Here is a 59,930-nt window from a genome sequence, read left to right as displayed (position 1 = left end):
TATAACAAGAGACAAAGAAGGACATATGCAACCACTCAGGGGACAGCCCAACAAGAAGGTCTAACAATTATAAATATTTAGGCACCCAACATGGGAGCACCCAAATACTTAAAGCTTAATCCTTAATTCTTAATACTTAATGTTAAAAACAAACATAAAGGAAATAATTGGCAGTAATATAAAAATAGTAGGGCATTTTAACATGCCATATACATCGATGAACAGATCATCTAAACAAAAAACCAGCAAGAAAACAGTGGCTTTGAATGTCTCAAAGGACCAGACTATTTAGCAGATATGTTCAAGATATTCTACCCTAAACTAACAAAATACACATTCTTCTCAAGTGAACATGGAACATTCTTGAGAATAGATTATATATTAGGCCACAATACAAGCCTCAACAAATTCAAAAACATTGATGTCATACCATGCGCCTTTAAAGATTTTATTTAGTGATTTATCAGACAGAGAGAGAGAAGAGCACAAGCATGGGGAGCAGCAGGGAGAAGGAAAGAGAGAAGCAGGTCCACTGCTGAACAGGGAGTCCACACGGGGCTCAATCCCAGGACCCTGCAATCATGACCTGAGCTGCAGGCAGATGCTTAACCAATTGAGCCACCCAGGAGCCCTGCTATGCATCTTTTCTGAGCACAGTGCTATGAAACTAGAAATCAACCTCCAGAAAAAAATCTGGAAAAACCACAAATACACCAGAGGTTAAACAACATGCTACTAAACAATGAATGGGTGAGTGAAGAAATCAAAGATGAAATTAAAAAGTACATACAAACAAATAAAAATGAAAACACAACAGTCCAAAATCTTTGGCATACAGCAAAAGCATTTTAAGAAGGAAGTTTTAGAGCAAATTTATGGGCAAGAAAAATCTCAAATAAACAACCTAACCTTACATCTGAAGGAGTAAGAAAAAGAAGGAAAAAAAAAAAAAAAAAAAAAGCCAGCAAAAGGAAGGAAATAAATAAAGAATAAAGCAAAAATAAATTACATAGAAAGAAAAAAGGAGATATTTCTTTGAAAAGATCAACAAAATTGATAAAAATTTAGCCAGACTCATTGGAAAAGGAAATAAATCAATAAACAAAACCGCAAATTAAGGAGGAGAATAAAAACCAATGTTATAGAAATACAAATGATTGTAAGAGAATATTTTGAGAATCTATATGCCAACAAATTATACAACTAAGAAGAAAAGGATAAATTCCTAGAAACATAGAACCTACAAAAACTGAAGCAGGAAGAAATAGAAAATTTGAACAGTTTATCAGCAAAGAGATTGAAACTAGTAAAAAACACTCTCAACAAACAAAAGTCCAGACCAGATGGCTTCACAGGCAAATTCTATCAAACACTTAAAGAAAAGTTAATAGCTATTCTTCTCAACTATTCAAAAAACAAACAAACAAACAAACAAAAAATAAAGAAGAAGAAGAAGAACTTCCAAATGCAATCTATGAGGCTGGTAGCACCATGATAGTAAAATCAGATAAAGGCACCATGAAAAAGAGAACTTAGACCAATATCTCTGATGAACATAGACACAAAAATCCTCAAAAAATATTAGCAAACTAAAAGTAACAACATTAAAAGAAGGCATTCACTGTGATCCAGTGGGATTTATCTCCAGGATCAATGGTTCAATAATCACAAATCAATCAATGTGATATGTTACATCAATAAGAGAAAGGACAAAAACCATAATATCATTTCAGTAGATGCCAGAAAAACATTTAAAGGAGTTAAACATCCATTCGTGACAAAAAAAAAAAAAAAAAAAAAAACAAACCCTCAACAACACAAGTTTATAGGGAACTTACCTCAACATAATAAAGGCCTTATATTAAAGAGACTGTCTTTTTTCCACTGTATATTTTTTCCTGTTTTGTCAAATAAATGGTGCTGGGAAAACTGGACAGCTATAAGTAGAAGAATGAAACTCGACCATTCTCTTACACTGTACACAAAGATAAACTCAAAATGGATAAAAGCCCTCAACGTGAGATAGGAATCCATCAGAATCCTAGAGGAGAACATAGGCAGTAACTTCTTCGATATCAGCCACAGCAACTTCTTTCAAGATATGTCTCAAAAGGCAAAGGAAACAAAAGCGAAAATAAACTTTTGGGACTTCATCAAAATCAAAAGCTTCTGCACAGCAAAGGAAACAGTCAAAAAAACAAAGAGGCAACCCACGGAATGGGAGAAGATATTTGCAAATGACAGTACAGACAAAAGGTTGATATCCAGGATCTATAATGAACTCCTCAAACTCAACACACACAAAACAGGCAAACATATCAAAAAATGGGCAGAAGATATGAACAGACACTTCTCCAATCAAGACACACAAATGGCTATTAGACACATGAAAAAATGTTCATCATCATTAGCCCTCAGTGAGATTCAAATTAAAACCACATTGAGATATCACCTTACACCAGTTAGAATGGCCAAAATCAGCAAGACAGGAAACAACATGTGTTGGAGGGGATGTGGAGAAAGGGGAACCCTCTTACACTGTTGGTGGGAATGCAAGTTGGTGCAGCCTCTTTGGAGAACAGTGTGGAGATTCCTCAAGAAATTAAAAATTGAACTTCCCTATGACCCTGCAATTGCACTCCTGGGTATTTACCCCAAAGATACAGGTGTCATGAAAAGAAGGGCCATCTGTACCCCAATGTTATAGCAGCAATGGCCACGGTCGCCAAACTATGGAAAGAACCAAGATGCCCTTCAATGGACGAATGGATAAGGAAGATGTGGTCCATATACACCATGGAGTATTATGCCTCCATCAGAAAGGATGAATACCCAACTTTTGTAGCAACATGGACGGGACTGGAAGAGATTATGCTGAGTGAAATAAGTCAAGCAGAGAGAGTCAATTATCATATGGTTTCACTTATTTGTGGAGCATAACAAATATCATGGAGGACAAGGGGTGTTAGAGAGGAGAAGGGAGTTGGGGTAAATTGGAAGGGGAGGTGAATCATGAGAGACTATGGACTTTGAAAAACAATCTGAGGGGTTTGAAGTGGCTGGGGGGTGGGAGGTTGGGGTACCAGGTGGTGGGTATTATATAGGGCACGGATTGCATGGGGCACTGGATGTGGTGAAAAAATAGTGAATACTGTTTTTCTGAAAATAAATAAATTGAAAAAATTTTAAAAAATTAAGTTAAAAAAAATAAAGACCTTCTATTAAAAACCTACAGCCTGTATCATACTCAGTGATGAAATACGGAGAGATTTCCACCTAAGATCAAGAACAAGAAAAAGATGTCCATTATCATCACTTTCATTCAACATAGTACTGGAAGTTCTAGTCATAACACTCAGATAACATAAAGTAACATAAAGGAGTAAAAGGCATCCAAACTGGTAAGGAAGAACTAAAACTTCCACTATTTGCAGATGACATGATACTCTATATAGAAAACCCTAAAGACTCTACAAAAAAAAAAACTGCTAGAACTAATAAATGAATTTAGTAAAGTTGTAGGATACATAAATCTGTTGCATTTCTACACACTAAGAATGAACCAATAGAAAGAGAAATTAAGAAAGCAATCCCATTTACAATTACACCAAAAATAATAAAATACCTAGGAATAAACTTAATCAAGGAGGTGAAAGTCCTATATTCTGAAAACTATAAAACATTGATGAAAGAGATTGAAGATGACACAAATAGAACCTTATACACCAATGAATTAAAGAACAAATATTGTTAAAATGTCCATACTACCCAAAGAAATCTACAGATTTAATGCAATCCTTAACAAAACACCAGCATTTGTCACAGAACTAGAATGAATAAGTCTAAAATTTGTATGGAACCCCAAGACTCTGAATAGCCAAGAAAATCTTGAAAAAGAAAAACACAACTGGAGGTAGCACAATTCTAGATTTCAAATTATAATACAATGCTGTCATAATCAAAACAGTATGGCACTAGCACAAAAATTGACACAAAGATCAATGGATAGAAAACCCAGGAACAAACCAATGATTATATGGTCAATTAATTTCAACATGAGAGGAAAGTACATATCATGGGAGAAAGACAGTCTCTTCAATAAATGGTGTTGGGAAAACTGGAAAGTTACATACAAAGGAATGAAATTGGGCCACTTTCTAAGCCATACACAAAAATTAACTCAAAATTTGTTAAAGACATAAATGTGAGACCTGAAACTCTAAAAATCCTAGAAAAGAACACAGGTGGTATTTCTCAGACATCAGCTGTAGCAAATCTTTTCTAGATATGTCTCCTGAGCCAAGGAAGTAAAAGCAAAAATAAATCATTGGGACTAAATCAAAACCAGAAGCTTCTGCACAGTGAAGGAAACAATCAACAAATCTGAAAGACAACCTACTGAATGAGAAAAATATTTGCAAATGACATATCTTACAAAGGATTCATATCAAAAGTATATAAAGAACTTATACAACTCAATATACTCAAAAAACAAATAATACAATTTAAAAATGGGCAGAAGATATGAATAGACATTTTTCCAAAGAAGACATCCAGATGGCCAAGAGACATATGAAAAGATGCTCATCATGACTTATCAGGGAAATGCAAATCAAAACCACAATGAAATATCACCTCACACATCTCAGAACAGCTACAATCAACAACGTGAGAAACAACAGTTGTTGGCAAGAATGTGTGGTACACTACTAGTGAAAATGCAAACTGTTGCAGCCACTGTGGAAAACAGTATGGAGCTTCCTCAAAAACTTAAAAATAGTACTAAAAATACCCAGTAATTAAATTACTGGGTATTTACACAAAGAATACAAAAACAGTAATTCGAAAGAATATATCCTTCCTTATGGTCTTTGCAGCATTTACAATAGCCAAACTATGGAAGCAGCCAAACCGTCTATCTATAGATGAATTGATAAAGAAGATGTGGTATATACATAATCACATATTATTTGGCCATAAAAAAGAATGAAATCTTGCCATTTGCTACACATGGATGGAGATAGAGGATATAATGTTAAGCAAAGTAAGTCAGTCAGAGAAAGACAAATACCAGTCATGTATGGATTTAAGAAAAGAAACAAGCAAAAAAATTCAGATAAAGACAAATTTCACCCATATGTGGAATTAAAGAAATGAAACAAGCAAACAAAGGTGGGAGCTGGGGTGGGGGAGAAAGAGACAAACCAAGAAACAGACTCATAACAGTAGAGAACAGACAGATGGTTACCAGAGGGGAAGTTGGATGGTGGGAGATGGGTGAAATAGGTGAAGGGAATTAAGGAGTGCATTTACCGTGAGAATGTATAGAATTGTTGAATCACTAAATTTTACACCTATAACTAATATAATATTATATGTTAACTATACTGGAATTAAAATTAAAACTCTAAAAAATGCCAATTACTTTTCTATTTAACAATGAAAAAGTGGAATTTGAAATTTAAAATACCATACAACTTAAATTAGCAATTAAAAAATGCTTAGGTACAACTCTTAAAACACATGTATAATATCTATGTGAGAAAAACTATAAAATTCTTCAAATAAAAAGATCAAAGAAATAAACAGAGGAGTAATACATGTTCATGGATAGGATGACAATATTGTCAAGAGGTTAGATCTTTCCAGTTTGATGCATAGATTTATTACAATCCAAACCAAAATCCCAGAAAGTTACTTGTGAATATTGAAAAACTGATTTTACAGTTTATATAATGAGGGAAAAGATGCCCAGAATAGCCAATGCAATATTGAAGGAAAAGAACAAAGTTGGAGAATATATACTACTTGACCTCAAGACTTAATATAAATGTACAGTAATTATGATAGTGTGGTATTGACACAAGAATAAACAAATAGATCGATGAGACAAAATAGAGAGCCCAGAAATAGGTCCCCCCAAATATATTCAATAAGTATTATAGTCAGGCTTTAGGTTTTACATTTACATTTATGATCCACTTTTACTTTATTTTTATAAAGGATGTATAGATTGAGGTGCATATTTTTGCATATGACCAACCAGTTGTTCCAAATCTTTCCATTCTATGTTGAATTACCTTGGCATTTTGTTGAAAATCAATTAAGATTATATGTATGGGTCTATATTTGGGCACCCTAGACTAGAGTTTTTTGATTATCTTACATATCTTTATGTCACTACTTTATGCATACTCTCTTACTAATTAAGTACCCCAACTTTGTTAACATATTTTTTCAAAGTTGTTTGTTTATTTTAGTTACTTTCCATTTCCAAAGATATTTTAGAATATGCTTTTCAATTTCCACAAGGAAAAAACCTGTTGAAAATTAGATTGGAACATGAGTAAATCTATATATCAATGTGGAGAGAATAGAAATATTCATGATATTGAGACTTGGATACATGACAATCGTCTATCTCTCCTTTTATATATGTTCTCAGCAATGATTTTTAGTTTTTCTCTCTACAAGTCTTACTTTTTTTTTAATCAAATGTGTCCCTAAATATTCTATTTTTAGGCTTTTGCAAATGATATTTTTACCTAATTTTCTAACAGAATGTTATTACACTAAGAAATTTAAATGTTTGTGTAGTAACCGTGCATATTCTAAACTTGCTAAACTCACATATTAGTTCTAGTAGCTTTTAGTAGGTTATGTAAGATTTTTCTACATAGAAAAATCAGATAAAAAGTAAATTTTTTTTAATATCAGTTATTTTTATTTCCTCTTACTTACCTTAAGCATTGGCTACAAGCCCCAGTACAAAAGCAAGCAGACACTGTAAGAATAATCTTACTTTTTTTTTTTTTTGGATGATAAAGAAGAAATAGTCTTTCTTCATTGTGATGTAACCTACCACTTTTCATAGGTTTTCTTTACCCTACTGGTGAGCTCCCTTCTTTTCCTAATTTTCTGAAATTTTTATCAGAAATTCATGATAGATTTTGTCAAATGTTTTTTCTGCATCTATTAACATTATATGCAATTATTTTTGTTTGAAAATATGGTGAAAAACAGTAATATATTTTTTAAAATGAAAATTTCCCCCCACATTTGTAAGGTAAGTGCTACTTGATTGTGATATAGTATCATGTCATATATTATTAAACTCGATTTTGCATAATTCTTGTTAATACTTATTGTAACTGATTTTATGAAGGAATTTGATAACAAATTTTATTTCATGAATGCTTTCCTCTGGTTTTAGTATCATTGTAGGACTGGCAACAGAGAATGAGTTTGACTCTTTCAGAGACTGAACTGAGTGATAAATAGCATGCAGATTGCAGTAACTCTCTGAGTGAAATTAAGAAATATCACCTAGATGAAAGTAATATTGGCAGACAAATAGGTAGTTGAAGAACACATTCCAAAATATTAATCCATGAATATTTCCAAACCCTGAAGAATTTTATGCCACTGGAATTTTTTTAATCAAATCTGTACATAAATTTTACTGCTGGCACATCTGTACATACTCAAGAATTTCATTATGTCTTTGACTAGGTCCCACAATCTTCTATCACCTTCAATGAGAAAAAGCAATATATGATCTATTGAAAAAGTGGAGATTACATAAAGGCATGATGGAGCATGAGTTTAGGAGACTCTAAAAAAGGCTGAAATAACACCTACCTGGCTTTTACTAATCTCAGTTTGGGGCACACTGAGAGATGTACAGGTTGGAGGTTAGCCTAAAAGAATTTATTAATTTTTAAATACATTTAGGTTACTCTTTCGTTACAAATATTTTCACAACTCGATCCCGAATTTGCTTTGTCCTAACCCCATAAATAACTGGATTTAAACAAGGAGGAACAACCACATACAGATTGGCCAGGAGAATGTGAATGTAGCGAGGAATATTTCTACCAAATCGGTGAGTCATAAAAGAGAAAAATGCTGGTGTGTAAAAGGCTAAGATGACACAGACATGTGAACCACATGTGCTAAGTGCTTTGAGTCTGGCATCTCTTGAAGGAAGGCGGAAAACAGCTCTTAGGATCTGAACATAGGAGAGGGCAATAAGAATCAAGTCAAAAATCAGAGCAGCAATGGTAAATAAGCCATAGATGATATTGACCCTTATGTTAGCACAGGCAAGACGGGCAATTCCCATGTGTTCACAGTAGGTGTGAGGAATAATGTAGTTTCCACAAAAGGGCAATCGTTTGAGAAGTGGGCAGAAGGGGATGACAAGGAGAACTGGCCTCCCCACTACAATGGACGCCATGATGGCTACCACTCTATTGGTGAGAATAGTGGTATATCTCAGTGGATAACAGATGGCAACAAAGCGGTCAATTGCCATGGCCAGCAGTACAACGGATTCCATGCCAGTGTAGGTGTGGATAAAGAACATTTGGATGAGGCAGCCTTCAAATCTTATCTCCCTAGAGTTGAACCAGAAGATAGCTAGCATCTTGGGAATGGTAGAAGTGGAAAGGCCTAGATCAATAAAGGACAGGAGAGCCAGAAAATAGAACATGGGTTGATGAAGACTCTGCTCAGTCTTGATTACAAACAGGATTGTGACATTCCCCAAGAGTGCTATTAGATAAGCAACAAAGAAGGGGAAAGCAATCCAGATATGGAAAGCTTCTAAACCAGGGATACCCAACAGAAGGAAGGCAGAGGGATAAGAGTCACTGTCATTGACAGAAGACATCCTGAAGAGAACTCTTGGAAAATACTCTATGGTCTTCTTCAGTATTTCTGGGGAGACATAAAGCGATATATGGTGGTTGGATGTGTATAATAGCATACCAACTAGACACTTAAGAACACAATAGGAATTTGAGGACAACTGACTATTAAATTCAAATTATTGACTATTCCATTTAATATTCCAAGGAGATGCGGTGCCTGGGTGGCTCAGTGGGTTAAGCCGCTGCCTTCGGCTCAGGTCATGATCTCAGGGTCCTGGGATCAAGTCCCACATCGGGCTCTCCGCTCAGAAGGGAGCCTGCTTCCCTTCCTCTCTCTCTGCCTGCCTCTCTGCCTACTTGTGATCTCTCTCTGTCAAATAAATAAATAAAAATTTAAAAAAATATTCCAAGGAGATTGCAGAAGTTAGAAATAGTCTTTTCTGCTGTGGTGGTGATCCATGATCATTTTTAGCTCATTCTTTGGTGAAATTCTCATCCATATTTACCAGTATCAACTGAAAACCCTTCCAGTAACAAAAATTTGTATTATATCTTTAAATTACATTAGTTACTTAGTTGAGTGGATATGTAAGAGAAAACTTTACCAAAATGAAAAAAAAAATAAAGAATGTGGAATTGGAATGGTGAGAAACTTTGGATATGGTGATCAAGAAGATATCTACTTATAAGGCTTATTTGACTGTCATAGTCCCCTCTTTGTTAATTATTATTTTTCCCCTTACTTGCTTTAATAAGGGTGTGTTTATAGCTATCTTTTAATAAAATGTGCTTTTATGCTGTGATTGATAAATTTATTATTAGTATTTTTCTACTTTATTGTCAAAAAATTCACCACATAAATAATGCAAAAAATAGTTTTAATACAGGTTTAAAAAGTTATTAAGTTCAGCATCCATATGTGTTATTAAAGAAACTTTTAGCAAACTAAGCAAAACATAAAACCTGTTCAATTTAATGAAAGGAATCTATGGAAAAATGCACAGCTAATATACTGAATGGTAAAACACAGAATGGTTTGTTTCTAGGGTTGGGAATAAGGCAAGCATATCAACCAGTATCAATTACATTTAATATTTTACTAGAGGTCTGAAAAAATGTCAATGTATCGAAAATAAATAAATAAGAAGACATTAAGATTGGAATGAAAGAAATAAACTTTCCTATTCATAAGTGACAAGACAACTTACATGAAAATTAAAGAATATAAAACAAATTCTTTAGCTTATCAATTAATCAGGTAAAAGAATCAATACTTTTCCATGTACTGTTAACAACAATTAGAAACTAAAATTTTCAGTTAAAATATTGTAAAATTCCCACTACCACTTAAAATGACATCAAAAGCATGGCGTACTTAGCAATAAGCACTTAAAATTGTAAAACATGACAGAAATTAAAAGGATATAAAAAAGTTTTAAAGTATAACATGTTCATGGTTTGGAAGACTGAAATATGTTATGATGTCAGTTCTTCCTAAAAAGATCAATAGCTTTAAAACGGTTTCAATCAATACCAAGAAATTAAAGCTTATTCTAAAATAATTATAGGAATACCTTAAATTGTTTGGAAGAAGAGTAACAAAACAGAGGAACTTATAATAAAGGATTTCAGACTTTAAAATGTATAGTAATCAAGGCCATGTGATAGATGAAAAATGATGGACAAATAGATAAGCAGAGAAAGAACAGAATAGACTTATTTTATGTCCTCAGTTAAATTTTATAAAGTGACAAATAAAGTAATTCAGTGAAGATAGGAGAGTTGTTTCTACCAATGATACTGGTGCAACTAAATATACATATATTAAAAAAAAAGAACCTTGCTTCGAACTTCACAACAAAATCAAATATTAATTACATTTCTAAAATATACCTAGATATTTTTTAAAAAGCAACTCAATTTCTAACATGTATGAAGTCAAAGAAAGGAAAGTATCTTTGCAACCTAGGGGAAAGTAATGGTTTTTTAGAACACAAAAAGCAATAACAATTAAAAAAATAGACAGTCTGAGGGGTTTGAAGTGGCGGGGGGGTGGGAGGTTGGGGTACCAGGTGGTGGGTATTATAGAGGGCACGGCTTGCATGGAGCACTGGGTGTGGTGAAAAAATAATGAATACTGTTTTTCTGAAAATAAATAAATTGGAAAAAAAAAGAATTTTGTAAATTGAAAATACTTATTCTCACTAAGGTGTTGGGATTATTCAATGAAATAAAAGAGGTAAAGCATGGACCACTGGATGTGGTGTATAAACAATGGATCTTGGAACACTGAGAAAAAATAAAATTAAGATGTTAAAAAAAATAGCCTCTTACGTGCTATTAAATTTTATAATTTATTCTTAAGAACGTGAATTTAGAGGGCAAAGATTGAGAGAAAATATTCACAATCCCTTACAATTTCTTTTACAATTTATGTTAAAGAATTTGTGTTAAAAGCATATGACAGTGCTTAAAATAGCAAATAAGAAAACAAGCAATGGAAAAAGAAAAAAAGAAGAGTCTACATTGTTGCTTAGCAGAGGAAAATATACAAATGACATTAAACTTCTCAAAATCTTAAGACATCAGGAAATGTACATTAAAATTAAAAATGACATATTATTACACATCTATTAGAATGGCCAAAAAAAAAAAAAAGGCATGATGATACCAAATTTCAACAAGGATGTGGAACAAATTTTCCTAATTACCTCCAACAACTGAATTCCTAGCAGTTTACTCAAAACAAGTGAAAGTATATCTGTCCACACAAAGACTTGTATAAGAATGTTGGTAGCAGCTTTATTCACAACTGCTCCAAATGGAAACAGCATAAATACTGTGATCAAGAGTAAACAGACAAATCAGTTTTGAAATATTTACCCAGCGAAATTCTACTCAGCAATAAAAATGGACTGACTACTTATATGTGTGACAACGTAGATGAATCTGAACTGTCAACAGCCACTAGTTACTGGAGAGTACTAAGTATATGATTTCACTTATATGAAGATCTAGAGAAAATGGTTACCAGGGACACCTGGCTGGCTCAGTCAGCAGAGTACGTGACTCTGGATCTCAGAGTTGTGAGAGATTACTTAATATTAAAAGCTTTAACAGCAACAAAAAAATGGGTACTGAAAATATCTATTCAGTGGTTGCCCAGGAATTGAAAGGGGTCATGGACAGACTGGGAAGGGACACAAAAGAATTTTTTAGATAACAGAAAAAATTTATATTTGTATTGGGGTATAGGATGTATATTTTTTATAAGGGTGTAGGAAAAGTATATACATTTTCCAAGACTGTACAGATAAGATTTTACATTTAAATAGAATTCAAATTTTACTTAAAAAAATCAAATCCAGGTCTGGAGAGAACAGAATATTTACAGTTGTTGACATTGGATCCTGAGAGCATTACACATCTCTGCTTAGTTTATAGATGTTTGAAATGCTCCATAATGAAATGGTATAATATATAAATCTAGTCAAAATAAGTGTCATCTTTAATATTTTTTTATAAAATACAGTATCACTTTAATAAAATATTCACTTTGAGAGCTTATTTTAAACACAAGATTATTTATCTCAATCAATATAGAGCTAAAAATCCTAAAATCTAAAATGTTTTACAATCCTACTCAAGAAGCATAAAATAAGATTAAGAACCTATGTTAAGTTTTAGTACTCTCTAATAAATTCTGTTATGAATAGGACCTAGCTTTTATTCCTGATATTTTCCTTTTTATTCACACTCATCAGCTTTTAAGTCAAATGCTCACCATGGTATATTCTTTATGATTATTTGCAACAAGCTCACTGATGATCATCGTCCCCAAGGCTTTACAGCTACCAAAATAGAGCAACCATTTCAAAGAGGTCACTCTACTGACACCACTTTGATTTCCGTAGTTCTGGACTCTGAAATAGTCCGTAGTTCTGGACTCACTCAGGCTAACATCTGCTATGAAAGCATACCTTACTGTGCCTGGGTGCTCCTTCTCTGAGGGGTAGCTGAGAAAAAGGGCACTGACATCCTTGATATTTCTGTAAGTGTATTACCTGATGTAACTTCCCAAAATGTTCTTCAGTGTCCACTATGCTGAGCTGCCCTGCCTGTCTCAGCCTATTCACGGAAGACCTCCCACCATATAAAAATGCAACCTGGACTACCTTCCCAAGGCAATGTTCTGCTTCCTCCTGCAATGTCAGGCTGGCCTTTCTGCCCAGGATCCTTCAAAACGATGAATTTATGCAGAGGATGTAGCTCCCCTGAGATGGCCATCCTTGATCAGTCCCTGCAGGGACCAGATGTCTGGGAGATTGAGTCAAGTTTTCTGAAGCATCTTGGTTCAAACCTGCTTCCAGGGAACTGGGATTTCTTTTCATATTTGTTTCTTGGGCATGCTAATTTTTTTTAATGGAGCTTATTTCCCCATCCATCTTTTCTATCTAATAATTTTCTCTAATACTTTAATCATAGTCTCTTCATATTTGAAGCATATATATACATATTATAAGATATATATATACTATCATCTTTTATCCACATTTCTGAATTAATAGTAATGCTCAAAGCATTATATAATTCCATTTTAAACTGTAATATAACATGTTGCCACCTAAAAATCATTTGTTTTCTTAAACTCTGATTACCTGTTTCACAGTCTGTTTCTATATTAAATTATGCCAGAAAGGTTAAGGAAACTTCCCTGGAACTAAACTCATTTAAAATCCTGTTTCATAATAGTTACATGACTATGTGTAAAATTATCTAACTTCTGAATCTCCACCTACTCATTATAAAATGTGGATTATCTAAAGAGCCCAATGTAGTTTCTAGAACATTATAAGGGGTGAAGAAATATTAGATGTCACTATTGGTAGCCATAATGCCTCTTGTTTCATAGCATTTATATGATTCTTACATCACAGGGAATTGTGGAATGCCTCTTCCCATCAGTGTCCTATATAAGGAGTCAGTTTTTCCTACTAATGGCACCTTGTACCCATTTACATGTAAAATTTATGTACTTTTGTTCATAGTTTTTCTTTAATATACTCACGCTGTGTGTTTAGGTTACTCATCTGAGAAATAAGAGTGTTTCTGTTCAACTTTGAAAATGCTGCTTTCTCTAATATAATGTTAATGTTAATATGCAATATTATTATTGCTTCAGTTCCCTCAGCTTTAGAAAGGGAAAAAACTAGAAACTACTTATTGTAGTTGTAAGAATTTAAAGAATAATACTTACGAAGTCATGAAAACAGTGCCTGGCTCATAATATATGTCTATTTTTTGGTATTATTATTATTATGCCAATCAATTTTTGTCAACTTCATGGAATTTTTTCACGTAAATGCTATTTTATTTATCACATAATTGCTGTCATTTGTCATATGTGGTTGGAACTATGCTTATATTAAATATTTATTATTGTTACTTTTGGCTGACATTTTCTAAGATGAATGAAAGACTTCATAAATCTGCACATAGGATACCACCTAGACATTGTAATGTGACAATTTTTAGAGTATAGAATAAGCTTCATTTTCTCATACTCAAACTTCTTTAATATCTGAAGACCAAAATTCATAATTTATACCTGAAAGTTCTAGTTACCCTTTCTCTTATCTGCTTAGTTCTGACCTCATAAATTACAGTGTTGAGAGCAGGTGGGATGACAACATAAAAGTTGACAAGAAGAATGTGGATGTATTGAGGAACATTTTGGCCAAACCCATGGGTCATGAAGGAAAAAAATGCTGGAGTGTAAAAGGCCAAAATTACACACACATGGGAGCCACAAGTGCTGAGTGTCTTCATTCGGGCATCCCTGGAAGGGAGGCAGAAGACAGCATGGAGGATATAGACATAGGAGATGATAATGGCTATGATGTCAAACACCAAAATAAAGATGGAACATAAGCCATATATGATGTTCACCTTTATGCTGGTGCAAGACAGGCGGGCAATGCCCATGTGCTCACAGTATGTGTGGGAGATTGATGCCCACAGAAAGGTAACCTTAAGATGAACAGAACGAAAGGGATTGCAATGGCTAAGGGTCTCAGGAGGATGATCTATGCTATAACAGATACCACTTTGTTTGTCAACACCAGTGTGTACCGAAGAGGGTTACAGATGGCTACATAGCAATCATAGGCCATGGCCACGAGCACAGCCAACTTCATGCCAGTACATAAGTGGATGAAGAACATCTGAATGAGACAGCCCTCAAAAGTGATTTCTCTCAGGTTGAACCAGAAGATTCTAAGCATCTTGGGGATGGTTGATGTGGACAGGCCCATGTCAATAGATGACAGAATGGTCAAGAAGTAGAACATAGGATGATGGAGACTACGATCAGTCTGAATCACAAAAAGAATTGTAATGTTTCCCAATAATGCTGTCAAATATACAACACAAAATGGAAAAGCAATCCACATATGCATGTCTTCTAGCCCTGAAATTCCCAGCAGGAGAAAGAATTTGGGATGGAATTGTGTGCCATTAGATGGGACCATGTTTCCGTTGCACTTGTACTGCTGCATGTAACATAGACTAGATGTCTCATTCACTGAGAGGTGCCAGCTCTTCTTGTCCAATGTTACTGATTTCCTACAGAAGGATACAAAACTATGTTTGAACTTTTCTAAACACCCCATCCATCATTACATAACTGTGGGTTTTTTTTTTTTTTTGAAAACTGAAGTACATATTGTTATCGTTTGATCTCAGCTGATCTGATTCATTACATTTGTTTTCATCCATTTTAATAACATAATTAAACTTTCATCAAGTACCAATAGAATATCATACAAATGGCTGGGTATTTGGTGTTCAGATCATACATAGTTAACCATCTTTAAGGATGTTCTAGCTTAGGAATTAAGATAATAATACAATGTATGGTTTCTCTGGGATTCTGACAAGTATGTTTTCCTTTCTATCGCATAGTCAATTGCTATAGCCGCCGGAGGTAAAATTTGCACAAAACCCTTTTAAATGTGTGAAACCTAATGGAAAAAACCAGTAGGTGAACTCCTAGACCCCAAATCAGAAACATCATTGCAGTTAGGGAAGGCTATTAAATGCAGGAAATCAAGACTCATGGTGGATATAATTGATGTGGTTGAGATGGCTTCACCATTAGATTTTACAGTTGTTTAAAACAGCAGAAGAGATAAGAATGAAACTGCAAGAGCAATTTCATTCAAAGCAGCACTAGTAATCAAAGGTTGACTTGAGTTATATGTAAAGAACTTAAATTTGAATATTTTATGTAATGTGAACTTTTCCTTATAAAGCTGTGGTGGGAGATATTTATTTTTTAAAGATTTTATTTATTTGTTAGAGAGAGAGAGAGAGAGAGAGAGTTACAGAGCGCAAGCACAGGCAGACAGAGTGGCAGGCTAGAGGCAGAGGGAGAAGCAGACTCCCTGCTGAGCAAGGAGCCCGATGTGGGACTCAATCCCAGGACCTGGAATCATGACCTGAGCCGAAGCCGCTCAACCAACTGAGCCACCCAGGTGTCCCGGGAGATATTTTTAATACTTGTGTAGAGATCCAAAACAGTAGTAACAAAATAGTGCCAGGTTGCATTAAAATAAAGCAAATCTAATATCTATGGATCGTTAGCATTGTTTCTATTTCACATCATATGATAAAAAGGTCTGACTTTAAATTTTTGATTGACCTAAGAGGCTGTTCATGGCCACTCATCTTCTGCTATTTTCCCCACAGTTACATCCTCAATCTGTTTGCATATATAAATGCCCTACCTTTCAGTTATTGAACTCCAAGTCACAGTTGGACCACACCTCACATTTTTCCCACCCTCTTAAGGATTTTTCTTGTCACCTCTGTTCCAATGTCACATCAAGTTCTGTAGCCCCTAGTTCAGTCTTTTTCTTCACAGTTATTTATTTCCTGACAGCTTCACTTCTTCAACTCTCAAACCAGATCCTTCCCATCTCTCTGCATTTTTCTTTCCTTGACTCTGCTGTCTCTTCGTTCAGCTGTCAATCCATCTTCCCCAGATTCAGCCCTGACCTCTGCAACCACTTCCCATCCAAGAGCTCTGGTTGCTGAGAGTTATTGGAGAAAAGCTACAGAATTATGCCAGTTGCAGTATCTGCAGACAGGCCATCCAGGACGTGAAAATCCTTCCCGTGTCCTTTAGATGGTTCCTTTTTTAGTTGCCTCAGAGAATATGCCATACATGCACTATTCTCACACCGCAAGGTACTGATACATTTATTCTTTAACTTGCAACACTTTCTCTTGTCTCTCTAGAAAATTAAGATGACCATGCAAGTGATATTTGCATCCTCTCACTCTTCCCTTCCCCAGTTGTACAAGTGTTTTACTCCAGCCTGCTGCTAATAGAAACACCTCTGCTTTGATCTCATCTTTCAAGTCTGCATATACCACTCTTAACCCTCTTTGTTTTTTCCCATCTCTATCTCTCTTGTGTTTGCACATTCTCCACCTGTTCAGTGTTCCCTCTCAAATTTTTGACCCCATGTTTAATCTAATTTGAAAAAAAATAGCAAGAGTTTCGAAATAGTATATGTTATTTCTATTTACTCCTATTTCATTCACTTCTCAATGGGCTATAAAGAATGTAAACTGACTTCTACTTATAAATGGAGTTTCTTTCATAAATAGTACCAAATTGTGTCCCTATTTCCAAAAATTCTTGAATAATTTGAACTTATGTTATTTATATCCTACAGGAAATACACTATTATTGGTCATTTTTCTTCCCAATATCCCACCAGTCTTTTAGTGATTTAACAGACTTGTATCATTCCAGCAATTTTTGAGTGTATGAAATTACTTCTTTTTTAAGATTTTATTTATTTATTTGACAGAGAGAGAGAGAGAGATCACAAGTATGCAGAGAGAGAGGAAGGGAAGCAGGCTCCCTGCCCAGCAGAGAGTCCGATGTGGGGCTCAATCCCAGGACCCTGGGATCATGACCCGAGCTGAAGGCAGAGGCTTTAACCCACTGAGTCACCCAGGTGCCCCTGAAATTACTTTTTAAATAAACATCAAATCAATCTCAGTTTTTTGTTTACTTTCCTAACATTTATTTGGATTACGATTCTTTCTTTCTGGTTTACATTTTCAGGTATTGCTGTTGCTATCTCCTCTCTTTGCTCTATGTTAAAGGAGCCCTAAAGAATGTTGCAAAATAAATCCCATAGAACACCATGTGTTTATGTGAAGACAATGTGTCTCATGTTCCTGCTTTGCTACTAAATATTTTTTCTAATAGCCACATCAAATTGGAAATTTCTGTAGGTTTTTATTTTTCCTCTTAGGTATTTACAGTGTACATCAGAACTATGAGATTCTCTCCTAAAGGAACTTTATTTAACTAGTTATTTCACAAATGTGTTTGACCAGCAAAATCTCTAAGTGGAATACCTATAAAACCAATGAATGATAATATTTCAGGCTCTTAAGTTACAGAAGTGAACCTATGGTATGTCAAATTTTAAAAATTTTTCTGTGCTGTCTTGAACTGAGTATCAATTGTTTTGCCTCTGTTCTAGATGAATATATATCAAATAGATAATTTTCTAGGAACGAGAAGGAGAAAAAGGACACTCTAGACCTTGTTTTCAACACAGCATCTAATGAAATTTTATAATATATCTACTTTTCTAGATCTTCACCAGCATGTGTTAAAACACAGCTATGTGCCAGTTTGTATCCATTATTTAAGAATCCAGAAAGATTGGGACACCTGGGTGGCTCAGTGGATTAAAGCCTCTGCCTTCAGCTCAGGTCATGATCTCAGGGTCCTGGGATTAAGCTCCACATCAGGCTCTTTGCTCAGCAGGGAGCCTGCTTCCTTTCCTCTCTCTCTGCCTGCCTCTCTGCCTATTTGTGATCTCTGAATCCAGAAAGATTGTAATTACTGACAGAGTTAAAATGAAGAGAGAAAGGCTCAGATGAATCACTTACCCCCTTAGTAACCCACCAAAAAAATATTAGAATGATATATCATGCTGCTTCCTAAGTACTTCACAAATTTAGTCAAAAAGATATTTAAAAAATAATAATGAAAATGCCATCAGAATGATGTATATAAATTTAAGTTGGAGAGAGTCAGTCTGATAGAATTTTTCACACAGGAGAGGGAAGGTCTAGATATTAAAAGCCTATGGCTGAAATGGGCACAGTAACTGGATTTTCTGGACCATGTGACAATATGGTGACGCATTCACTATTTTTTTCATCCTTGTTTCTTCCTTTTTTATGCTCACACTCTACCTCCTTTCTCTGTGTACAGTCTAACTACCTTTCAAAAATATCTGTTACATTCCATTAATATATAACATTATCATTTTTCTCATATTTTCTAGTGAGTATTTACTTTTCAGTGTCCTGAGAATTTGAAAGACGTGACTTCCCGGATTAAAGAACACTTTATATTTGGCTTCATCTTGCCAGGCATCTTTTTGTAGGACAATTGACCTGCTCTCCAAAGCTATCACAAGTTACTGCAGGCAAGAAGTAACCAAAACTCTCCACGGGTTCCATCAAATACACACTGAAAGAGGGTTTACACAGCAGTGATTTCTAATCCTGGCTTTTCATAATAGACTGTGGAGTACTGGATACAAATACAAATTCTAAGTTCTGATTCTGAAAATTCTGAATCATTAGGTATGGATGGGATAGCTCCTTATGGCTTTGATAAAGCTCCTCAAGTTAATCTAAGTTAATTTATTTGACTTCTGGGAACTGCTGAAAAATAAGATAAGATAGATAATCAATTATAATATGAATTAGAATGTGTTTATATATAATGTTGGGAGCATCTGTGTGGCTCTATCAGTTAAGCTTCTGCCTTTGGCTCAGTCATGATCCTGGGGTCCTGGGATCCAGTCCCATCTGGGGCTCCATGCTCAGCAGGGAGTCTTTTTGTTCTCCCTCTCCCCTTCCCTCTGCTTCTGTTTTCTCTTTTGTTTATTATCTTTCTAATAAATATTTTTTAAAAAAATACATAACAGTAAATTTTTAAAATAGTGTATAACTTAATATCTGATAACCCTGACTTTGTATAGACTTTTCTTTAAATCCTCAAAACCAAACATAGGCACTGATTCCATTCTGTACTACGATACTCTCAGGTTTTGTAGTGCTCTGTCCCTTCCTTGACTGGAGATACTTGTGGGAGAACTTCTGCTTTACTGAGGTTATAATTTCCAAGCACTTTTTAAAAAGCACATATTAGGAGCTCCCAAAGAAATATGCCTAGGTAGAATGACTAGTTGTGGCAATAATAATAATAACTATTATTATTATAGTAATAATAGTCAGCTACCAAAGCTTTCCTCAGGACTTTCCTGTGTTGATGTTCCCCTATTAGAGGGGAAAGGAGAGGAAAAACGTAAATAGAATTGACAGGGACAAGACATTTTCTGTTTTTTCGAGGCTCTGAAAGTTCACAGATTCTTAGAATCCTACCTATTCATCAACTCTTATTCAGAAGACTTCCATGAATTTCACAATTATTGTGCAAAACTACCAGCTGCAATAGAAAAGAATATTTTATTTTGCTGACCCTATTTATAGGAAGAATAGTAAGTTACGTGGTCAGATGTTTTTCAGTTGGCTAGATTATGACTGTCTTGGTGACGAGGAGAAAAAATAACAAATTTGCATAGAAGAGAGAGTGATTGGTAGTGGGGCTACATACTCAGGACGATAATTGGAGACAGAAATACAGAGAGAGCTGTATGTAACTGCAAGTGGGCCCAAATAGGCAAAACTGACTTCATGATATGTGATAATGGAAAGAGTTCAGGATTTGAAGCTAAAAAAATTTTGTTTAGATAATAGTTCTGTTTCTTTCAAGCTGCTTAGCAATATTCCATAAACTTATTTCTTTACAAAACATATTCACAGAATAATGAAATCATACATATCTTGCAAGCTTAATTCATGAATTATAAATAAATATGATAACATATTAGGAGACCAGCATAAATTAAGAAATTTTAATCATGTAATTGCAAAATTATTTGAGTTTTTGTTCTTGGCATCTATTGTCATATTTGTGTTACCTTTCAATTAGGGAAACATTTATATAGAAATGAAATTTAGACAGACTATTGCTTAATCATCCTCATATGGATCTAGAAATGTTTGGAAAACTTTGGAATTTGTTTTGTAAATGATGAGTCAATGCTAAAAAAAAACCCCACTATTTTGGTAATAGCTTTGGAAATATAAGGATTCTTGATCTGGTATTCTTATCTGTCAGTTATATGAAGGCGTGAATTGTGAACTATTTATCTTGAGAGCTGAATGGAGGACAGAGGGGTACACAAAGTTAGTTAAAGTTCTGCATAATCGATATAGAATGGTGACTGCTATGAAAGGGCAAGACAGACAAGACTGAAGGTTAAGGTACAACCACAGGAAGTGAAGAAAAAAGTGAGTTGAATGACAAAGACTTCAAGAAAGACACAGAAAACAAGTTAAAAAGGTGTTTGCATAAGCACACACACACATGCACACTCCACTTATCCAGATAAGAATAAGATTAAGAATGAGATTTATAAACCCTTTGTCATAGTATACACCTGAGTCTGTGTAAATTATCTTGTTACACTCTGGGCTCCTTCCATATTCAATCAGCTTTCCTTTTTTCTCCATTCCTCTTGTCTATTTTATCTCTTCAACCTACATCTCAGTAAAATGACCACAATGAAATGGTTTCTGTCTCTTTGCTTCTTAGTTTGAAAATAAAAAAGAGTTACTGTCTTAGTGGATCCTTCTTGAACCCAAGGCCATATTTACCAGCATAGCTTCTGGCTTTCTTTCTTTCTTTTTTTTTTAAAGATTTTATTTATTTTATTTGACAGATAGAGATCACAAGTAGGCAGAGAGGCAGGTAGAGAGAGAGGGAGGAGGAAGCAGGCTCCCTGCTGAGCAGAGAGCCCAATGCAGGGCTCGATCCCAGTACCCTGGGATCATGACCTGAGCCGAAGGCAGAGGCTTTAACCCACTGAGCCACCCAGGCACCCCAGCTTCTGGCTTTCTTGATAAGCTAGTTCAACCATCTGCCCCAGATTGTTTTCATTTTCATCTGCTCTGACTGAAATGGAAGACTTACACTGTAACCACTGACCTTAAAATGGAGTGTCTCCAAACACTGGTGCTCTCTGGAGAAAACAGAATTGTCCAGAGGCACTGAGCTACATGCTCCATAAATATGAAGCATAACATCACTGGTGATTAAAAAAAAAAAAGGAGAATTAGAAGAAGAAGGAGGAGGAGGAGAAGGAGAAGAAGAAAAGGAAAAAGAAGAAGAAAGAAGAAAAGAAAAAGTCCAGATTCTGAATGCGGTTTCCCAAGTTTAAAATGACTTGTGATAAACTGACTTATCTCTAGGCAGAAATAGCTATGAGGAGGGCTTACTACCCATTCTTTCTCTTCAAGATCCCTCTACTTCTACATTCCCTCTCATGAGTCCCACATAAAAGGCCAGGTCACAGAAAATCTGGGGTGATTTTATGTAAGGGATTGGCAAGTCATTTTTTTTTCCATTATCATATTATTTATCTTGCTGGGTATATGGTCAATTTCTCCAAAATTTACCAACCTCTCCCTCCCATCCCCATGACAAGCACAATCCAATCTTCAGTACTATCAGGAAAAAATTGAAGCCCACCTAGTATCTATCATTTCATAGACTATTCATTAGAACTAGGATGTGAGAGATATTGGGTCCGCAGCTCCAGAAATGCAGGAGGAACAATAAAAATGGCCAACGGGCCGTTAACTCTCAGGCCACCCTCTTCCTTTACCCATGACTCTCCCGCCGGGAGGACATGTCACCATAAGTAACCCGATATCTACACAGGAAACAGGAACATCAGGATTCCCCCTACCCTCCAGTCACCAAATACTTTACTTTATATGGCTATGAACCTATGCGCTATCTTAACCCAAATAAAAGACCCACTCGACCCCCCTCCTGGGCGTGACTTCCCCGACTCTCCTCTCCTGAGTCACGGAACCTCGCCCAAGGGTACCTTTAATAAACTTTGCCTTGCACCTATCTCGCCTGTAAAACCTTACAAGAGGTAATATAATTAAAAAAAAAAAAAAAAGACTAGTTATTTTGAACACAAATCCTCTCTGCTTCCTGGTTCTTCTTCTTCTTCTTCTTCTTTTTTTTAAGATATTATTTATTTACTTGACAGAGAGAGAGAGAGAGGACAAGTAGGCAGAGTGGCCAGCAGAGGGAGAGGGAGAAGCAGGCTCTCCACTGAGCAGGGAACCCCATGCGGGGCTCAATCCCAGGACCCAGGGATCATGACCTGAGCGGAAGGGAGCTGCCTAACTGACTGAGCCACCCAGGTACTCCCACTTCCTGGTTCATGTTGATAGTAAAATGAGACAGGGTTTAATTTACTGGTGAGAAGAGGTCTAGGGAAAAAAGTGTGAGATACCGAAAATTAGTTAAATAGATGGACTTTGAGACAGACTATGTGAGTTTGAATCCCACCTTTCCTACTTAATGCACATAAGAGTTTGGGAAAGAAATTTAAACTCTTTGTCTCCATTTTCTCCTCTTATAAACGAGTAGGATAATACCTAGTGCAAAGCATTGCTGAGGAGATTAAAAAAGGTAATATTTGTATAACACTTAAAACATTTCCTGATATATAGTAAGAAATCTGTCATGGTTTATTGATAGTAAACTAAACCACTTAACTAACACTTAGTATTTCCAGGCGAGGATATTTTCTGAAAATTGATACTGACAGGAGTTGCCATGAAGAAGTCTCCTAGATTCACTTTTGGAGTCATATGGGAGTTGATAAATGTGACATCATTTTCCTTCCTAGATTTATTGTCAATAAAGAACAAAACATACAGGTAAAAGAAGAACTCAGCATTATTACTGAGTAAAAGCTGTGTATTTCTTGGTTAAGCTGTGCATCTAAACTGGTAAATTGAGCTTTTTAACAATCTTTGCCCTCTTAAAACCCCCCCAGTTTAACTTACCTCAAAAGTCAGGTTTTTGTTTGGAGGGGCAGAGCCTTGTCAAGAAACTTATGGAACTCCTGGATTTTGGAGAGTGATACTGGGATCTGCAATGTCAACTGTCACATGACTATTACGTCTGTGTGTTTCTAGATTCTCTGTACAGTGCATTTACCATTTTTGTTTATTCCTTTGTCAGTTATATTCTTTCATAATTTCAACAGTGTATTAAAATTTTGATATTTTGTAGAACATATCCTGTTTCTCTCTCCTAGGCCTGTAAGGTAATTTCTGCCTAATTGATTTTCTATATGCATTTCTTAAAAGATTATTTATAACACTGTAGATTATAGAAAAATGCAAATGTAGTACAGAGAGCTTTGATATAAATGTATACATAATCTCCCCCATCAGTAACATTTTACACTATCATGGTCATTTGTTATAATTAATAAAACAGTATTAACTAAAGTTTATGTTTTATTAAAATTCATGTTATTCAGATTCCCTTATTTGTACCTAATGTTCTTCTCTAGTGGGATCCCACCCAGAACACCAAATTACATATACAAGTTATATCTACTTAGGGCTCTTAACTTCTCTTGACTATTACAGTTACTCAGGTTTTTCTTAGTTTTGATGACTTCAAAGTGTTTAAAAGTGCTAGTCAGATTTTAGGGGCACCTGGGTGGCTCAGTGGGTTGAGTATTCAACTTTTGATTTTGGTTCAATTGTTTTCAGGTACGTTCGCCTCATGCTTCTCCAGAAAGGGTGGTGGTGGCACAGTGAGGGCACATAGTGCCTACAGGGTTTTATGAAGAATAAGTAAAAAGATGCTAAAATGAAAGGCAAAAACTGGACACATTTAAAAAAAAAAAAACAAAAACTGCACTAAATACCCCAGGATTGTCCCCAGTGAAATCAGATATATCTAAGTTTTTCACAGAAATCTATGAACATCTTTTTTATTTTACATTCGAAATTAGTTCTTTGTTTCAGAGAAAACAAGGCAATTGACATAAACTAAGTGTGCCAGCTGGAATACTATCCTATTTTCAAACATAGAGAAATGGTGGTTCACGAAATCTCCATACTTAAAAGGAAAAGGCTCTCGTGGGATTTTCCCCCTACTGTAAGGGAACCCAATATTCAGAAAAATAAGCACTCCACACCAACAGGGAGAGGAAACATTGAGATTTAAGAACAGAAAGTATTCTCTTAAGTTTGTTCCTTTAGGAGTTACAGGATCTCTTGATATGAGGAGCATTTAAAAAGATAATTAATCTAGAGTTGGGTCAAAATCAACTTCTTTCAGTTCTGTCCACACCTTCAAGAGCTAAGGAAACAAGGGATTTTATGTTGAGGTGAAAACACGGATCACACACTCACGAATCTGCTTTGTCCTCACACCATAGATGATAGGATTGAGGGCAGGTGGAACAACCACATAGAGATTGGCAACCAGTATGTGGACATAACGGGGAATTTTTTTGCCAAATCGGTGGGTGAGGAAGGAGAAGAGAGAAGGAGTATAGAAAACACACATGACCCCAACATGTGACCCACATGTACTCAGAGCTTTGTGACGAGCATCTCGAGATGGGAGGCGGAAAACTGCACGAAGGATGTAGGCATAAGAGACTCCAACCAATGACACATCTAAAATAAGAAAAGAAGCCACAAAAAGCCCATAAATGGCATTAACTCGAATGCTGGCACAGGCCAACTTGGCGATGCCCATGTGTTCACAGTAGGAGTGAGCAATAATTCGAGTCTCACAGAAGGGCAGACGATGGGTTAGGTAGAGAATGGGCAACATAAGCAAGACAGGGCGCATTATAATACCCACACCAATGCCTGCTAGCACTCGGGGTGTCAGGGTGGTTGTGTAATGGAGTGGCACACAGATAGCCACATAGCGGTCAAAAGCCATTGCCAGCAGAACAGCGGATTCCATTCCTGTAAAGGTGTGTATCAGAAACATCTGAGCCACACAGGCTCCAAAACCAATTTCATGTGCATCAAACCAGAAGATACCCAGCATTCTGGGCACTGAGGTTGTGGAGAGGGCCAGATCTATGGCTGATAAGATGGCTAGGAAGTAGAACATAGGATCCCGCAGAGTACGGTCAGACCAGATGATCAGCAAAATCGTAGCATTGCCCAACAGAGCCATTAAGTAAATGGAGCAAAAAGGCAGGGAGATCCAGCCATGGGAACTCTCAAGTCCTGGGATGCCTGTAAGAAAGAAGGTGTCTGGGTGGAAAGTGGAAGTGTTTGTGTGGAACATCTTGCCACGGATGAGATGAGAAGTAGTTGACTACTCTAGAAGGAAAAACAAGAGCATATCTCAAAACTTTCCAGTGGGCTTAATTTTTATCTGTAGATTTTTTATTATAAAAGCTAATGCTGGGGGGCCTGGGGGGCTCAAACATTTAAGTGTCCAACTCTTGATTTTAGTTTAGGTCATGATCTCACAGTTGTGAGACTGAGCCCACATTGGGCTCTGATTGGGCATGGAGCCTGCTTAAGCATCTCTCTCCTTCTCTCTCTGCCTTTCTCTTCTTTCTCTCTCTATTATGAAAGAAAAAGAAAGAAAGAAAGAAAGAAAGAGGAAAAGAATAATGGATAAGGAAAAGGAAAAGGAAAAAAAAAGAAAAGAAAAACTAATGCTAAAACGAGTACAAAGTAATATGTGGGAACACACTTAGCACTCTTCAAATGGAAGGAACATTAACTTCATAAAAAGTCTCCCTTTTTCAAGTTTTGGACAATAATATCATATATTCCTTACTGAAGCCCCAAATAAAAACTGGAGTGAATTTTAAAAACATAAAATGGCTTATATTTATAGTGAAATATCAATCTTCTTTGAAGACAAAGTTCACTTTACCTAAACACATCAACACAAAATCACCAAGCAACAGTACAGACAACTGCACACAGAATATGACAATATAAAAGGAATATGTGTACCTAGAACTATAGAATGATAGTAAATACAACAAGATTTCATTAACTGTTTTGTTCAGTATTCAGTATACATTGATACATATTTAGAAAACCAGATCCAAAATGATCTGGTCAGTTTGGTGACTGCATCTCTCCCATATTTACTCAGATGCCCCCACAGGTGTGCTGTGCTGAATCTCAGATATAATAAGAGTTGCACAAAGATGGATAAACACACCGTACACTGTACTGTGCATCAGATATGAAAACAGACACACAAAGATAGTAAAATTCTGCAGCTAGAAATTACCTCCAGGAGAGAAACACATCTCTTTGTTCTAACATTCTGATTGGAATTAATAAAGAATCTGAAGATTTCTGTTGGTTGCCAAATTCTCAAAAATGTCCCCATATATCCAGCAATTCTACCCATCCTTGTAGTGTGTGTAGGGAGGAGGGAGATTTGGGGGAAGAATAGTGAAAATCTATATTGAAAGAAGAAGCTTTGAGAGAAGTAAAGATTTGTTTCCAATTATAATCATGGTGGTCAACATCAGGCTTAAGAAATACATGCTCCTGATTTACCACACTGTAGTTATGATCCCTCTCTGTTTCTCCTTTTCTCCATCTTTCCATCCATCCTTCCTCCTTTCTATCTTTCTTTCTTTCTTTCTCCTTATAGAAAAAAAACAAACAAACAAGCAGAGATATCACTATAGAAAAAAAAGGAAAGTATAAAAAAGTTAGGAAAAGAGGGGAGGAAAAGTGAAAAAAAGAAGACAAAGAAAAACATAAGGAATCATAAGGGAAAGAAGATAGGAACGAATGTAGGAAAGAAGGTCCTCTCAACTCTAATTTACTCTTGAGAAAAGTGACAGAGAAACATCCAAATTTGGAGAAATATTTTATTAATAACATTTAAAAAACAGAGATTCCCCAACTAGGTAAGCCCTGCAAGCCTGTACATAATGTTCATCTGCAGGCTGCTTATGTCTCTGCTTCCCTCTTTGTAATCAATTTTATAAATCTGCACTTACTCTGGGCCCTTGAAGAGCCTATTTTTAAATTAGTATTTTGGAAGACCATGCCCTAATACACAATTATCACTGAGAATTGAGATCATTTGTACCACAACTTTAAGTTCCTTCTATAGGGACTTTATAAATTTAAAAATTTAACTTGTCTCAGTGTAATACAGTAAGACTTCTTTCAGTCAGATCTTTCTACAGTAGTGAGATAAAATATATTAGGTTAATAAATGTAGCTGTAGTCTCTTCCTTAACTTTTAGACAAGAGTCTCTGGTCATTATTCATCTCCATCACACATTTAATAGGAAACTCACCTCCAGTAAAAATAGGGCTAGAGAGCTCCAGTATATCTACTAAAGGGAATAAGGTTTTATACTACCCATATTTAGGGTCCTTGGGGGACTGTCTGAAAACAAAGCCAACTCAAGTTCCCTGCATGAACCAGAACTAACACCCAAGAGTCTCCTGAGAAAGATCCCTTTCTCTGCACCTGAGATAAAGAGACTAATAGATTGCAGACATACACCCACCTTCCCCACATACATCTTGTCAGTAAGAATTAGAGGGGCAAAACGAATGCTACCAAATATATTCATATGAAATATGAAGTGAACAGAATCTCTTACTGTGTAAATTTTGCATCTTGATTTTATTAGATATTATAACAGTGCAGATTTAGAACATTAATGACCAATACATGTATCTCCCCTCCCCATACCCGTGTCTTAGGAATCTCAATAATTTATTAATATATCATAGCTAACAAATAAGAAAAAATTTCTTCTTTCTTTTCTATGTACTGCTAGTCTTACTGGTTTTCTTCTTTATTTAAATTTAATTAAATAACATATAGTACATCATTAGTTTTTGACGTAGTGTTCAATAAATCATTAGTTCTGTAAAACACTCAGTGCTTTACAAAAACAAAAGCTTCTGCACAGCAAAGGAAACAGTCAAAAAAACAAAGAGGCAACCCACGGAATGGGAGAAGATATTTGCACATGACAGTACAGACAAAAGTTTGATATCCAGGATCTATAATGAACTCCTCAAACTCAACCCACACGAAACAGACAAAACATCAAAAAATGGGCAGAAGATATGAACAGACACTTCTCCAATCAAGACATACAAATGGCTATCAGACACATGAAAAAATGCTCATCATCATTAGCCCTCAGGGAGATTCAAATTAAAACCACATTGAGATATCACCTTACACCAGTTAGAATGGCCAAAATTAACAAAACAGGAAACAACATGTGTTGGAGAGGATGTGGAGAAAGGGGAACCCTCTTACACTGCTGGTGGGAATGCAAGTTGGTGCAGCCTCTTTGGAGAACAGTGTGGAGATTCCTCAAGAAATTAAAAATTGAGCTTCCCTACGACCCTGCAATTGCACTCCTGGGTATTTACCCCAAAGATACAGATGTCGTGAAAAGAAGGGCCATCTGTGCCCCAATGTTTATAGCAGCAATGGCCACAGTCGCCAAACTATGGAAAGAACCAAGATGCCCTTCAACGGATGAATGGATAAGGAAGATGTGGTCCATATACACTATGGAGTATTATGCCTCCATCAGAAAGGATGAATACCCAACTTTTGTAGCAACATGGACGGGACTGGAAGAGATTATGCTGAGTGAAATAAGTCAAGCAGAGAGAGTCAATTGTCATATGGTTTCACTCATTTGTGGAGCATAACCAATAGCATGGAGGACAAGGGGCGTTAGAGAGGAGTAGGGAATTTGGGTAAATTGGAAGGGGAGGTGAACCATGAGAGACTATGGACTCTGAAAAACAGTCTGAGGGGTTTGGAGTGGCGGGGAGGTGGGAGGTTGGGGTACCAGGTGGTGAGTATTATAGAGGGCACGGCTTGCATGGAGCACTGGGTGTGGTGAAAAAATAATGAATACTGTTTTTCTGAAAATAAATAAATTGGAAAAATAAATAAATAAATAAATAAATAAATAAGATCTTTAAATAAATAAATAAATAAATAAACACTCAGTGCTCCTCACATCCACATACCCTCATTAATGCCCATCACCTGTTACCAATTCCCTCACCACCTCCCTTTCTGCAACACTTTTGCTTTGCTGCGCAGAAGCTTTTTATCCTAATGAAGTCCCAAAAGTTCATTTCTGCTTTTGTTTCTCTTGCCTTTAGAGATGTGTCTTGCAAGAAGTTACTGTGGCCGGGTCAAAGAGATTACTGCCTGTTTTCTCATCTAGGATTTTTTTTTCAATTTATTTATTTTCAGAAAAACATTATTCATTATTATTTTCACCACACCCAGTGCTCCATGCAAGCCGTGCCCTCTATAATACCCACCACCTGGTACCCCAACCTCCCACCCCCCCAACCTCTTCAAACCCCTCAGATTGTTTTTCAGAGTCCATATTCTCTCATGGTTCACCTCCCCTTCCAATTTACCCAAATTCCCTACTCCTCTCTAACGCCCCTTGTCCTCCATGCTATTTGTTATGCTCCACAAATAAGTGAAACCATATGATAATTGACTCTCTCTGCTTGACTTATTTCACTCAGCATCATCTAGGATTTTTTTTTTTTAGTTTTTTTTTTCCAATTTATTTATTTTCAGAAAAACAGTATTCATTATTTTTTCACCACACCCAGTGCTCCATGCAAGCCGTGCCCTCTATAATACCCACCACCTGGTACCCCAACCTCCCACCCCCCGCCACTTCAAACCCCTCAGACTGTTTTTCAGAGTCCATAGTCTCTCATGGATTTTGATGGATTCCTGTCTCACATTCAGGTCTTTCATCTATTTTGAGTTGATCTTTGTGTATGGTGTAGAGAATGGTGGTTTCATTCTTCTGCATGTGGCTGTCCAATTTTCCCAGCATCATTTATTGAAGAAACTGTCTTTTTTCTATAGGATATTCTTTACTGCTTTGTCAAAGATTAGTTGACCACAGAGTTGAGGTTCCATATCTGGGTTCTCTATTCTGTTCCATTGATCTGTTTTTGTGCCAGTAGCATGCTGTCTTGATGATCACAGTCTTGCAATATAGCTTGAAGTCAGGCATCATACCCCCAGCTTTGGTTTTCTTTTTCAACATTCCCTTGGTGATTTGGAATCCTTTTTGATTCCATATAAATTTTAGAATTGTTTGTTCAGTTCTGTAAAAATGCCAGTGATATTTTGATGAGGATTGCACTGAATGTGTAGATCACTTGGCCAGCATAGACATTTTAACAATGCTTATTCTTCCAATCCATGGGCATAGAATATATTTCCATCACTTTGTGTCTTCCTCAACATCTTTTATAAGTGTTCTGTAGTTTCTCGCATATAGACCCTTTACCTTTTGGTTAAGTTTATTCCTAAGAAGAATTTTAAAAATTCATGGAAACTAATGATAATGAAAACAAATCAGTTCAAAACCTCTGGGATATGGCAAAGGCTTTCCTAAGAAGGAAGTACATAATAATGCAAGCCTCTCTCAAAAAATTTAAAAAAAAAATTCCAAATATACAAGGTAACCCTACACCTAACAGAGGTGGAGAAAAAAACAGTTTAAAAAAAAAAAGCTTAAAGCAAGCAGGAGAACAGAGATAATGAAGATTAGAGCAGAAATCAGTGAAATACAAACCAGAAGAAGTAGAATAGATGAATGAATTTAGAAGAGATTCTTCGAAAGACTTAATAAGATCAATAACCCTCTGGCCAGACTTATCTAAAGGAAAAGAGAAAAGATCCAAATTAATAAAATCATGAATGAAAGGGGAGAGGTCATGACCAACACCAAAGAAAGGACCCAAATTAATAAAATCATGAATAGAAGGGGAAAGATCATGATCAACATCAAGACAATTTTAAGACCATATTAGGATCATCTATATGCTAATAAATTAGATAATCTGGAAGAAATTATTGCATTCCTGAAAACTTATTAACTACCAAAACTGAAACAAGAAGAAATAGAAAATCTGAATAGACAAATAACCAGCAGGGAAATGCAAGCAGTAAGCAAAAACCCATTCATTCTTTAGCAGATTGCTTTTTAACCTCCAAGTGTTTGCATTCCTTCCAAATTTTTCCTTTTGGTTGAGTTTTTTTTTTTTTTTCCTAAAGATTTTATTTATTTATTTTACAGAGAGAAATCACAAGTAGATGGAGAGGCAGGCAGAGAGAGAGAGAGGGAAGCAGGCTCCCTGAGCAGGGAGCCCGATGCGGGGCTCGATCCCAGGACCCTGAGATCATGACCTGAGCCGAAGGCAGCGACTTAACCCACTGAGCCACCCAGGTGCCCCCATCCTTTTGGTTGAGTTCTAATTTCAAAGCATTGTGGTCTGAAAATATGGAGAGAATAATCTCAATCTTTTGTATCACTTGAAACCTGATTTGTGACCCAGTATGTGATCTATTCTAGAGAAAGTTCCGTGTGCACTCAAAAAGAATGAGTATTCTTCTGTTTTAAGATGGAATGTTCTGTATATATCTTGAAGTCCATCTGGTCCAGTGTGTCATTCAAAAGCCCTCATTTCTTGGTTGATCTTCAGTTTAATTTATCCATTGGTGTGAGTGCAACGTTGAAGTCATTCATGTATTCATGAAGCTATTCATGTATTATTATCAATGTGTGTCTTTACTATGGTTATTAATTGGTTTGTATAATTGACTGTTCCCATGTTGGGACACAAATATTTATAATTGTTTGATATTCTTGTTGAATATACCCCTTAAGTATGATATAATGTCCTGCTTCATCTCTTATTAGTCTTTGGATTGAAGTTATTTTATCTCATATGAGGATTGCTATCCCAGCTTTCTTTTGAGGTCCATTAGCCTGGTAAATGTTCTCCATCCCCTCACTTTCAGTCTGGAAATGGCTTTAGGTCTAAAATGAGTTTTTTGACAGCATATGGAAGGGTCTTGCTTTTCTATCCAACGTGATACCCTGTGTCTTTTGTTTGGAGCATTGAGCCCACTTACATTCAGAGTAACTGTCTAAAGATATTAATCTAGTGCCATTGCATTGGCTGTAAAGTCCCTGTTTCTATAGATTGTCTCTGTTTCATTTTAGTCTATCTTACTCTTGGGATCTCTCTTCACTTAAAGGATCCCCCTTAATATTTCTTGCAGGGCTGGCTTGGTGGTCACATATTCTTTCAGTTTCTGTCTGTCCTGGAAGTTCTATATCTCTCTTTTTATTCTGAATGACAGCCTTGCTGGATAGTAAAAGTCAATAAAAATTAATTTAACATAAAAATAAAATAACATAAAATGTACTTGAAAAGATGAAATACATGGACATCAAAGAAAGGAAAGATTTTACTCTAATATTATGAAATAACAAGTCAAAATTTATTCTTCAATATCATGAATAAAAAACAGAAGTGAAATTACATTACTTAATCATAGAACAATATAAGAACACTACTTACCATATTTTCTATTAGGATGGTAATGCACTAGGGAAACCACTGACTAGGAGATGATATTCCCACTGATTATATCAGTTATATCATTTTTTAAAAACATTTCATAATGGTAGCTTACACCACCACATACATCTAATGGTAGCTTTCTTATACTATGATTAGTAGCAAGCATAAGTTATTTTATCCTTTATTAGATTGATTCATTCAGCATTCATTTATTGAGTAGATGAGTGATTCACCCTGTGAATGACTGAGTGGATACATAAAGTAAGATCAATTTCTTTATGGCCCAGGAGGAGAGAAAATGAAATGCACTCACTACAAGTCATTATAATATCAAGTTGTAAGAGAACAAATCATAAGTGCCAAGTAAACCAAGAAAAGTAAGTATTGCTCTACCTTCAACAGTGTGAAAGAAGTTTCCTTAAAATTTGCAGACATATAAAAATTCACTCCTGTGTGAACCAATGTTTACCTTTCCCTGAAATAAGGTTTTATTTGAATAGTAGATTTTAAAAATTCAAGTTCAAATACCAGAAAATTGATGTGCCATTACTGTTCAGTGAATGAGGGAGAGAAAGGCACTAAGTGATAGGAATTAGGTATATTTGCATCAGAGAGGAGTTTATCAAGCAATAGCCATAGCTCTACAAAGCAAAAAACAAGGATGTTACTTGTGATAAGGAACCTAATGTTAGGAGGATGTCTGGCATGGGGAACATAGCAAAATTCCTAAGATCACATGCTGGTCACTAGAAATGCTAAATAAAGACGCTACTATTGGAAACAGAAAATAAAATATCTGAAAGATATTTATAAAATAAAATTTGCTAGTATGGAAGACTGGAGCTGGCTGGCAATAGAGATACTTCAGAGAGAAGAGTTATCATGTGGTTGGTGCAAGAGATCAGGATACAGATAGGAAAAGGAACATAAGTGAGATTAATAAATATGAGCTGATATGACACAAGATTGTGGAAATTAGTTCCCTTGTGTTATACACAGAGGAAGAGAAGAATAAAACATGGGAATAATTATTTCCAAATTAAAGATTTCTGCTTTAAAGACTGAGAGATATTTGCTAAATATATACATGAAAAATGTAAATGTCATTTGTTATGGACTTAGGGGAAATGAGCATTTTTAAAATTTCCCTTAAATAACTTTAAGAAAACCAAGTTTTTATAAAATGTCAGCTAATTAGCTATGCATTAGTATCTTGTGTGTGCGTGTGTGTATATAATGTACATATATAATGTATATATTATATTTGATAATTATTGTAATTTATGTCACTTCAGCTTCAGGGTATTTTCTGCAAGGGTGCTATTAAAATAAAACCCATAAACAGCTCTAATAGAAGCACTGTTATCAAGGGTGAGAATAATAAATGAAGCACAGTAATACAAATAATGATGGTAATGCTAACAACTAACAATTATTTTGTGTTTACTGTAACCAACATGCAGGGCACTACACTGATGACTTAAACATCATATAATTTAAGTCTACATGCTTAATCCTTTGAAATAAAACTATGACTGTATTTAGATAGTAAAGGAATTGAGAATCATTGAAATATATGTATTAATGTTAGAACCAGGACTATATTAAAGTTCTGTTTACTGTGAAAATCATATATGCAAAGACAGGACAAGGGAAACATCTACAAAATGAGTCTAAAAGTAAGGAAACCAATAGAACCAAGGTGATGAAAGACCCCCTTCCTCCTTGGTAAGGTTTGTTTTAGCAACCTATTGAAAGACCCCCTTCCTCTAGGACCCCCTTCCTCCTTGGTAAGGTTTGTTTTAGCAACCTATTGTCCCCATAGCCTGATGGCAACACATTGTCTGTGGTCACCCGGTCTGTCAAAGGAGAGACAAATGAGAAACGAAATGTACCGGGACTTTCCAGAGTGCTGTCCCAAGGAACCGCCAGAACGCCCTGACCCCAACGCCCAATCATGCCTGAATCAAATTAATCAATTAGACTCCTGTAACCAGCATATCTGCTTCTGTAGGATCGCTTCCCGCCAGAACAAACCGTTACAGTGCCTAACAGTGCTTGATTTAGGTTAACCAATCAGATCCTTGTAACCAAGCATCTGCTTCTGTAAACTCGCTTCCCACCACCCCAACCTTGCCCTATATAATCTGCTCCCCAATTTAGCCCGGCACGCTCAGCCCACAAAGGCTGATGCGTCCGCAGGCGCCTGTGTAACCAATAAACCTCTTGCAATTTGCATCCAGTGGAGGCGTGCTGTCTGATTCTTGGGTGCGACTCCAGGATCTTTCAGTGACAGTAAGAAGAGTCCCTAGCTGTAGGCAGTTTCTTCCTTTATGTGTACATCAGAGTTGGGTCGATGAAAACTGAAATATATTTGTAACAAACTTTACATAAAAATTTAAGGTGAAGTTCTTTCTAGTCCCATTTATTTCCTTTCTCCATCTCTCTGTACAAAATAAGGACTTAATCTACAAAATGTTGGATGTTTACACTATTTATGGTGAAATCACAGGATATCACAATATAGTTCCTATAATGAAATGAAAATGACTAATTTCTGAAGAGAGGGGAAAAGAAAATGAAAGAGAGATAAGAAGGGGATGCAAAATAAGGAGAGAAAAAGAGACAAGGATACCTAGAAATGAAGAAGAAGGAGGAGGAGGGGGAGGGGAAGGGGGAGGAGGAGGAGGAGAAGAGGAAGAATTATCCAAAAAGCCTGTGAGTGAGGTAGGGTCACTAGCACACAAAAAAGGCAGCACACCCTGTAAATTCTACTTTACCTCTACTGACACCAGAGATTCAAAATCCCATATAAAGATGGATGGGCCATCACCTACCATACGAATTGGATAGCCAAGCTTAAGCTTTCACTTTCTGAATTCATCAAACTATAGAATCTCCCTCCCATGAACATTATTGTCAAGCACATTTACTTAATATAGCAAGGTGTCTCCGCTCAGAAGTTCCATCTCATATACATTAGGTACTATTCCTTTTTAATTCTTTATGTTTGAAAGAATATTTTCTTCACACGGTCATAGATCTGCTTGGTCCTTACTCCGTATATGACAGGGTTGAGCATTGGTGGCACTATGACGTAGAGATTGGCCAGGAGTATGTGGATATAGCGGGGGACATTTCGGCCAAAGCGATGTGTCATGAAGGAAAAGAGGGCCGGTGTATAGAAGGCAAGGATGACACAAACATGCGAACCACATGTGCTGAGGGACTTGAGTCAGGCTTCACGTGAAGGAAGACGGAAAACAGCACGGAGTATCTGAACATAAGACAGGGCAATGGCTATGATGTCAAAAACTAGAACTGAAATAGCACCCAATCCATAGATGATGTTGATCTTGATACTCGCACAAGAGAGGCGAGCAAGACCCATGTGTTCACAGTAGGTATGGGGAATGACATGATTCCCACAGAAGGGCAACCGTAAGATAAGAAATACAAATGGTATCACAGAAATGAATGATCTCACTAACACACCCACACCAATCAGAGAAACAGCCTTGTTGGTGAGGATGGTGCTATATCGGAGTGGGTTGCAGATGGCCACATAGCGGTCATAAGCCATTGCCAACAGGACCGCTGACTCCATACCAGTGAAGTTGTGGATAAAAAACATCTGAGTGAGACAAGCATCAAAGAGTATCTCCCTGAGACTAAACCAGAAGATCCCAAGCATCTTGGGGATGGTAGCTGTGGACAGACCCAAATCAATAGCAGCCAACATAGCCAGGAAGTAAAACATAGGTTGGTGTAGGCTGTTTTCAGCCTGGATCACAAACAGAATTGTGAGGTTTCCTAAAAGTGCAATCACATACACAGTACAAAAGGGAAAACCAATCCACATGTGAACTCTTTCAAGTCCTGGGATCCCCAGCAATAAGAAGGAGGAAGGATGAAACTGGGTGTCATTGGGAAGGGACATCCTGCTAGGTAATGCATAAGTCCATGTTCTTATAGATGTGTGTTCACTAATCTTTGGGACCCCGGATAAAACTCTGCAATGTTTTAAACCTAAGAAAAACAAAAATAGCATACAATTGTGTACATTTTCTTCCTCAGTTAACCCATACAATTAGAAATGTACAAATAGAAATCCACATAGAAAAATATGAAGTGAATTCTGAGCAAGAAGTGTTTGGAAGAAGTAAACCGTAGATTGCAATAAATATTTTACTTAATATATTCATCTTTGTCAACCCCTCTCTTTTAATTTGCAAGTGTATTTCCACTAGAATCATGCTAAGGTTTTGCCTTAATAATTACTTCATTAATTACCTTCTATCATCACCCACATAATTTACTTTCCATTCTGGCATAGGAAGGGGTATGACAGCCCCTGTAAAAGTTATTTCTATTGGTTTTATTTGGTTAGATGGTAACATATGTGTTAACACACAAGATAGGTAGCAAGTGTTAGTGAACACAGACTCATTAAAATTAGTCTACACTATTAAAAATAAGTCTATGGGATTAAAATCAATCCATTAGTTAGCAGTCATTCATTATTCTTATCACAGAAGAAGAAATTTGATCAAAACAGCACGACTGTCATTCATTAACGTCCTGACTTTTTCCATGTTGTCAGAACCTGTGCAAGTTTCAGCTCAGATCTTTATAAACACACGGAGAGAAACAGTTACCATGTTTTCACATACGGGTCTGAACCCAAAATAGTTTAACACACTCACCAAATGCTTCAAGTGCTTATAGTTACAGAAGGACAGAAAGAAAGCAGAGAAGAAATCATAAAGTTGAAATGGAAAGAATGGATCGTAAGGCAAAGTTCATTCATGCCTCAGTCGTGACAGACACACCCAGCTTCCGTTCGTCCACACACAGTCGCACAAACATAATTTCTTTTAAACTCACATCCATCAGAATAAAAGATATCAGTGTTTTCATTACACATCTGAGGGAGTCATAATTTTAAGACTTGAAGATACCTGACAAATATATTGAAGAAAAGACTAGGTTGCATATTTTGAGTGAGCTGAATCTATCATTTTCAAAGTTCCCCAAACTGTAATATATTTTATGTACCTTATTTACTTCATTTGTTAGAGTATTTTCAAATCACTTGATCATTCATTACATGTAATTATTTCGTAGTGAAAAGCATCTTTTCATCATTTTGTGTCATTGGAGGATTCCAGGGGAGCACTACTAATGATGATCACACTTTCAGTAAGACAACTAGGCTCTTTCCCAGACACTGTAATATGGGAAAGAAGCCAGGAAGAACAGGGTCATGTCCATGATAAACAAGTACTAGAAGGAGTAATACAATATGGATGGAGAAAGCTGGAAGTCCTAGGAAGAAATGGCAGACATTAGAAAAGAAAGGAAGTTGAAAACAATAGATATTTTTGGTAGGAGACACTGCAAAATGTCCATTAAAAATAAAGTCTTTCTTCTATAATGTTCTGGCCTGGTAGTGGAATATTGAATAGTCTGAAAAGGTATGATGTGACCTGCCCACGGATAAAAAGTAGAATTCAATTATGGGGGCTTAATTTTCTGTGATTTATCAATATTGGTGAAGTGTCAATGGCAGATTATTTTATTAAAAATTTTTTTTGTACTGCTCAATAACACCTCTGAAGATTAGGAATGTACACAGTAATTGTGAAAAGCGATAAAAACAATGCTTTCCTTTTTTCATCATACATAGTAGATTGTCAGAAAGAAGAAAATTACTTTAGCTCATAGTTTAGAGTTCATCCTCAAACTGATAGAGAGACAGATGGTATTATGTTCTTTGTTTAAGAATAAAGTAGTGGGATGGGGCACTTGGGTAGCTCTGTGGGTTAAAGCCTCTGCCTTGGGCCCGGGTCATGATCCCAGTGTCCTGGGATCAAGCCCCACAATGGGCTCTCTGCTCAGCAGGGAGCCTGCTTCCCCCTCTCTCTCTGTCTGCCTCTCTGCCTACTTGTGATCTCTGTCTGTCAAATAAATAAATAGAATAGAATAGAATAAAATAGTGAGAGAAACAAATTAGTGTTTTTCTCAACTCAGATAATTATAATCTACCAAGAGGCCTCAATAGCTAAGTAGAGAGGCTGTGATATAAATAGCATAGTAGAAATAGTCAGAAGACATAGACAGCAATGAAATTCTGTAGTTGTCTGGCTTATATCATTACCACTCGATGAACTCACTAGATCAAAAATCTGATTAATGCTGTATGGTGATGGATATTAACCAGACATACTGTGGTAATCATTTACCAATTATACATGATGTTGTATAACTGAAACTAATATAATGTTCTATGTCAATTATTTCTAAAATTTAAAAAGAAAATTGAAAAAAGAGTCTGAAAACCACCCTCCTCCTCTTTCACACATTAAAAAAAAACAAACAAACAAACATAAAAAGCTAATTCTACTTTTTCAATATCTTTAAAATCTTTACATTTATCTCCATCCTAATGGGATCATTTGGGAGGTTGATTACAACATAGTACTCTACATTGCTTTAAAGCAAGAGCTCTCTACAGTCCGACTAACTGTGTTGAAACCCAGCTTCTTAACTTACTCACTCTGTAATCAAAGGAAAGTAAATAACAGGTACTTTTCATCATAACATATTCTCATCATAAAATAGAGGTAATATGATAAAAACCTTAAGTATGTAGTTAGATTTAAACTGGTAATGTTTTAAAGCAATCTGAAGCATGTTCCAAAGAGACTGGATGTCCATCATTCCTTAGATATCTTCAAGCAGACCAATTTTTAAAATGTACATTGACTGGATTCAGGCTAAAATCCAAATGCTTTCACTAGGATTGGATGCTTTTCCCTAACATGATCCTACTCCTTCTCTAAGCACCAGTGTTAGTCTTCTTTGCCCCACACTTTTCTCATGTCTCCTCTCTACTTCCCCTATCCGCTGTCTTTCCTTTCAGCCCTCACTGTGAAGTAAGGATGCTCTGTGAGCTGGGAGATGGGGAAGACTCACCAGACTGAGCACCAGCATGGAATCCTGTCTCTGTTTTATCTCACCTGCTCAGTCTTTATGAGGGTGCTGCTCTTTGCCTGGGAGAAGCTTGCAACAGGAAATTCCTTGGAGCCAGTTTGGTGAAAAACACAAAGTCTCTGAGGATTCTAGTGTCTAATTCTGATTCAAAAAGAGAGAACCATTAGGGGTCCCTGGCTTGGAAAGAAATGAAGGCAGAGGAGTGAGATTTAGGTCAGCGAGATGTCAGAAGGACCCAGTACTCCTCCCAGTACAAAAACAGAGATTTAACAAGCACTGATGGATGGAAAGGCCTTTATGAGAGTTCCAGAATTTGGATGAGAGATTATAGGACCCTGGTGGTACATATAAGAAAAGACAAACTGAAAAGGATGCGAAGAAAAGTTTGATTTTATTCACATCCCCTCTACCCGAGCCTGGCACAGTTCTGCCCCAGAAGAGCTTCCCTTGGTCCCTGAATTTCTCACTACCTTCAGTAGCTGTGTTCTATAAAGTCAACTTGAACGCTGAATTAGGAAATTTGGTGCCTTTGCTCTTAGGGGAAATGCACAACATTTTTGTCAATTAATGAATACATAAATTTTTTAATGTGTGTTTTTCTGTGAGAGACACTTCCTATAATACATAGTTCTTATAGGTTTGTCATGGCTCTTATGATTAATCGTGCAGCCTTTAAATGATCAAAAGCCAGGAGCTTTGGAGGCCACTTGTGTTTCATTCACCAACATCTGTGTACAAGAGAGTTTCATTAGTGTTGAAAACCTGATTTCTACATAATCCTTTTCCTGTACACTTAATAGGCACTTTAAAATCTCTTCTGCAGCCTCCTAATTAGCAGAATCTGCCTTGACTCTAAGTTTAATATTGTATATCCCTCCTTGCTTTTTGGAAATGTAATAGCAAACTCAGTGCTATCCAACAAGAGCTTGATTTTTTTTTTCTCTGACCCCAGGTGATGTAACTGTAACCATCTTTGACCTCACCACAGTGTTGTCTATTGCACTTTTTTTTTTATTAGTTGTCGTCTCATGACTCCACAAATTTATCCTCTTCTTCATCTTTTCCGTGTTTATATCACATGCCTCAAATGTTACTTTAGTAATCTCCAGAGTGGCTTCATATAGAGATGAACTTCCTCTTCCTTTGTCTGGGTGTATCTTATTTTTGATTCATTAACTTTGAATCACAAGCAACACTGTTATAACTCACACCTGAATGAAGTTTATCCAACATATTTTATTTTTTCCATAAAGTAAAGCACAACCATCTTGCACTTAGGAACACTAGAAATGTATTATTTAACTGCAATACACTCCATGAATAAATAACAAGATAGTTATTTACTGTGCTGCACTTCAACACTATCTTGGAGGGCCATGTTAAACAGTGGAATCAACAAAAAGCAGGAAAATATAAGAAAAACCTGGCCTTAAATTGAATGTAAAAACGCTTGTTTATAGCTGAAATGGGAAGTCAGAATCTCATTTTGTTCAGCCTCAGCTGAGAATGCAATTGTCTGGCAATTCAAATTTTTCACATCTCTTTGCACTCTGGCAAGTGAGTGCTAAAGTGCCATGAGAATTTATTTGTGATTTCAAATAAATCTTAAGGAGTAGGCAAACTAGTAAATATGGAATTCACATCTGATAGAGCCCCACTGTATATATATAGTTTTTAAGATTCATACTCAAATCATACACAAAGCATATAAATAAATGTAAAAATAATATGATAGAATTCCAACTTCCACAATTTAAGTATTGGTGAGATTGACAGAAAATGACGTAAAAACTGAAGCTCTCAAAGGAGGCTGGAATGCATGTAAGAGCACGATAAATCTAGATGGCTGAAAGGATTGCATCTTTAAAGCTGTCACATTTTCCCAGTAATGTTTAGATGCAACTCAACTTTCATCAAAATCCAATTTTGATTAATTTCATATAATTAAATTTTCTGTGAAATTTATTCTGATGAATTATGAAAAAAATGTGGTACATGTCACAACATGAAATTTAGACTATGAGATAAAATGTTAAACTCTGGGGTGCCTGGGTGGCTCAGTGGGTTAAAGCCTCTGCCTTCAGATCAGGTCATGATCTCAGGGTCCTGGGATCGAGCCCCACATCAGGCTCTCTGCTCAGGGGAGAGCCTGCTTCCTCCTCTCTCTCTCTGCCTGCCTCTCTGCCTACTTGGGATCTCCGTCTATCAAATAAAGTAAATATTTTTTAAAAAATGTTAGGCATGCCTGGGTGGCTCATTTGGTTAAGCCGCTGCCTTCGGCTCAGGTCGCGATCTCAGGGTCCTGGGATTGAGCCCCACCCTGGGCTCTCAGCTCAGCATGGAGCCTGCTTCCTCCTCTCTCTCTGCCTACCTGTGATCTCTCTCTCTCTCTGTCAAATAAATAAAATATTAAACAATAATAATAAAATAAAATAAATTTAAAAATGTTAAAGTCTAATATGATTTGAATACTCTAAATTATATGAATATGAAAATCATGGAATAAAATAAACCAAATATCAAAGTGACATTATGGTAGTTTTTTTTTTTTAATTTATATTTTCCTATATTACAATTAAGGGAGAGGGGTGCTGAGTGGTTCAGTCAGTTAAGTATCTTCCTTCAGCTCCGGTCATGATCCCAGAATCCTGGGATCAAGTCCCGCATCAGGCTCTCTGTTGAGTGGAGAACCTGGTTCTCCCTCTCCCTCTGCCTGTTGCTCCCCTGCTTGCGCTCTCTCTCTCCCTCTCTCTGTCAAATAAATAAATAAAATTTTAAAAAAATAAAAATAAAGATAAAAAGTCATTGTTTAAAGTGAAGGAACTAGACACTTATCAACCCTTACTTCATACATGCACTTGATATATTTAAGAGCAATCAATTCTGAGACTCAAGCAATCCTGCCAAGAGGAAGGCTCCAGAGACAGTTCAGAAAAAACTCTCCTGCCTTCCCATCACCCTTCTGGGATTCTCCTGTTACTAAAAAGTTAGCTCTAAAGACTTAGAACCTGAGTTATGAACTCAAATTTAACCCCCAGTGGTTCTTGACAGGTGGGGAGACCGTCCCCTCCCCACCTGTCAAGAAACCACTGGGGGTGGTCTCTATGCCCATGAGAGCCCGAGAAATCAGTAGACAAGTCTATAACTGAGCTCATCTAGAAACCTTAAAGGTTTTGAGAGAAGGAAAGTATTCCTCAGACCAAGGTGCTCATCCTCATCCTCACAGAACACCTGGTAATGTCTGCAATATAAATACTATATGTACCTAATATATGCCAGTTCATGTTGATCTATTGTATTTTTGCAAAGGGATGAATAGGGGTGCAGAATTTAGCCTAAAAACATTACAGGATTTTCTTTTTCCATTTTATTCCTCCCCAAAAGCAGATGTGAGGTTTTTTCCTTCCAATCCCTCCTTTTTTCCATGCTGTGTAGTCAGACAAGGAATCAAATGTTGAGAGAATTTGATTTTGCTGGAAGCTAATCCCTGGGTATGTCTTAAAGATTTTATATTAGAATCAGGAAAACTATAATGCACTGTAGTGTTTGGAGATAGTGTGGACTATAATAAATTTATAGTGATTCCACTGGTTGTCTTAAATTTATGCTGAAATTATTTACCAGAAAAATAAGAACACTCCCTTGTCTTCTTTCCCCTTTTTATTCATTTATTGGAACAAACGGATATATGGCAATACATGGCTTTTGCCAAGTAAGAACTTGCAATATAATAAAGGAGAAAAACATACAGATATATAAAATACAATATGAGAAGATATAGAAGATAGGTAAGTGCACATGTCAGTGGAACACTTGAGGATGGATATCCATGATGGTCCAAAGTTCCTAGAAAAATTTTCTCACAGAGGCTGATATGTGAGCAGGATCTTCAATGCTAACTAGGTAACCTAGGTTTTGCATGTGTGAAGAAATGCCATGACAAACAAAGACACAGGTCACTACCTTCATGAATTGAGCAGGTGACCAGTTCTCTATATGCAGAGAGATATAGACAACATATTTCAAGAGGTTAGAAATTTGCTAATATTTTATAAGACATGGAAGGCCACATTTTCTTTGTAATTTCTTGGTTTATATTATTTTCTGGCAAATAACATTTGTAACTGCATTATTTATTTACTTGCCTTAAACTATGCATGTAATACATGAATATATAAAATACATTGGCACTGTTTAAAAATGTCAAGCTATAGAGATACAGCTCAATTATACTGTCTATCTTTCCATCCACTCCACATTTTAGATCTCTCCTCCATTGGCTATGTATCCTTTTTATGTAGTTCTTATATTTATAAAATTTGCATTATAAATGTGCATGTATGCATATACAGTATGCTCTTAATTTTTGCATAATTTGTTAATGGAAAAATCAAACTTTTTTGCATAATTTGTTAATGGAAAAATCAAACTTTTGCTTCTTTTTTTTATTTGAATGTCAGTTTATATAAATATACTTTACTTATCCTTAGCATTTCTATAATATAAAGATAACACAGATTTGTAAGCTCAGTATTACTTTACTGATGGACATTTTGAATGATTCACTATTAATTCTATCACAGGCACTTTTACAATGAGAATTACTGTATATACTTCCATATGTATTTGTGAACATTATTCCCTAAATGGCAAGTAGTGAAATTGCTCTGCCCAGAACTTTGTTTTTAATAAGAATAATACTATACAATTTTCTCTAATCAATTGGGCATAAGAATCACATGTTAACCCAAATCTCATTAATGCTTATCATCATCAATCTTGAAATTCTGTTGGTTAAAAATATAATACTGTATGAATTGTATCATATTCATTTAATTTTTAATTGCCTGATTTCCAGTAAGAATAAGCCTATGTGATTGAACATTTGCATTTACTTCAGTGTGAATGTTTGCTCTACATAATCTGGCCATATATTTTCTTTTTTAATTTTTAAATATCTATTTGTTTGTTTTAAGAAAGAAAGTGAGACAGGAGGTGAAGGAACAAACCGAGAGCGAGAGAACCTCCAGCACACTCTCCACTGAGCATGGAGCATGACCTGGGGCTCTATCTCAGGACCCTGAGGTCATGACCTGAGCCGAAATCAAGAGTTAAATGTTCAACTAACTGAGCCACCTAGGCACACCTGTCCACATGTTTTCTGTCGGTAAAATATATTTAAATTGTGTAATGGCATAGAGCAAGTAGAAGAAATGAAGGAAAACTGCATGAGAAAGATGAGAATGTTGATGAAATTACAAATATAGGTAAAAGGACACGAAATTTCATTTCAGGTTAAAGGAAGGAGAGTATATGAAAATGTACTAGCTCAATGTGTTACATGTACATAAACATAAAGGTAAGAGGGTAAGGCTGACCAACCTGTCTGGTGGCAAATGTTAATTTTGTCTCTGAGGTTGAGAGGTTAATTTTCCCTCTGAGAGGTCATCTGTTGAAAGTGCAGGAGAGTTAATTAAGAAGAGAAAGGCTTGGATTTGGACCAGTTCCTTTATGGAATATAATAGTTGGGGACTTCTGAACAGTATTCATAATCAAATTAATGGTGATGGTTTTCTTTATTGTTAGGTACAGAACAAGTCCTCCTCTTCTTCTTATATGCACAATTTCAAATAGACTGTCACGTGCTTAGGGCAGATTTTATCACCACAGTTAAGAATAAGGGCTTTAGGGGCACCCAGGAGGCTCAGTTGGTTAATAGTCTGCCTTTGACTCAGGTCATAATCCCAGGACCCTGGGATCGAGTCCCACATCAGGGTCCCTACCTAGCAGGAAGCCTGCTTCTTTCTCTGCCCCTCCTCTGCTTGTTATCTCTCTCTCTCTCTCTCTCTCTCTGATAAACAAATAAAATCTTAAACAAACAAACAAAAAAGAATAAGGTCTTTAGAATCAGTGTGTGTGGCTAGAAAAGGGTTTATCATTTACCAGCTATTTAAAATTATAGAAGTTACTTAAATTATTCTCATTTAAAATGGAGATAAAATTTATTTTTTTAAATTATTGACATATAACATATTATTTGTTTCAGGGGTACAGTCTGATTCATCAGTGATTCATCAGTCTTATGCAATACATAGCACTCACTATAACATGTACCCTCCCCAACATCCACCACCCAGGAACCCCATCCTTCCACTCCCCCTCCACTCTAACAAACACAATAATATTTATGAGTTAATACATGGAATGTTTTCAGGAAAAGAACTGACTCACATCAAGCATTTAAAAATGTTTAACTATTACATTATTATATAACTCCCCAATGAATTGGTTGCCCTGGATTTATCTTCTGTCCCAACTCATAGCATGCCTCAGACAGAAATGTCATTACATAAATGTCCCATGGTTCCTTGACCCACCTAACCTGATGTATTTGCATTCAAAAGAGAATATCCACCTCTAGGGATCTGGAAGGCCAAATAACCCCAGCAAGCAGAAACTCTGGGTATGAAACTTCAACAGAGTAAGAGCAAAACACGTGTTATCACTCTCACTTCAGATCGATGCTCAGTGTGCTATACATATTCCAATCCCAGTTTCAGTGGACATTGGCTTAAGGATTATTTTTCTTGATCACAACACCCTTTAATCCTCAACTGTCTATAATAGTGGTAAAAAAGGACTGTCTGTGGAATGGTGTCAATTGTGCTTCTAAGAAGAAGAGAGGAGAAAGATACGTTTATTATGGGACGAGTATGGCTTTCAAAAAGTTCTACTAGTCTTAAGAAATGGAAGAAGTGTCATCAGCAAATCACAACATGGGGTGGGGAAGGGGTCAGCCAATGCAAGAGAAGTGTGCAGAACAAAGGAAAGGTCATGAGGGGAAGTTTAGATGAATTTGCCTGGAGAGGGAGACAGTGGAGAGTCAGTCATAGAGTAATTTGACTAACTAGATGCGTGTAAGGAAGTGAAGGAAATTCATGTTAGTGGATATAATCACATTTGTTGTAATTCTTGCCTGTGAAGTCAAAAGTAAACACAAAGGTGTCACCAACGGAGAGTCACAAACAATGTAATGAGCTGTTCACTTCCTGACACAGTGTTATCAACCCCACTCTTGTCATCATGTTGATTGAGTTCCAGGTTGGTGTGAATAACCTCCTTCTGGTCATTCTAAAGCAAGCAACACGTCCTCCGAAATTTGGCATTCCATTCTCAATGCCACACCCTATAACCTGGCATCTTTGCATGTCCCAGACTAGGATGACTAAAATATTTTTCTAAAGGTACATTTTCTATTCAAACTTCCTGCCATTCCTTCTTTCTGTGTAATCTATGCCTTACAACTGTTTCTATGTCCCCCAAGCCCGTGACTCTTACACATTTTCCCAAATGATTCTACATATATGTTTACAAATACATGTATCTTAATGAAAGAAGTTAGCTGAAGGAGATATTCATTACATACAGTGAAGTTTTGATGATTATGCATACAGCTATTCCACTGTGCATCTACACTTGTGTTTATCCTATTTCTTAGGTTTTATTTAAATTCCAGTTAGTTAACATACAATGTAATATAGGTGTTGTATGTAAATACTGAATCACTGAATTATACCTGAGAGTCTTACACATTTTTTAGATTTCAGTTGGCGTTACTTTCTTCTCAGTGGATAGAAGACTTTGGATTTTCATACATTTAGCTCTGATTTTTGGTACCTGCATATTTTCCCTCATTTGGCATCTACAGATCAGCCATATTACAAATTACAACAGTGAAATAAGATCTGACAGTCAGATATGATGGTGAAATAATTTAAAAATGTTCATAGATATTGTAATGACTCCCTGACCTACAATTCCCTGCATTTTGGCTGACTTAACTCATCAAAGGTTTGAAAATTTGTAAGCTATTACTTTTACTTGGTGTAGAGAAAAATTCATGAAGAGAAAGCTAAAATTCTGACACCTGTTATGTCAGCATACAATAAGACCAATGTCCATCCATCAGCCTTCATTCTCATTGGCATTCCTGGGCTGGAGGCTGCCCACATCTGGATCTCCATCCCCTTTTGTTTGGTCTACATTTTGGCCCTCCTGGGAAACTGTTCTCTTCTGTTTATTATCAAGACAGACACCAGCCTCCATGAGCCAATGTACCTCTTCCTCTGCATGCTGGCTCTGGCTGATCTTATTGTGTGTACCACAGCAGTACCGAAACTTCTTAGTCTTTTCTGGTTCCATGATGGAGAGATTCGTTTTGAAGCCTGCCTCACTCAAGTTTTCCTGATTCACTCTTGTTCCACCATGGAATCTGGCTTCTTCCTGGCCATGGCTTTTGACCGTTATGTAGCTATTTGTAACCCATTAAGACATTCCGCTATTCTGACCCATGCTGTGATTGGGGGGATGGGCCTAGGTATAGTACTCCGGGGCATAGTACTTCTCAGTCCTCACCCCTTTCTGTTACGTTGGCTTCCCTACTGCAGAACAAATATCATTTCCCACACCTACTGTGAGTTCATGGCCCTCATCAAGATTGCCTGTGCTGAGACAAGAATCCGTAAAGCCTACAGCCTCATTGTTGCCTTCCTTACTGGTGGGCTAGACTTCATATTAATCATTTGTTCTTATGTTCTCATACTTCACACTGTCCTCCACCTCCCATCCAAGGAGGCCCGACTCAAGACCTTGGGCACCTGTGGTTCCCATATCTGTGTCATCTTAGTGTCTTATACTCCAGCCTTCTTCTCTTTTCTCACCCACAGGTTTGGGCACAATGTGGCTCCCCATGTCCATATATTTGTGGCCAACATCTACCTTCTGGTCCCACCCATGGTGAACCCTATTATCTATGGGGTAAGGACCAAGAAGATAAGGGACAGATTCCTTAAATTTTTCAGTTTTTCAAAGCCTTGAGTTATGTCTTTTGGGTTGATGAATAATATATGAACAAATATCATCTATCTTAGAATGAATGACTTCTTCATGAAGCTCCTCTTTTAATGGTCAGGGGGCATGGGTTTTTCTGTGGGAAGTAACTCACCCATAAAAATATATTTTATGTTGTAACAATAATTATGTATTATTGAGTATGACTCTTTACTACAATATTAGAATGTTATTTCCTAAAATACAAAAAACAAGCAAACAAAATTTAGTATCATCTGTGGCTAAAAACAAGAGATATTTAAAATTAACATGATATATAATCCTCTATCTTTGGTTTTGCCAGTTAAGACTTACTACCAGATTTACAAATTTTCTCCCAGTCATATTTCTTGACTAAATGTCCTTCTTTCTCAAGTACATACCTCACCACTTTCTTTTTTAAAAAAATATTTTATTTATTTATTCGAGAGAGAGACAGTGAGAGAGAGCTTGAGTAAGAAGTTCAGAGGGAGAAGCAGATTCCCTGTGGAGCTGGGAGACCAATGCGGGACTCGATTCCGGGACTCCAGGATCATGACCTGAGCTGAAGGCAGTCGCTTAACCAACTGAGCACCCAGGCACCCCCTTCACCACTTTCTTAATGAGAGGTTTTTGATGCTAGCTTCTGTGTTCTGTGTTTAATGATTTCTTTATATCTTCATGATAATACCTTTTAGCTACACAGTTCCGTTCTCCAGTTATAACTTTTCCTTATTCTTTTGAAGACATTATGCTACAGTCTTCTAGAATCTATCATTACTTTGAAGAAAACTGTTGTTGGCCAAATTGTCATTAATTTGTATGTAATTATCTTTTCTGTCTGACTGTCATTAGATCCTGTTGATTTCTTGGGTGTTCTGTAGTTTCACATGGGTAAATTTCACAGGTATTATGCAAGTGAGAAAAGATTACATATGCCGTGATTCAGTTTAAATGAAACTCTGGGGAAGGAAAAGTAGTGTGGAGGTAGTGTTCAGGCATCCATGTTTTAAGGTCCTGTAGGTGATTCTTAAGTGCAGCTAAAACTGAGCTGTGGTTGTGTAAGTTGGGGAACAGAGACATTAGTTGACCACAGGGGTAGTATTTTAGTCAAGTACTTCATCTTTCAAGATAAATTGTGAAGAGAATCAACATTTGTTAAGCATTTACTAGATTCTAATCTCTTTATTGTGGATTTTAATACATAACCTTCACAATATATTTTAGAATATATTATCATAAATACTCCCACAATAAGTAACTCAACAAACTCATATTCAATGGCTAGTTTAGAGGTGCTAGGATTAGAAGTCTGTCTAGCACTGATGCCATAATTTTCTTATACTCTCACAATGGTTCCATATACACCCAAATCACTCAATGGGACTCCTAGGAACACAGCTTCTCACAGGTGAGCTGTCATAATTGTTGCTACTGGTCATTGCATTCTTCATAACCACACTCAGTTTAGATCCAGTTAGCTAATGTTTACTTGTGGAACCGAATTCACTGGGGATATAGGAATGACTAAGGCAAAATTTGTAAACAGTTTCAGAGTCTCAGAGGTGCACAGAATCAATGTATCCATTCTTTCCATCTGATTCCTAATAAGATCGAGATTGAAGAAAGATATGGAAGATGTGAGTTGAAAATATCCTCTTTCTTAGTAACGAAGTCTATTCTAGAGGACCAAGTGTGGTACAAGAGTCAGTGAACACTTTAACTAAGCCCTAGAGTTAGGCATATAGTCCTAATCAGATCATGAAGACTTACTACATGGAGGAGCACCAGAGAACACAGGACTGCCTTAGAAAGTCTCACTACCAAGAAGTGTGAATGTTGGGGTGGGAGAGACACAGGGAAAATGGTCTTAATTACACTCACTCAATTTATTCCTACTGAATTTTCAAAAGCACAGCTTTTCCCTAGCACACAGTGAATAAGGGTAAAAAAAAAAAAAGATGGGCTTTATAATACATGAACATAAAGAATTGGCTAGAAATATTTTGTTCCTATATAGTTCCTATATAGTCTGATACAGTTCATTCAGATGTAATAAACATTTACTGTCAGTATAATAATGTGTAACACTTTTATAATGTGTGCATTCTCATAGTTGGCCCTGAGTTCTTATATACAGCAACCCATTAATGGGTTGATTCTCATGCAAACTAAAAATGATTTTTAGGATTAATATCTACATTTTATAAATAAGGAAACTGAGAAACAGAGAAATCAGTTGACTTTCTCATAGTCATAGAGATGGTTAAAAATGGAGACAGAATTTGAACGTAGGAAGTTTGACACCAGGTTTATATTCTCAACAACTACTCTATACTTAGTTACATATTAATATTTACACACTGATATATCAATGTGACAACTGCTAAAATAGAATTATAAAGGAGATATATAATCAGCCTAGGTTAGGGATTATAAGAAAGTCAAGAATAGTTCCAGAAGATAGGACATCAGGAACATCAGGTAGGCAACTAAGCAAACTTCCTGTGGATTGGGTCACCTTAAATAGGCAGTGTATGGAGTGTGTGTTGTGTGTGGAGTATGTGGGGTGTGTGTGTGTGTGTGTGTGTGTGTGTGTGTGTTGGACATTAGAGTGGTATCCAGTTTTACATTGGCCAATTCTGCATTCATTTCACTTTCTAAGGTTTATCCCATTTTCTCCATCTAACAATCACCCAATTTGATTATTAACTTTATTTGAACAATCACCCAATTTGTTTATCCCATTTTCTCCATCTAACAATCACCCAATTTGATTATTAACTTTATTTGAACAATCACCCAATTTGATTTATTTTTTTCCAATTCATTTATTTTCAGAAAAACAGTATTCATTATTTTTACCCAATTTGATTTATTAACTTTATTTGAAAGTTTCAACTTTCTAGAATGATAGTTTTCAAAATTTAGGCTTGAACCATCTTAAAAATACATATTGCTTAGGCCCCTTCTAAAACTATTAGACTCAAAATGTCTGTGGTGTATCACATAAAAAAATATCATTTACTTTTCATCATTTGTTCTGCATATTTTTAATTCAGTGATCCAATGTCTGCCACAATTGTAGGATGCTGAGAATAAACACACAGATATCCTACTCAGAGAATGTGGCATGAGTTAAAATTCCGACAGAGTTTTATAGTTCTTACTTCAAATACAAAAGGTTGGAAAGAATGTCACTTAAAATGTTATGACAAAAAAAAAATATATGGAGAATAATAAAAAAAACCTCACAATTTTCTTGGACCTGTCAGAAAGTTCAAATCACAGTGTGAATAATCCAAAATTTAAAAAAAGATAGGTAACTCCAAAAAGAGATGGAACATGATCCTGTGCTTACTAGGGGCCTGTATCAGATATTGTACAAGCCACGGTAAAGAATTTGTTAATTTTTTTAAAAATTAAAATTTTTTTCAGTGTAACAGAATTCATTGTTTATGCATCACACCCAGTGCTCCATGCAATATGTGCCCTCCTTAATACCCACCACCTGGTTCCCCCAACCTCCCACCTCTCACCCCTTCAAACCCTCAGATTGTTTTTCAGAGTCCATAGTCTCTCATGGTTTATCTCCCCCTCCAATTTCCCTCAACTCCCTTCTCCTCTCCATCTCCCCATGTCCTCCATGTTATTTCTTATGCTCCACAAATAAATGAAACCATATGATAATTGACTCTCTCTGCTTGATTTATTTCACTCAGCATAATCTCTTCAGTCCCATCCAGGTTGATAAAAAAGTTGGGTATTCATCCTTTCTGATGGAGGCATAATACTCCACAGTGTATATGGACCACATCTTCCATACATAAAAATGGCTATCAGACACATGAAAAAAATGTTTATCATCACTAGCCATCAAGGAGATTCAAATTAAAACCACACTGAGATACCACCTTACACCAGTTAGAATAGCCAAAATTAACAAGACAGGAAACAACATGTGTTGGAGAGGATGTGGAGAAGGGGAACCCTCTTACACTGTTGGTGGGAATGCAAGTTGGTGCAGCCAATTTGGAGAACAGTGTGGAGATTCCTCAAGAAATTAAAACTAGAGCTTCCCTATGACCCTGCAATTGCACTCCTGAGTATTTACCCCAAAGATACATATGTAGTGAAAAGAAGGGTCATCTGTACCCCAATGCTTATAGCAGCAATGGCCACTGTGGTTAAACTATGGAAAGAACCAAGATGCCCTTCAACGGATGAATCAATAAGGAAGAATTTGTTAAAATTTAAACCAAATTATTCACATCTGAGTATAAACCTATATGAAAATACAGAATATCTGGGACTGATGTATATATGACACAAAGAGGAATTCATACTTACTCAGGTTTTCATCCCTAGACCTAAGACTGGTACTCTTATGAAAGTCTGAGTGCAGGACTAGACCTTCATCATGGACCAGGCCTGGTGGAGGGGAATAGAAGTCACTGTAAGATGGGAAGGACCCTTCAACAACATTCTCTTCCCTAAGGAATAAAAGCCTTCACTTGAAGGAAGAGCACAAGAGGAGACCCACTGCTGCTGAGCCAAAGGAGCAAAAACAAACTCTAGAACCCAGGGTGAGACAAGTTCCTTAGACATGTCCTACGGTGCTAGGCAAGGGGCAGAATTACTGAGGGCATTTCATTTTCAAGACTCGGGAACATACTACCTGCCCAAGACAGGCTAAACCAGACCAGATGGTATTTAAAGTCCTCTGGCTCTTACCACCAGATTAGCAGGGTTTGAGGAACAAGTAACAGAACTCTATACCTGAGGGAGTATGCAGAACATGGAGGGTGGCCTTACTGCAGCACAGGAACAAAAAGAAGGTCTAACATTGACGGTGGGGTAGACATCAAGAAAACCTAACTCATCGGCCACATCCTGAACACAGGGTAAAGTTAGAGGAATGTGATACATTCACTGAAGACATTCAAAGCAAAAGCATGAAGAATTAGATGACGTGAATAGTCCTTTACCTATGAAATAAGTTGAATCTGTACTTAGCAACCTTCTAACACAGACTTCAGGCCCAGGTGACTACACTGGTAGATTTAGCTGTTTAAAGACTAAGTACCAATTTTCCAAAAACTAGCCAAAATACATATAAACAGATTGAACTCTAACCAAATCATTGAAGATACAATTGAGGACACATCATTAAAATTCACTTCATAAGTAGAATAAATAGATAGGGGATGAGTACAGGGTCGCAACAGGGTTCCAGGAACAGCCACTTGTGCTTATAAATTATACAGCATAACTACGGCTTCAAATTCAGGATGTGATGTTAATTAATACAAACTTCCTCTAAGAATATATGACAGCATCTCTTCTATTATAATAAATATAAGTAGGATTTTTTTCTAAAGTTCATGCTATGGAATATTCGTGTCGTATTTTGGTCAAAGGAGGAATCTGAAGCCAATATCATATTAACTTTCAAATGAATATCTGTTAGTTGAAAGATCAGAGAAATCCTGCAGTAAAAGTATAGCTAAAAATTTAGCTTTATTGGTCAAAATTTACAAACATATATTTCCTGACTTCCTTCTACAAATGAAGTCAATAATACCACTTAGAATTAGAAAAAACTGAGTGATGTCATATGGCACAAGAGTATATATGTGCACACTTGGCTAACACTAGACTTGGAACATCACTAAAATTTCCTGCTTTCCATGAGAGAGAAACTCCTCTGTGAAGTGTCGCAAAACACAGAAACATAACTGTTTGAAAAATAATTGTTTGTTTGAAAAGACAGATCAATAAACTAGACTATAAATATTCATCCATCAAAAAGCAACACAATGCTGCCTTAAAACAAAAAAGACTATGAATTTTAAAAGATTACAAATTTTTTACAATTCGGTTCATGGTAGAACATCTCTACTTTTCTCACATGATTATCATAGTCACAGGATCAATTTCATGTCTAACAACATTAACATGGTAGAGTCAAGAATAGCTTGCTTTCTGAGAGGGAGGTCAAGAATATGGGAAGTGTTTCATCATCTATTATTTTGGGAACCAACATATTAAGAGCAATGTACTATCTTTGTTTAAATTAGGATATAAGGGAATTTATGGGTTTTATTATAATTATTTGTGTGGTGTCTTCTTTTTGGAGGGTTGGTTTTGCTTCAAAATGATGCTGACTGCAGAATGTGATGTGTTCAGTTCTAACGAAAGCAGAACAAAGTGTTTGTTTTCTTCCACATGGGAAATCTGAATTATTTCCATACAATGAAAAATTATAAGACACTTTTATTCATGCATTTGACATGGTTCTCGCCTTCCATTTTCTGGGTTTGGGAAGGAGGTTCACAGGTCTTCCCTGAGAGGAGTCTGTGTAACTTCCAAAAGTTCTTTTCCCATTCTGAACAAAGACAATCAGTGCTGCTCCTTTCCTTAATTTGATTCTTTACAAGAGTTATGTTGTTTTCTTGGAAAAGAGTTTCAGCACCTGTTCTCTAATCTGTTTAGTTCTGACCCCATAGATTACAGGGTTCAGAGCAGGTGGAATGACTACATAGAAATTAGCCAAAAGGATGTGGATATAGCGTGGAATATTCCGGCCAAACCTGTGGGTCATAAATGAAAAAAATGCAGGAGTGTAGAAAGCCAACATGACACACACGTGAGAGCCACAGGTGCTCAGTGCTTTGAGCCGGGCATCGTTGGAAGGCAGTCGAAAGACAGCACGAAGGATCTGGACATAGGAAATGACAATAGCTATGATGTCCAATACCAGGATAGAGATGGCACATAAACCATAGATGATGTTGACCCTGATGCTGGCACAGGACAGGCGGGCAATGCCCATGTGCTCACAGTAAGTGTGAGGAATAATTTGGTGTCCACAAAATGGTAACCGTAGGATGAGTAGAACGAAGGGTATGGCAAAAGACAATGTTCTCAGTAGGATTATCATTGCAATTATGAATACCACCTTGTTTGTCAACACCAGTGTATACCGAAGAGGGTTACAGATGGCCACATAGCGATCATAGGCCATGGCCACAAGCACTGCCGACTCCATGCCAGTGCAGAGGTGGATAAAGAACATCTGAATGAGACACCCCTCAAAGGAGATTTCTCTCAGGTTGAACCAGAATATGCCAAGCATCTTGGGGATGGTGGATGTGGACAGGCCCAGGTCGATAGATGACAGAATGGCCAGGAAGTAGAACATGGGCTGGTGGAGGCTGCTCTCAGTCTCAATCACAGAAAGAATGCTGATATTCCCAAGAACAGCTGTCAGGTACACAGCAAAGAAAGGGAAACCAATCCACATATGTATATGTTCCAGACCAGGGATCCCCAGAAGGAAGAAAGAGTAGGGACGAAATACGGTAGTATTAAGTGAGACCATCTTCCTGGGATATTTTTATAGTGAAAGATATTATAGGTCAAGTACCTCCCATTCACTGAATAAGCTTCCTCCTTGCTTAGCACACAGAGAAAATGAAGGAATCAGTGAAACCTTTATTGTACCTACACATCATTGAGACATGAAAGTGTACAAAATTGAATGGTAAAATGAAGTCATATGACTTCAGTATACATCATCATATCCATTCGATTAAATTGAATATTGTTATTCATCAAAATTTACTGAGTACCTAACATAGATATGCCAAGTTCTGTGCTAAGAGGGTAGCAAAAGATGAGTTAGAGAAGATTCCTTTCATGATGGAACTTAAAGTTTTAGTGGTTGAAACAGTTTTAGTGGTTGAAACAGTTAAATTTAATTTAAATTAAGAAAATAAGTGCCAAGATAAAGTTTTTCCCTTGCTTCTTATGTGCACAAAATATTTACTGAAAATTATTTAGTATTTTATAGAAATATTATTTGATTTATGACTATATATTATGTACAAGATAGGAACATAATCATAAACACAATGACAGCCATTATGATTCTGCATGGATCACACTTCTGAGCTAAATATATATAATATGTCTTTAAGGAAACTGCAAGTATACCAAACCAGAAATTTCAAGACAATTTTGGATCTATGTAGGCTTCTCACTGTTCAAGTTCCCCCCAAAATTTTTCATGCCATAGCCATCTTCTGATCTCTCCTTTCTTGCTGATACCAGTATTAGAGAATAAATCTGCCTTGAGGTTTTATCAAGAAGCCATACCAAACTTCATTTCAAGATAATCCTCTTAATCTGGGTCTGCTCAGAAAAAAATTCATATATTCCTCTTCATTTCTGTTCTGATGGTAGGTAAATAGAGCTTTGCTCTTTAAGTGCCTTCCTGCTGATGTCTGTCCAGAAAGGAACACAGATCTACACATGGGCACAGAAACATTAATGTACAGTTTTATAAAATATCACAAAATTCATAAATATAGTGAATTGATTTATATACACCACTCCTGGAAACAATCCATCATTTATCTGACTATATAATTTATTACAATACATATGCCTTAAAAACTCTAAGCACATTGTGATTAAAACCTCTTGCCTTCCCTTTCATATACTTCCATATAGATAGATGAAAGATAAATAATGATAGGTAGATAGACAGATAGGCAGATAGATAGATGGACAGACAAATGTCTGCACACAGGGAGAGAAGTTCTGGAACTCAGAAGAAGTAAGAATTACAATTTTAAGAAGTTACCACTAGCAGGAAAGTAGATCTAATCCATACCACTAGAAGGCTATCTCCTTACTGACATGACAATTTTGGAAGAACCTGGAGGGCTGAGGTAAATGTATTATTGTTATAGATGACTTTTGATGTGCTCTACTCCCTATAGAAAGGATTAGACCTTTCCCTTGTTCCTCTGCTCAGTATTCTGTTAGACTGCTAAGCCCTGTGCAAATGAGAAACAAGCTACAAACAACATTAGCCAGAGTAACTACATTAGACATTATGTCTGGGGATGGAAGTGTGTGTGTGTGTGTGTGTGTGTGTGTGTGTGTGTCTGTGAGTTGGAAGGGTGCATTGCAACTTGGGTATTGGGCAAATTGCTTAAGAAATCCTAGAGAGGGGCACCTGGGTGGCTCAGTGGGTTAAGCCGCTGCCTTCAGCTCAGGTCAAGATCTCGAGTTCCCGGGATCGAGTCCCCCATCGGGCTCTCTGCTCAGCGGGGAGCCTGCTTCCTCCTCTCTCTCTCTCTCTGCCTGCCTCTCTGCCTACTTGTGATCTCTCTCTGTCAAATAAATAAATAAAATCTTAAAAAAAAAAAAAGAAATCCTAGAGAGAAGAGTTTGATCACAGGTACAGGGAGGAAACAGTTAAGATAATTAGTCAAGCAAATTAACTAATTCCAAAAAATAGAAGAGGTATTTCAAGAAAGCAATATGAACTATTTAGGAAACTATCCCTAATTTGAACTGGAAAGACATATGCAAGGAAAAGCATTTAAACCCAGGGTATTTGGGTATTTGGGCATGAAGTAGAATCTTATAATCAGATTTCTTTTTCTGTGATTGTGATTCAGCTAATTTAGAGTTTAGTAGATGAGAAATGGCATAATGTATAGTAGCAGACATTAGGAATTAAAGTCAGAGTCTTCCTGCTGTGTGAATTTGGTTAAATTATTTCCCCTCTTTGAGTCTATAATTCCTCACCTATGCATGAAATGAGGCTAAAATGCCTATGTAAGCTGAATTCTTGCAAGGTTTGCATGAGTCAAGATGGGTCATCAAAAATGTAGAGTTACAATTACTGGTAAAAACCTATTGATAAGAACACAATAGAGAGCTATAGTGGAAGTGGTTTGCCTTATCTCAGACCTTCAAAGAATCTGTACATCAGGGGACAGCAGACTAAATACTGATCCTCACTTTACCTCCTTATATATACTTTGGTAGGGGTCCTAACATTTATAATAGAGTGTATCTGATTAAACCTATCCTTTGACATTTTAGGACATTAGCATTACACACTATAGAAGACCAAACCATTCCAAAATTATTAGCACTACCTTTAGTTGGAAGAAAGTAGCAAGTGGTTTAGTGTGTTTTACTATGTTGTAGTTGGTGAGAGATAATTTCTGAATAGGTTAAGGTAAGTTCAATTATTATTCTCCCTCTATGTCGAAAACGCACTCGGGATGGGGACATTTACCCAACCTTTAAATTAGATTAGAAGGGACTGAAGGAGAGGTAATAGCGAGCAAGAATCAGAACACAGGGAAAGAAAGAACCTTGATAGATCAGTAATTAGGTAGGCTCCAGGTCAGGGAAGAGCTCTCCTCACAAAAAGAATGGCAGAGGTGTCAAAAGATGTCGGAGCTGCATGCAGAGACAGTATAAGGGTGTATTAGAAACAAAAGAAGCAGTTGCTCACGTGCACATAGAGATTATGCCAACACAATCCTACAGTCAGTTCCCTTATCCCCTGCCTTCAGTCAGCAAGTTTTTCTACTCCCCCCATCCTATCACCTACCACTCTTTTTCTTGTGCTCAGCTGGTTACAGATAAGGAACCATACCTCCAAAGCATTGCTTACCAGCAAGGACTCCTGGAGAAGTTAGCAAGGCTCCCCTAGCAACCTTCTGAACTCCTTTTGCTTTGGTGGGAGGATTTTTTATACTGTGGCCAAGCCTCTAGAGGGGAACTTTGTCTGCATTGGGATTCCCTAGGAGGAGAAGGGGCAAGAAAGTTCTGAGATCTGGATTAACTCCTTTTCTAGTGGAATAGAATATCCCAGTCTCCAATAGACCATGTCCTGATTCCGGACCTTGGCTCCCAAATCTACAATTAGCATATATTCAGTGGTATTATTATTATTAAATATTATTATTGTTTTGGTCTTGTAAATTTTCTTAAACATTTTTTCCAATACGGTTCCTGGAATCAGTTTTAGGCTATTACTTTTGAACCTCTTCAAGGGAGGGGGTGGCTTGTCCAAGCTCCAAATATATATAAGCTAAAGGTTATATTAAGTCTGGATATATCTTCTTAGTATCATGCAACTACCACATTGAGTCAATATTTATTAAA

The 59,930-nt window shown here is 36.5% G+C and overlaps 4 protein-coding genes and 2 pseudogenes across 4 annotated transcripts; 1 reads left to right on the top strand and 5 right to left on the bottom strand.

Moving 5' to 3' along the window:
• Positions 1 to 7,735: 7,735 nt before the first annotated feature.
• LOC122914142 (olfactory receptor 52E4-like) lies at positions 7,736 to 8,680 on the bottom strand. Its single transcript, XM_044260776.1, has one exon. The coding sequence runs from the start codon at positions 8,672 to 8,674 to the stop codon at positions 7,736 to 7,738; it is 939 nt and encodes a 312-aa protein (XP_044116711.1). The 5' UTR covers positions 8,675 to 8,680.
• Positions 8,681 to 14,249: 5,569 nt separating this feature from the next.
• On the bottom strand, positions 14,250 to 15,184 carry LOC122914141 (annotated as a pseudogene).
• A 9,851-nt stretch (positions 15,185 to 25,035) lies between these two features.
• Positions 25,036 to 25,977, bottom strand: LOC122914139 (olfactory receptor 52J3-like). Its single transcript, XM_044260775.1, has one exon. It carries the CDS (start codon positions 25,969 to 25,971, stop codon positions 25,036 to 25,038), a length of 936 nt encoding a protein of 311 aa, XP_044116710.1. The 5' UTR covers positions 25,972 to 25,977.
• A 10,110-nt stretch (positions 25,978 to 36,087) lies between these two features.
• LOC122914138 lies at positions 36,088 to 37,029 on the bottom strand (annotated as a pseudogene).
• A 10,976-nt stretch (positions 37,030 to 48,005) lies between these two features.
• Positions 48,006 to 48,956, top strand: LOC122913517 (olfactory receptor 52D1-like). Its single transcript, XM_044260217.1, has one exon. The coding sequence runs from the start codon at positions 48,012 to 48,014 to the stop codon at positions 48,954 to 48,956; it is 945 nt and encodes a 314-aa protein (XP_044116152.1). The 5' UTR covers positions 48,006 to 48,011.
• Positions 48,957 to 55,389: 6,433 nt separating this feature from the next.
• On the bottom strand, positions 55,390 to 56,331 carry LOC122914137 (olfactory receptor 52E1-like). Its single transcript, XM_044260774.1, has one exon. The coding sequence runs from the start codon at positions 56,329 to 56,331 to the stop codon at positions 55,390 to 55,392; it is 942 nt and encodes a 313-aa protein (XP_044116709.1).
• Positions 56,332 to 59,930: the final 3,599 nt, after the last annotated feature.

Source organism: Neovison vison, chromosome 7 (assembly GCF_020171115.1).
Source record: "Neovison vison isolate M4711 chromosome 7, ASM_NN_V1, whole genome shotgun sequence".
Taxonomy (NCBI): domain Eukaryota; kingdom Metazoa; phylum Chordata; class Mammalia; order Carnivora; family Mustelidae; genus Neogale; species Neogale vison.
This window is presented reverse-complemented; position numbering and strand designations above follow the sequence as displayed.

Excerpts from the sequence above, each read along its gene's own strand:
- LOC122914142 (XM_044260776.1), bottom strand. The coding sequence starts at position 8,674 with ATGTCTTCTGTCAATGACAGTGACTCTTATCCCTCTGCCTTCCTTCTG.
- LOC122913517 (XM_044260217.1), top strand. The coding sequence starts at position 48,012 with ATGTCAGCATACAATAAGACCAATGTCCATCCATCAGCCTTCATTCTC.
- LOC122914137 (XM_044260774.1), bottom strand. The coding sequence starts at position 56,331 with ATGGTCTCACTTAATACTACCGTATTTCGTCCCTACTCTTTCTTCCTT.
- LOC122914139 (XM_044260775.1), bottom strand. The coding sequence starts at position 25,971 with ATGTTCCACACAAACACTTCCACTTTCCACCCAGACACCTTCTTTCTT.